Source organism: Ceratotherium simum, chromosome 8 (genome assembly GCF_057802395.1).
Source record: "Ceratotherium simum simum isolate JZ-2026a chromosome 8, ASM5780239v1, whole genome shotgun sequence".
In the NCBI taxonomy this organism is placed as follows: domain Eukaryota; kingdom Metazoa; phylum Chordata; class Mammalia; order Perissodactyla; family Rhinocerotidae; genus Ceratotherium; species Ceratotherium simum.
Window position 1 is genome coordinate 68,595,375 of NC_141907.1, and position 72,089 is coordinate 68,667,463.

The 72,089-nt window shown below is 38.6% G+C and overlaps 1 long non-coding RNA gene across 1 annotated transcript; it reads left to right on the forward strand.

The window, feature by feature from the left end:
- The first annotated feature begins 11,212 nt into the window (after positions 1 to 11,212).
- LOC147916494 (uncharacterized) lies at positions 11,213 to 32,427 on the forward strand. The gene is made up of 3 exons (XR_015553012.1): positions 11,213 to 11,322; positions 31,316 to 31,412; positions 32,321 to 32,427. It is a non-coding gene; the product is annotated as an uncharacterized LOC147916494 (long non-coding RNA).
- Positions 32,428 to 72,089: the final 39,662 nt, after the last annotated feature.

Sequence of the window (72,089 nt, forward strand, 5' to 3'; positions counted from 1 at the left end):
GGACCTTGAAATAATCTAACTGGCTTCCACACTTGCCTCCCACCAGTCCACTCTTCACACAGCAGCAAGAATGGATTGATTGTCTTGATCCCTCAATGGATGATTTCATTCTAAGTGCAATGAGAAGTCATGGCTTCACACCTGCAATGGCTTCCCATTGAAATTAGAGTAAAATACCCTCTTCTTACTGTGACCTCCAAGGCTCTTCATGACCTGGTGCATGCCTTCTCTCCAGACCCATCTGCAGCATCCTACCGTTGCTTACTCTACTTCAGCCTTTTCCATAACATTATACACCACAGGAGGGAAGATACCATATCTGTCTTGTTCATCTTTGTATTTTCAATGCCTAGTGAAGTGCCTGGCACTTAGTAGATACTCAAAAGATATTTGCTGATTTGCTAATGAATAAATAGATGGCTTAAGGAAGGTCTCCACTCCTTTGTGGGTCTCCTTTTGATACGGCCTTGGAGTCTTTTTGATGGGAGTGCATTCATTTTAGCTGCTATTTTTGCTAGGATACTTATACTATCTACAGGGTGTCATTATAGTAGTTCTTATACTTGAATAGCCAAGCTGGGAATTGAGCCAATTGGAATGGTAAAAGGGATATCGCTCATTAAAATGAGAATTGATTAATCTTCCCGTTTTTCCAAAAGCTGTCTCTTTTCATTTTCATTTTTCAGCCATCTTGCTCCTGGCCTATGAGTTGGTTCTTTTCTGTTTGCCAGACCCCTCCTCTTTCACACCCACACTCCTCCTTTTTTGCTTTGCTCCCTGCCCCTGGAGGCTGACCGTCAAAGACAGATTCACCCTGGCCTCCTAGTCAGCTGGCTTTTGTTCTGTTTGGCCAATGGGAGACACTGGCATGAGACTGGAAGTCTGGAAGAGAGAGAGGTCAGAGTGTTTCTTCCCCACTCCATCTGTGCTCTGTTCCTATTCTCTGGCAGTGGCTGCATCCCTCTAGACTATAGCTCCTGTGAGGCTGCTCCTCCTCCATGGTTCCAGCACCCACTGGGCTCTGGGAATGCTATTTCTTCTCCTTGTCCTTTCAGGGACGAACTCTAGGTGGTAACAGCTTCCTGCTGTTGCTTGTTTCTGGCTATCTCACTATCCGTTGGTGGTTCCCTTGACTCTGCCCAAACTTCATAAATAGTTCCTTCACAAAAACCTCTTGAGCCATCTGTGTTAGATTCTGTTTACTGCTGGAACCTGGACTTTAACACTCTGTTAACTATTAGGACAGAGGAATAAGGGTCTGAGGTTAGAGTATATCTGTCTGTTGGCTCAAGACCAGTCTGTAGTTCTAATTTTGTCCTGATTGATTAAATTCCATTTTCACCTTCAGGTTAAGGTAAGAGGAAGTGCTGTTTGCCTACCACGCAGGCCAATATGGAGTTGAATTCATTGAATAACCTTAGCTTCCATGTCACAGAAGAAGCCCAGAATCAGTTTCATAAGTTGCCTTCATATTCTGTGGCAGAAACTGTTAATGCTCACTCAATATCTGTGAGTTCCAGCTTGGTCAGGGCCTTGTGATTGGATTCTGGCCCATGGAAGGTAGGTGTCATCGACGTGTGCCAGTTTCAAGGAGGGCCTTTTAAGACATCGCCCACTGTCCTCCCACTTAGTCTTCTTTGGTTCCAGTGACCTTGGAGGCCAGTGTACAGCTGGTCCAGCTCCAACATGGAGGACAGCTGCTCAACATGCTTCAGACTTGGCATAACTGGCAAACACAACTTTATTGTGTTACTCACTGAGATTTGGGGTTATATTTGTTACCTTGGCCCTGCCTAGCCTATTTTGACTAATACATGTACCAAGTAGCTTTATTCATTCCTAACATTTTAAGCTTTTTTGCCCTAAATCAGCAATAGAAAACACCCAGCCTATTACTACCTGTCCTTGATACCAGGGTCACAGTAGACATTGTTAGCCAACTAGGACACACTTTCAAGGTGAGCTCAGAGTGTCTTCTGAATCATTCTCCACATAGGGCTCCAAGCACTATCACTGTCAACCGATAGGCAAAACCTAGTTCTAGTTCCTGTTCTATATGGTGAAATTTACTTTGTGCTCTATCCAACCACTTACTGGACTGTAATTTCTCAATCTTTTATTTATTTTCATTAATAAGTAGTATTTTCATGGTCCCTTTTTAATTTGAGTTGTTGGTAAAGTTTTATGTGCTACTTTTTTTTTTTTTTGGTGAGGAAGATTGGCACTGAGCTAACATCTGTTGCCAATCTTCCTCTTTTTGCTTGAGGAAGATTGTTGCTGAGCTAACATCTATGCCCATCTTCCTCTATTTTGTATGTGGGATCCCGCCACAGCATAGCTTGATGAGTGGTGTGTATGTCCATGCAGGGATCCGAACCTGCTAACCCTGGGCCACCGAAGCAGAGCAAACAAACTTAACCACTACTCCACCTGGCTGGCCCCTTATGTGCTACCTTTTTAAAAGTTCATATTAACAGATCCCTCACCCTAGAATCAAATAGCAAACCATAAAGAAATGTCCTTTAGAAAAGTTGATAATATCCCACTTAAAAATATATATATTTTGCATTACAGACAGGAGCCAAAATTAACTTAGATAGTCAAGTTTTCCCTAGAGTTCCAGAGTCCATCCATTCAATTCCCACAAAAATGACAGCACATCCTGGTCATTCAAAGTTCCAGCCTTTGAAGGAATTTCTTGTAAACATGGAATCTGTCTTGAAAGATCCCTTGAACCACATTGAGCATGTGTTCAAGAATGAAGACTAGGCTATCTTGGGTAATCTTCAGACATCAAAAAGCAAAATCAAAGAAACTACATTTGATTATCTTGTCACTCAAGACCTCCTGTTCAAGCACTCCCTTTGCAGCACTTTCTCCTGATCTCAAACCAGATTTGGAATCCTGCCCCATCTACAGATTCTGATCATCCTTGTCATCTGATTCAAACCAGTGATTCAATATCACTGATTGATTGCTTTGCTTTCTGCAGTAATTTTCTCCCAGGTTTATTCCCATTGGATATCTACACCCACACACATTTACTCTTCTCAGCCACAGGCAATTCTGTGCCTCTGGTTACTTATTGAGCTTTTCCAGTCCTCAAACAGAATGGATTTGTAAACCCATACATTCTGTTTGAAGAAAATAGATCACAGTGCCTGATCAAATCTAGAAAGTTAGTAAGAGTTTAAGTATAGAATCACATAATTCTGGGTCCCCAACAGCAAAAATGTGGGCTTCGCTGACCCTGAGTGTGAGGTCTCATTTCACAATAACTGATGATTCCATCCTGGAATGAGTCAGGAGGAGCCATAAATCAGAAGGTTAAAGTTGTTCAACCTTCCTAACTGGCTTCTCCATTCTTGATCTATGATGGAGATAACTATTAAAAGTAATTGCACCATGATAAGGAATTCTCATTCCTTATTTAGAAACTCCACAATGATTTGCATGTCTGGCAAATGAAGTCTGGCCTTGCAGCAATTATTTCGTTAACATTTGAGATGGACTCAACTACCAGGTCCAGAAATTAATAACATCTTTTTTGGAGCTCTGCAGAGGTTTGCTTACTTTTAGTTATAGTGTTACAAATGGTGCTTCATCTTTAGCTTCTGTTCTCTGTGACACTCGTATTCATTTCTCCTCTATTGGGTGGTTGGTTACCCCCACATCCTGTTTCAAAGGTTAGCATGTCCTTTCTCAATCTGCTGCCCTGGGTGGTGAGGAGTAGTAGAAAGAGCATGGATGCTGGAGACTGGTAAACCTGATCCAACGTCTGGATATGACCCTTACAGGCTGTGTGACTTCGAGCAAATAACACAGCTCCTTGAAGCATCAATTTCCTCATGTAGGAAGTGGAGGTACTTCCTGTACTTCATAAAATTGCTTTGGGAAATTAGATGTTATGTATGTGATGTGTAATATAAATAATGATTGCTCAATAAATGTTAATTTCCTCCTCCTCTTTCTTCCATTTGAACAGCATTCTCCTGGTCTCTAACTACTTTTAGAGCCTAGATAATCCCAGAGAATCCTTTTCATGTCCTTTCTGACATTCCTGGTAGATGAGCTGGGGATAACGGAAGAATGAGAATGAAAAAAAGAGCAACAACTGATGAACTCCGTTCAGTCCTACTCTCCACCTAATTCTGGATGCCTGTGACATTGTATGGGATATGACCAGTTCCTGGAATCACACTGTGGCACCGTTCAAACATTTATAATTCTACAGTGTGTAGTGTGTATGTATACAAATAAGAGCACACACAACTAGGTCGTGTGTGGAGGCTTAATTTGAAAGAAAGGAAGTTATGACCCTGCTGTCCAGTCACAAAGTAGCTGAGGACCAAGGCTCAGACGGGAGATGATGGAAGAACTTCTACAAAGCACCAGACAAATAAGGACAAATTACTTAATACAGATCAAACTGCACGTAAGTGCTTTAAGGTATTTAGAGTAGGAGAGATTAGCATCGATTCAGTGACATTTATTGAGCAGTTTTTATGTAACTGGCACTGTGCTTGGAGCAGAAGATTAAAATAAAATGAATAAGACATGGTCCATGCTCTCATGAAACTCTCCGTCTGATGAGAGAGGCAGGCATATAACCAAATAAACGCAGGGCCACTCAGGAGCACTTATACAGTGCACAGGAAAAAATGGTCTTTGAGTTATTGTTAAAAGCGCCATAGAACTTGGTTCGGCCAGGAATTGCAAACTCAAACTCCTAGAGCAGTCAGGAACATAATGTCCATGAAAAAACTCTTTTTAAAACAAAACAAAACAGCAATTCAGTCCCAGACATTCACTGTTCTTTGTACTTTATTTGTATTAATTCATTTAATTTTCACTATTCTTCTTACCATTATTATCTCTACTTTATTGTTGAGGAAACTGAGGCACAAAGAGATTGAGCTACTAGGCTAAGTTTCCATCACCCTCAAGTAGCAGGGTCAGGACTCACACCTGGGCAGTCTGGGTCTGGTGCCCGTGGTATTCACCACACTTTTCGCTTTTCTGTAAAAAAGACAACAACAACAATCATATCATGCAGGTGATATGATCAGTGGCAATTGAAACTCAGCCTCAGTGTTCATCTATTTTTGTCGTTGGTGTAACAAATATAAGAAAGACCTCTGGATTAGGCAGACAAAGGGAGGCAGGAGAATTATCTGAGAGAATATTTTGGTTATTTTACATCACCTTTTGGGTTCAAACAGTTCATTTCTGTTTCTCCTCCAATACATCATCAAATCCAACAGAACAATCTTTTTCAAAGTTGCCCGTGTGAGATAGCTATTGCTGTATAACAAAGCATCCCAACATTCAATGCTGGAAACAACCGCCATTTATTATTGCTTATGCGTCAGCTGTGTTCCATTGATTTGGGCTGGGCTCAGCTGGGCTCAGCTAGACTCATTCATGTGTCTGCAGTCAGCTGTAATCCACTTGTCTCAGTGCCAGATCCTCCTGACCTCATTAGCTTTGCGTTCTCACCACATTTGTAATTCGATGCTAAAAATGTAAATGATAGATTAGGACCACCTATGTCAATGACTATTATTTCCTCAGAAAGTGGATCATTCATTCATTTATTCATTCAAAAAATAATAGTGTAAGGCCACCTGTGTACCAGACATTGTGGCATGATAGTAGGAATAGAGAACTGAATAAGATAAAGTTCTGACCTAGAGAATCAAGAGTCTGGTGGGGGAGACAAATGAAATTCAGTATATGGAAGTCACTTTGAATAGTGCCTAGCACATTGTAAGTACACTGCAAGTGGACATTATTGTTATTCTGTTTATATCATATTTAACTATTCAAAGAATTGAAGCCATCTAATCTTAGTTTCTAGGGGTTCAAAAATATTTTACTTCTTATTATATAGTCTTCTCTTTCACTAGGCAGAGGCCCTAATTTCCTTATGTATCTCCCTTTGGAAGCATGGTGGAATGGCGAAAGGGTCAAGATGTCCTGAGAAAAACTCCAAGGCAGTGTTTGAGTGGAGTGGGCTTTACATGATCCTGTTGTTGGAGTGTGCTAGGAAATCGGGCACTCAGGGTAGACCTCTTGGACAGATCTTGCACAGAATCTGTAAACATCTTCTCCCCTGGCGATGGGCACATCATGTGACAGTCCACACTGCATCTTCTTGGACCACTTGCCTTTCATTATGCAGAGAAGTAGCTGATCCCTGGATTGTAGTGTTTACTGTCTCTAACTGGTATTAGCAATCGGTTAGAAAGATGCTAACAAAAGTAATCAATGGAGCAAAGAAAGATGAACCACTGAAAAGAATATAATGAGATGGTAGAAGTCACCTCAAATATATTGTGGTTGCATAATTACAGAATTTTCTGGCTAAATTTAAAGTTAAGTATTAGGTAGAGTATTTTCAAAGAATGTCTGGTACATAGTGAAAACTGAATAACTCTGAAATGAATGGATGAATGAATGATGTTTATGAAAATGCTTACTAACATTGATTACATGCTATCAGAGAAAACCATTTAAAAGCTATGCTTTGATTATTCTACTAAGAATGAAGAGATTTTTCAGCACTGTGTAATATGTCAGAGTTGTTTCCCTAAATACTTAATGAGTTTTATAATGTTGTGGGGGCCTGATGGAATTTGTAATTTGAAGACAAAAGATATGGAACAAAGAGAAGCAGGCTGAAATCATATTCCTGAATTAAGAGAGCAATCTGAGTATTAAATATTCAGGATCTAATAGAATTGAAACGCCAATCTATGGCAAAGCCTTGCAGAGTCATTTGTCACTGTGTTTGATTATGCTGTAGGGCCTTATTTGATTCTGAGGATTTTCAGCGGAAAGAGTACTGGATTTGGAGTCAGATAGACCTGGATTCACGGCCAGCACATATCAGGGATGCCATTCACATAGACTCAATGAGCTTGGCCCTTCACGGAGTCGTGCAAAGCAGTGGCCCTGCTTGGATTCAAAGCCTTGCTCTGCTACCAGTTGCTGTGTGATGTGAAGCAAGTTGATTAACCTTTCTGAGTTAAGTTTCCTCTGCCGTTAGTATGAATACTAAATTGGATAACACAGTAGTGTGTTCAGTATCTAGCATAGTGTCTTGCTCATATTTGGTGATTTTTCCATATTGCCTCTTGTTAATTAATTATAGGAAGGTATTGACTCTGGATCTGTATTAGAATAGACATTTTTGCATCTAGATATTTTGCCTCATCTACGAGGCTTCTTTACATAGTGTACTGGTTAACACACAGACTCTGGGTGCAGGCCTCCTGGGTTCAAATTCCGGTTCTGCCACTTAACTAGCTATATGACTTTGGGTGAGTGAAACAGCCTCTTCTTACTTCAGTAGCACCTACCTGATTGGGGTGTTATGAGTTAATCATGCTTCTTCTTATCATCATTGTTCTTTGCAAGGGCCCGCTCTTGAATGTATGTATGTACAAATGAATGTATGTTTGTGTATGAGAATGCATACGTATATGAATGCTTGTATTTATTACCTTTCACTTCCAATAACTCTTTCCCTTTCTCCTTTTCCTGTCAGGCAACCATTTTAATGTATTTAATGTGTATGTTTTGTTTGAAAGTGTATTATTGTTCTGTGTATATTTTTAATTTACATAAAGGTTATTGTGCAACATATATTTCATTTTGTTCCTTAATTTTCTTCACTTATCACTTGCCTTGAAGAGCCATCCGTGTTGCTCTATGTGTATAACTTGCTTCTAGTTGCTCCAAGTACTCCATGGGGACCTCCATCACATCTGACCTGCCTACACAGGATCTGTCTACACATGGACACCTGGATTATTTCCAACTTCCCGTCACCACAATGAAGTTGTTGTTCTATTGTTTTTTAGTATCTAATGTACTTAGTGAGAGTTCTCATGACAATCTGATTATCATTTCTTTATAGATACAATAGAAGCCTACTTTTCTAAAGTGTTCAGGGGTGATACTTGGTTAGTTAATTGAAAAATTGTTAAAACTGGGATTTGTAAAAGTCATACATAATTTAAAGACTTTAACTTCAAATGTTTAAGTGTACTTTTATTAGCTTTTTTTTAAGTAAAGGCTTTTCTTTTGTTGAATGTATCTATTTACTTTTGTTTTTCTTATTTATTAATGTTTTTCCTCTATTTTTTCCATTTTTAAAAAATTATTTATTTATTTACTTATTTCCTGCTTTATTGAGATATAATTGACATATAACATTGTGTAAGTTTAGGGTGTACAATGTGTTGATTTGATACATTTATATATTGTGATATGACTACCATCGTAGTTGTTAGCTAACACCACCATCATCTCACATGATTACTATTTCGTTTTGTGGTGAGAACATTTAAGACCTACTCTCCTAGCAACTTTCAAGTATACAATACAGTATTATTAACTATAATCACCATGCTGTACATTAGATCGCAGAACTCATGTGGCTTATAACTGGAAGATTACATCCTTTGACCAACACGTCCCTACTTCCCCAGCCCCCAGCCTCTGGCAACCACCATTCTACTCTCTGTTTCTGAGTTCAGCTTTTTTAGGTTCTACATATAAGTGAGATCATACAGTATTTGTTTTTCTCTGTCTGACTTATTTCACTACTTTTGGTTTTATTTTAGTATGGGCCTGCTTTTGGAATTTGTTTTCACGTTTCTTGTGTAAATGGCATGCTAAGTGCTTTATGTGTTTTCCTATTTCATTTTCTCTAAAGAGAAGTAAGAACTTAAATATATTGTGGAGAAGTCTAAGTCCAGAATTCTTTCAGATTTTTATATTTTCTCTTTTTTATAATTGTCCCACCAAAAATACTTATCTTTATCAAATATTTCCAAAGCATTCAACTCTGTTTTCAGAATAACGATCGCAGTTTTTCTTTTCACTCTCGCACTTTATTAGTTTAAATATGTAGCCCATAGCTGCACAGAATGAAACAAATGGAATTCTACAAATGTGGTTTTGTTTTGTTTTCACTTGCCAAGGCCCTAATTATTATCCCAGTGTTTGGGCCTCAGGCTGTCTTTACGTTAGTTACTTGGGGGCTTGGGCCTAGAAGCCATGCTTTCATATTTTCGATAAGCATAAAACCAGGAAAACTCTTATGTCTTCATAAGCGACAGTAGACTGGAAAGTATATCCCATATTGTGAAGAGTTGTGTGTATGCAGGGTGGTTTTAAGCTCTGTGTCTATATTGTCCTCACTATAACCACAGTGTTCATCCCAGTCTCTGGCACATAAGTGGAGCCCCAAATAAATATTTGTCCAATAAATAAATGAATGAATTGGGAGACAGTGGGGAGACAATGGGAGACAGTTTAAGTGTGATTTCTTTTTCTAAAAAATATTTTTAACTTTTTTAATTGAGATATAACATTGTGTAAGTTTAAGGTGTCCTATGTGTTGATTTCATACACTTACATATTGCAAAATAGTTACCACCAGAGCGTTAGTGTGATTTCTGACACTACACTATGCCATCTTAAACACTTTGGTATTGAACACTGTATATAAAAGATTTCTTTGGGCTATTGCATTTTAAGAAGAACCTGATTTCTTCTCATTGCACTCTTAGTAGAAACTTAAGGAGTATTTTTCTCTTGCTTTCCTAACAGAAGAGGGTGCTACTTATTTTCTCTGTAATGATAATGTTTACAGTTAAAACAGAGGCTGCTAAAATATTTTTTGGTACAGAAGTCTTTTGTACAGAATTTAAAGCTAGTTAGACTACTTTGATTTTGGAGAGTGTACAAGAAAAATGGAATTAGAATGGGTTTTTAAACCAAATTCCAAGAAACAAAGAAAACTTAATAGAGGTAGAGCTGGATGCACATAAAGTACTCACAGTCTTATTTATTCATTCATTCAACAAATATTTATTACAATTCTACTGTGTGCCAGTCACTATGATGAAAAATGTTAACAATGTTTCTGCCCTCATGCAGCTTACATTTTAATCATGTGGGAGCTAAAAAAATTTAAAAGAAGCTAATAAATGAAAACATAGCAATTACAACATGATAAGGGCTAGAAAGGAAGTAAAAAGGGTGTGAACATAAGGAATAACAGAGAAGACTGATCTGGGGTGGTTTCTCTAAAGAGGTGACATTTATGTTGAGACCTGAAGGAGAAAGGGGAGCCAGCCAGGGACAAGAGAAGGCCATACTCAGAGGGAGCCTCGATTGTATGTGTTCTGGGACTTCTGTTAATTGTTTCAAGGAAGTTCTGAGGCAGATGAAATCTTTATAAATAACCTAATTTTTTTAAATAAACAAAATGAAACCAGTGGAGGTATTCCCTAAATTCTAAGGCACTTTAGTTTTTATATAAATGTTATCCACACTTTTCCCCTCGGCTCAAAAATAACTGGTTTAACGGAAACGTTTTCATGTCCATTTTTCTCAAAGTCAAAATAAAATTTGACTTGGCAATTTAAGAATCTGGATAATTCATTCTCAGCAGATTATGGCCAGTTTCCTACTTTGTAGATTATTCTTTTCTGTTGATTCCTACTTTTTCGCTTTCCACACTCCTTTTGGTTGTTAACTGCTCATTAACATTTCTATTCAGCAATTCTGAGGAGGGGAAAAAAATCAATCCAGGAAAGGAGCTTCAATTTAAGGCTTGGTGGGAGAGAAGTAGAATCTATTGGCTAAAGTCAGATTATTTTTGGATTCTCTGTGGATTTCCTTTATCCATGTTATTTCTCTCCACAGTAGCATAGACTAACACAAGCTGATTATATTGTATAACACAGAAACACAGCTAAAGATTTTTATAGCACAGACATATTTAAACTAAAACTTCTAGGTGATGAAGTTACTGAAGTGATTACAATTTGAAGAGTGTTAAGGTGATGCTAGTAATAAAATCAGAGATTCTACTCAAAAGACGTGTTGTTGCCTGTACCCATAGGGTCCAACACCTTCAGAAAGGGATTCTTCACATCCTAGAAGTAGCTGATGCTGCATCTTAAAAAATAGACCAAGTTATGTTCTTGGCCCTTCCCTATTCCAGATAATACCCTTTAACCCACACAAGTTGAGCTCTTGTGAGTTAAGGTCTAGGGCAATAGAAACAGTACATTTGAATATTAACCATAACTGTGAATGAAGGCCAAACACACACCCTGAATCACGGCCATCACTCACTTCACCTTTGTAAATCCTGTAGAAGCCTCCATGTGCTTTCTTTTCAGGCCTGAAGCTGTTTCTTTTTGAATGACTATTGGCCTGCTGTGTTCCAGGGGGCCGAGGAGCTGGCCAGCCGTGGGATGCTCGAGGAAAGTGGGGACTGAAGACCGGGTTCCACAGGTAGGTCAGAAAAGGACACGGGGAGATCCTGTGTCCTTGGTGGAGATGGATTTGTGCTGAACTTGCAAAATGTACGAGTTCAGTGTCATCTGTTTTCAGTATTTCCTGAACAATTGATTTATTCCACATTATTAATGAACTTTGCAGCAGTTCCACTTGTCAGAGCCTACTCTGTAGGGGTCAATAATGAGAGGAAACCTGATGTTAGTGAATCCAGCTTAAGTGATTCTGTCATGCTAACGATTCAATATATCAGGACAAATGTCAGCTCCTTCCAATATGTTAATTCCTCTGATCCTATTTGCATAAACTACAGTCAATGAAATACAGGCTCCCCCTCTATGATAGTTAAAGGAGATTTGTAAAGGATTTTTAATTTACTTTTTTTTGTCTCCTCCAACATAAATTCTTAAGTTAAAAAAGAGACATGGACAGGAAGAATCACAGATTGGGAAGAGGATGTAAAATACTACAAAAGGTAAAATATAAAGGAATATAAAATCCATAGGTATAAATTTAGCTGTTTCTTAAGAATTCTGTGCATTTGCATTTACTGCTTTCAAGAGAATAACAACTTTCTAAAGACACTAGGGAACAAAGCATTGATGTATTCTTCTTATATTTTGGGTTGAGTCTTCAGTTTCTCTAGTCTCCTGAAGTAAGTCACCAATTCATTAGTTTTCCCGAAGGACATTATATCTAGGTTTCCTATCTCTGTTCCTAACCCACAGTATCTCCCTGGGGCCACTGACAAGCGACAGCAATGTTTATTTTAGAATCACCACTTCTTTTACTCTCAAAGTCAAGGTGAATATATATCACAATTTAAAATTAAGATTAAGAAATCAGAATTTCTTTTTCTGGGATGAAATACATAGTTATCTTTATCTAATGAAGTCATTTCCTTTTTTCTTTTCTTTCTTTCTTTTTTTTTTTTTTAACAAGCTTTAAGATTTCTATTCATTTGGAGTTCTGTTCTAAGTTTTTATCAATTGGTCATCACCTGGGATTTGTTAGCTTTCTGTATCTATTTGCACTATTGGCAACCGTAATTGTTTAGACCACAAACATTTCTCTTGTCTACTAATTTCCTTGGCTTTTGTTTTGCAACGTGGCTCAAAATTTTACTTCTTCATCCATGACCATTAATATAGACTATTTTATTCTTGTAACCTTGGTAGAAATAAAACAAATAAACAAACAAGATAGACCTAGAATTTTATTGTTGACACTTGCTTACATAGTTTTGTGCATCCCCACAGTCCCTGAGGTAGTTTTCAGTCTCACTTAAGATGAGATAACAATGAGGTGGCTAATGGCAGTGAGCACCATCAATCAACAAAGAGCAGTATCAGCAATATGGCTGCATTTTCCAGTTTTGCTTTAGTGCTTACCTGCCATCATCCTGGTGACCTGTCCATTTGTCTGTTTCTTTAGGTTGCAAGATGAGTTTAGTAAAATTATTCAATCCATTCCCCTTACCTAACTGGCTATGTTTCATCTTCTTTACCCCCATTTAATTTTAAATAATGCAGAGCCTAGTACTTTGAAAATTAATACAATGACTTGTCTAGACCATACTTTGCTCATCCTTCGCCCCAGTACATAAAATTGGAATTAATATTTTCACGTGTTCACCTCCTACAGTAAGTAGGTAAGAGTGTTTTATTACAGCATCTGTAGTACTTGGAGTGGAGGATTGTGGTTCAGGATTACAGTTCCAGTTAATAAGTGAGCCATTACCATGCCTTAACTTTCTAAAGATAGTCCCTGACGTATGAATAAGGAAGAGTTTTGATGAATAACTTTAGAGAGTTCATTTATCCTCCATATTTGCTTTCATGAGTCAGCTAGATTTTAAACTCCGTGAGAACAAAGACTGATTTTCCTTTGTTTCACCATGATAACGAATGAACACAATACTATGCAATGTAGTAAATGGTGTCTATATATCTTGTAGAATTTTCTAAAGGATAACGGATCTCCTTTACTGTACCTATGTTGCTTTGTATAATAAATTACTACAGGCAAAAAAAAAAAAAAAATTCCTCAAATTGGGATTGGTGTTTATTAATTTGACCAGGAAGCTCAGCTGATTTGAAAGTTAAATCTTACTCATCTCTGCTACGAAAAGGCCTTCTAATTTTAGCTGAGTCAGGCCACTAATGCTTTGTAGGATATAAGTAATCTGCATGCTTCCTTTCGCCTGCCCTCCCCTGGAGGGTCTTCAGGAGTCCCCCTCCAGGTTTTCCAGGCCTGCTGGCTTATTCCCTGACCCCTGTTACATCCTGGCAGTGCCAGATTCTCTGAGTGCTGCATCATCAACTCACTCCTCTGATAACAAGATTCAGGCTAATATTCTATCACGCTAATTGAAGAGGACACAGGACTTCTTCCGTCCTTTTGATACCAATTATCACGTATGAAGGACCTTATGGAGATAATGTCTTTGTGTATGTTTTCTTAACACCTCATGTGGTACAAATGGGAAGACAACTCAAAAGTTGGAAGGAGGGAGTTTTGTGTCCTCTCTTTAACAGTTATTACTAGTGCTTGATTTTGGAAAATTTCTTAATTGCTGTATCCCTGATTATTTAATTTCATCATCTTCTAAATGGGCAGGATCAAATGAGGAAGCATCTGTGAAGGTATGATGCAAACTATGAAGCATTCTTCCAAAGAAAGTCTCTATCTCACGTTATTCCTTTGCTTCTCTCCTTTCCATTCCTCCCTCTCTTCCTTCCTTTTCTTCTTTCCTCTTTCTCTTTTTCCTGTTCTTTTCCTTTCTTCCCCTCCCTACTCTCTCTCAGCCAATCTTCCTCCCTTTGGTAGCCATCAAATGTTTCTTACCCTTCACCTGCGCCCCACCCTTCAGTTCTTAAAGGATATGCAGTTGTTCACTAGAATGCCTATATAACAAAGTTGGGGGGAGGAGGCAGAATAAGGGAAAATATAGAGCAAATAGGATGATAACAAGAAAGGAAAAGTTAGTATGAGCCTAGGCAGAAGGAAGGAGAGAAATACGATTGGATAAAATATTCTCATTGTCTTTGAAGAAGAAAACATACATTCTTCAGGAAAGACAAAGCTTTTACTGGTAATTAGGTCTGAAGCAAATTTCTTACATGAATCTTCTTATGGCAGACACACAAATCTTGCTCTCAATAAGATCCTTGCTATTAAAGCAACAGTGGGTTTCCAGATGTTTATAGCACGCTTTAACATAAGCTGAGGGCATGAGGTGTCAGAATATGTGTCTGGTGTTCTTTGACTTACCTTCTTGATGAAAAGATTTTATTCAGGGACAAAGCCTAGAATACAAAATTGCATCCTGAGTTTCCCCTAATCACACCACACTAATGTTACTAACTCTTAGCTGACTTGTTCTTGTTCAGTCTCTATAATCTCCTCACTTACTACTTAAAGTACCAGGTCAATCTCACATGTATTCACACACAATCTGGTGAACTATGATGTCTACACAACATCTGCCAGGTTCTTCCTCTCTTGCTCTGACCTCTCTTCCCAAGACTTTGACCTTGAAGCCACTCGAGAGTTTGTGCTGCAGCCATTACACCAGTAATGCTGCATTACAGCATTACTGTAGTCTTCAAACAATGCTCCATATATATAATTTACTTATACCATTAAAATATATTATTTGTAGAGGAAATTTCAGGCTACAAAAGAGGAAAGCTTGTTCCCTGAAAATCTAACGGACAGTGTCATAGGAAATATGCTGGACTCAGTGATGATGTCTTTGGCTGCAAGTAACAGAAAATTCTGACTCAAATTGCCCAATTTAACAAGGAGTCTAGGGAGACTAGGGTTCCGGGTGTAAGAATGCTTCAGGCTGCTAGATTTTCTTCCATGTGAGTCTCTCGGCTCCACTGTCTGCCTTTGTTGGCCTCATCCTCAGGCAAGATTGCAGCATCTGTTCCAGGGATAACATCCAAAGAAGACAACACCCAGAAGAAGCAAGAGAGCATATCTTTCTCTCTTTGTCTCTTTCTCTCTCTCTCTCTGAGCGAGAACATTTTTCCCTGGCATTACCAAGAAAACCGCCATTCATGTCCCACTGGCCAGAATTGGCTCACATGTCCATTCTCGAACCAATCACTTGCAGGGGGAACCATACTAGCTTACTGGCTTAGATTAATCACATGGGTGGAAGGGATGCTGGGGAGTTAGCCATCAGGCCCACTCCAGGGCTTATGAGATCACGTGGTTGTGTCAGTTGTCTGTGGACAGTGGTTAGGTGCCCCTGGCCCCGGCCTTTTTGGTCTTGCTTAGCTAGACATCTAGAGGTACTCATCGCATCATAGGCCCAATAGTTGTGTATAGGTAGCTGCAAACTCCAGTTATAAGTCTTTTTGGCTTTGTTATTTCTTTCTATAAGATATTCAAACATAAAATTAATTAAGTCAAATATCATCTCTTTCCTTTTCACTCTGAAACCTTTATTCTAGCTCCAATCCCTCTTGTGAGCTTTGGCCATGCTTATTCAGTTACCTACTGGACATTTACACAGCAGTGTCTGTGGTGGATGTGGTAGTTTGGCACTGTCTCCATTCCAACTGCCTTCTATTGGGCCTTCCTGAAGTGCAGAGTCTGGAAAACTAAAACAATTCAAAACAAAGCAAAACACTACATTTCCCAGACTCTCTTGTAGCTAGGCTTCTGGTTTCAAAGTAGGTTCTGCCTACTAGCTGCATTCTTGTTTGATTGGGAAGGCAGACATGAAGCAAGGCTGTGGTCTGGCTGCTTGGCATTGTGCCGCTACCGAGCAAGGCCGTGGACACACACTGGGGTTTTCTGCAGCACTGGATCAGAGTCTGGTCACTCACTTTGCGGCTGTGGAGAGCAGTTGTAGTGACAGCACCACAGTTATGGTGGGGTGGGTTCTTGTCATGAAGAATTACTGGGGCCGGCCTGGGGGCGCAAGCGGTTAAGTGCCTGTTCTCTGCTCCAGTGGCCCGGGGTTCGCTGGTTGGGATCCCAGGCACACACCAATGCACTGCTTGCCAAGCCATGCTGTGGCAGCGTCCCATATAAAGGGGAGGAAGATAGGCATGGATGTTAGCCCAGTCTTCCAGTCTTCCTCAGCAAAAAAAAGAAAGAAAGGAGGATTGGCAGATGTTAGCACAGGGCTTATCTTCCTCACAAAAAAAAAAAAAAAAGAATTACAGTGGTAGTCTGCTGAATCCCATCTTCCCGCAGTGGCAAATGTAACAACATCCCTGGCAGAGCAGTTCGGTCATATTCCTCTTACAGTGACTTCTGGAGGCCCAGCCTGGAATCCTCTCCTCTAGTGCTCCCAATTATTTTTAAGCGTTTAATTTCCAGTTTTAAATCTTTTTTCTGCTTAATTTGACTCCAGCGTTTTTTGGCTGAAACTTAACTGATGTAATATTTTATTGTCACTTCGAACTCAATTTGTTTAAAATGAAACAATATTCACCTCTCCTAACTAGCTCTTACTTCTGACATCTTTAAGTATTGTCACCCATGGTTATCTTTTTTTCCCTCTTCTTTTTCTTTTGTAGCCCATCAAATCCTTCAAAATGTCTCTTTTTTTGTATATCTTTCCTTCTAGTCCTCATGCTAGCATCAAGACTAGACAGTACCACTTCTTAGGCCTGGAATATTGAAATAGTCTCTTGGCTATTCTTCTCAACTCCATTTCTCTCTACTTTTTAATCTATCTATCACGCCCCTAAATGCGCAATTTATCTTTATAAAATATTGTTCTTATCATATCACTACTATTCAGGGCAACAAATTTTGAATGATTCTTCTAAACTCTTAGTCTTGCATTCAATGTTCTCTAAAATCTTGTCTCAATCTTTCTGTCCAAATGTCTCTTTTTCTGGTGGGTAGGTAGGTAATTTGTAAAGACTGTACTATGTGAGAGGTGTTGTGTTACCTTGAAGCAACCCTTCAACGTGAGTACCATTATACCTATTTTCTAGGTGAGCAAACTGTAACTTAGGTGTGTTAAATAGCTTTTGCAGCATAACACAGCAAATTAACGGTAGACCTAGGATACAAACCCACGCTGAGTGGTTCCTTGGTCAGTGTAATACGAATATGTATGAGTTCCCTCCCATAGTCTCAGTCTTCTTCTATTGAGTGTCTCTGGAACATGCACATTACCACTCTTGGACATATGCTCTTACATTTCTTTCTCCCTCCTCTTCATGAATTCCCTTTCCCCCTATTCATCTTACTAAGTTTCAAATTTCAGTCCAGATTTTCTCTTCTCTATGAAGGCCAGTTGGAACTTTTCAGAAAATTTCTGAAATTCAAATCATTTATTATCTGGCAGTTGATCTTATGCAATCTCATATTGGAATGTTATTTTTTTTACTTAACTTGTTTAACTTTTCATGCATAAGTCTTGGCTTCTCCAATAGCCATTAGGGTCCTTGAGGCAAGGACGACATGTTATACCTCTTCAACTCCTCTATCCACTTAAGGTATAGTAGAAATTGCACTGAACTTGGAACTAGCAGAGCTGGTCCTCATCCCACCACTTAATAACCTTGAGACCTTAGACAAGGCAATTAACTTTGAGGGAGAATCTTTTTCCTTACTTGTAAAATAGAGCTAAAAATAGCTTCCCACTCTTTCTCACAAGGTATTGATTCTTAGCCTTTAAGATTCTGATGAAAGCTACAGGACTTTCTCCAATGAACAAATGTACTTGTGCACAAATACACAAATTATTTATATAATTGAAAGAATTCTTGCACTTCTTGAAGCCATACATGGACGTAGGTTAATAATCCCTTTCAGAGAGTTACCATGAGTACCAGATAAAATGCTGCATGAGAAAGCTCTACATAAACTTATAGAATGTTATATGAAGTAAAACAGTACTCAACAAAGGATTAAATGAATAAATGAATGAATGAACCTTAGGTAGGGATCTTAAGAATTCATCTAGTTCATCCCTCCTGTCTTCAGGAAGAGTGTTTCTAGAACTAATTTAGATGATTATAATTAGATGATTATAAGAACTCCAAAGAAAAGAATTCCTACAACTCAGACTTACTGTAATAAGTCATTGTCAAAAATTTCTTTCTTGGATATGAATTAGTAATTCATAAAAGAAGACATGCAAATGTCCAATGAACATGTGGGAATAAATTTCCCATGTTTGAGGAAGTAGTATGCTCGTGTGTTGCTAGTGGGATTAATTTGGCTTAAGCTTTCTGGAGGGCAATTTGGCAGTAGTTAAAAAAAATCTTATAATTGCATACCTATTAACTAATCAGTTCTGTTTTTAGAAATTCCCCTCGTGGTGCACTCCCACTCCCCAGTTATCAAAGAATGCAAATATATACCTACAAGGATGTTACTGAAGCATTATTTATAAATAAAAATTGGAGCAATGTAACTATGAAGCTGGCTAACTAGATTTTAGCATATTCCTGAAGTGATAATATACAGCCTTTTAAATATTATAGAATATTCAATAATATAGAGAAATGTTCATATTAAATAGCTATGAAAAAAGAAAACGTGTAAAAATTATTTGTAGAATACAGAAAAAAGAATATATTTTTATGCATAGGAAACAAAGCCCGAGAGGATATATGCCAACATGATAATAGCGTTTATCTTTGGGTGAATAGATAATAAAGCTTGTAATTTTATTCTTTTTATTTGTGTTTTTAACTTTTTAAGGAGTAAACATGCATTAATTTTATAATAAGAAACAAGTTGTTAAAATTATCTTTACATCTGATGTCAATTCCTCTTGCTTTTTCCTAAGTTTTAATGAAATGGAGTACCATTCATGACCATCTTCCATATAGAACATCGACATAATTTATGATTTTTTTAAAGTTCCCGATTATAGGTAGCCAGTTAAAACCAATGCAAGCTTCTTATTTTTTTTTGCTAATTGCATTTTCCTTGTCTTTCATTGATTCTCCTTTGGTATTGTACTATAGTACACAAAACTTACTTTTGAAGTCATTAACCTCTCTCCCTCATGTTTTGGATTTCTTTGACATGAATCTAGGAAGGAGATGAGAATCCTTTCCTAAGCCAAGGTTTCTACTGTGCACTGAGGTTGCAGTAATCAGTGGCATACTGTGGAATAGAAAGACAGTGGGAATTTAGATTCTGAATACCTGGTTTGGGATTCCAGCTCAGTCTTTTCCTAGTTATGTAAGCTTTTTAGGAATCTTTAACCTCCCTCAAACTTAGTATCTGTAAATGGTAATAATAATACATGCATACATACATAGATACCTAATTCAAAGGGCTGTGTTAATGGCTAAACGATATAACATATTTGAGAGAGTTTTACAAACCCCAAAATACTCTCATAAAACAAGTCTGAGTTGTATTTCTTCTCTTGTTAAGCAGATTGGCAAAGAAATGGGGAGAATGAGCTGCTTTAGAGAGTCAGAGAAGCCTCAGGCTTCCTGAAGACTGAGAATTATGGATGAACGATGGTTGTATACACCACAGTTTGGGTACATCATGGCTTCCCATTCATTTCCACTGCCTTTGCCCTTTCTTCTGTCTTCCTCTCCATTAAAAACTCAACTAAACATGCTAAGAGAAAGCTTTCACTTTTTAAACAGCCTATATTGGCACGGTTTTCTTTTTTACCGTCTCTGAAAATTGACGTGTGACCAAATCATTTCACCTCTGGTAGCAGAGATATATGGGACTATACATTCCTGTAATGCCAGAAAGGCATAATCCAATTTAGTAGAGGCAAGGAGAGAAAGGAATGGTAATAAATTTCTACATAAATGGCTCATGTCGGCATGAGATCATCTACAATCCTCTTATTTGTCAAATAAAGAAATGGAGATTCAGGGAGTTGGAGTCATTTTCTACCACAAAGTTTATAGCAGAATCAAGACTCAAGCTCAGGTCTTTAGAACAAAACTCAGTGCATCATATCACAGTTGTCCCCTGGCCTCCATTTCTGGGACTTATCAAAGCTTCAAGTCCAGGGTACATAACTTACCATCTTATACTTACTTTCTCTGACTACACCTGTATGTGGGATTAAATGGGAATGTAAAGCAGTCTTAAATTGGCAAATTTTTCCATATTCACACAGGAGAAAGTCGTCATTATCCAATCAAAGCATTCCTTGGGTCCTATCAGTTGATTTTAAGACTCAGAAATAAATTATATATGCTGGTCATTTTCCTCTGTGGTGGGCAGATATATCTGATTCTGTTTATTCAGTGGTCTTACCTTAGTTTAGGAAGATGAGTCTTGGATTGCCATCTTGAATTTTTCTTCTTGGTTATACTCCAAACCTCACTCCAGATTTTACAGTAATTAATGCAAAGGGGGCTCTCTTTCCTCTTTTTGGATTGCAGATGTGAGTGTGTTCAAGTTTCTAGGGACAGAAAAGAGAAGTGGTTGCTGCTTTGTTTTCTCTTGCTTCCTCCATATATGAAACCATTCTGATAGATCTGCAGGAAGAGATTTAGTTGCAGATGGCAGAGGTCAGTGTCTTGTGTATTCAATGTAGTCAATAATAAAGTCAGGACTTATGCTAACTGAATGTTAATAAGGAAGCACAAGGACCTTGGAAAGTCATTATGTCTGGTCATTTGCTTCATAATATTACTCCAACAGGCTCAGGAGGCCAATGCAAGGAGATTTTTAAACAAGTATCAAGAAAAGGCCAGAAAAATAAGGAAAAGACTGAAATGTTATATAGATTGTAAGGTTCATGAGATACATTATAACTTAGCAGAAGGAGAATTTTAAAATGTAGTTTCTGGGCCGGCCCCGTGGCTTGGTGGTTAAGTGCGCGCGCTCCGCTGCTGGCGGCCCGGGTTCGGATCCCGGGCGCGCACCGACGCGCTGCTTCTCCGGCCATGCTGAGGCCGCGTCCCACATACAGCAACTAGAAGGATGTGCAGCTATGACACACAACTATCTACTGGGGCTTTGGGGGGAAAAAATAAATAAATAAAATCTTAAAAAAAAAAATGTAGTTTCTATATAGCAGAAGGAATAGTATTCTTTCTTATTGAACGAAGTCTGGTCTTTATCCAAATTAAAATGTCATGTTTTCCTTGTCTAAATAGTATGATTCCTTCTAAATATAGTGGGCTTTTACAGGTACTAATTACAGGTCCTTTGAATGAAGCTAGTTGCATAAAACGGGTAATATTTTTAATGGAAGAATATTTATGCATCAGTGCATTTGGATAAGCAGGTGAGGAGAAGCTAAGAGTGGGCGACTGATAGAGGAAATGTGTATAAGTGTAAACCAGCTCCTGTCTCCCATTCTCTGCATTTTCCTCTTAAACGTCATTTCTTCACAGTATGAAGATTGACACTATATCTATGCATATAGTATGGGCTTGGGTTTCACCCTTTGCTTCCTTTCTAATCCTTCTTTCTTTACTCTTGGTGGATAGTTATGCTCATGAAGCCGAGAAGCAAGCCACAATGGCACAAGTTAGGCACACACACACACAAAAGAATAAACTTGTTGTTATGCAATAATAAGGCCCAGAGGGAAGCATATCAGTTGCACTGTCCACAAGGAGAAAACATCCCGGTTCCTCAGGGGAGGCAGGAGCACAATGAGATCTTTTCTGCATACTAATTTATAAGTCCCAGGAGATATTCACTTCATCAAAGGCCCTGCTAATTAACTAATGTTAAAAGAGAATCATACAGGGGCTGCCCCGTGGCGCAAGTGGTTAAGTGCACGTGCTCCGCTGTGGCAGCCCGGGGTTCGCTGGTTTGGATCTCTGGTGCGCACTGATGCACCGCTTGGCAAGCCATGCTGTGGCGGTGTCCCATATAAAATAGAAGAAGATGGGCATGGATGTTAGCCCAGGGCCAGTCTTCCTCAGCAAAAAAAGGGGAGAATTGGCAGATGTTAGCTCAGGGCCGATCTTCCTCACACACACACAAAAAAAGAGAATCATACAATTTTAAAGCTTAAAGTCACTTTGGAATTCCTATTATGTGGTTTTGTTACTTTATATATCCATCCATCCATCCATTTATTCAACATTATAGAACTCAGGTTCAATCCCTTTGGCACTGTGTTATTTTAGCAGGAGGTATATCAAACCTAGTTTTTGTTAGTTTGTGATGGTAGCAGCTATTGATGCTCAATTCTTAGGAGCTATGCATTCATTGGGGGTTATAAAATGGTGTTATTCTAATTCTATCAATCTGTCTAATTCTATCATTTTATTTTCACTTAATAGCTGGAAAAGTTTTTTAAGGAGATGATTCCCCTTGTATATCATTTGGTTATCTAGTGAGAGTGCTGTCTTTTTATTTACCCAGTATTCGAGATAAATTGGTTCTTATGAAATCATGAGTTTCAAACATACTATAAATATATTTGATGGTTTTCAATCCATTGCAATGCTTATCCTTATTGGAGTTTAAAAATTGTTTCATTTTTGGTCAGTGGGGGCCCCATAAATTAGTTTCTGAGTCTTTTTGACATGATCCTGGTAATTTTTTTTTATAATTTTATTTATTTATTTCTTCCCCCAAAGCCCCAGTAGATAGTTATATGTTATAGCTGCACATCCTTCTAGTTGCTGTATGTGGGACCCGGCCTCAGCATGGCCAGAGAAGCGGTGCGTCGGTGCGCACCTGGGATCCGAACCCAGGCCGCCAGTAGCGGAGCGCGCGCACTTAACCGCTAAGCCACGGGGCCGGCCCCAGATCCTGGGAATCTTAGATAGATTCCTTGCTATTCATTTGATATGTCAAGGTGTTTCAAGGTCATCTTGTACATTTCCTAATCCCGACCTGAATCAGCATATCTTTAAGAAACCTGACCTGGGGTCTTTTTTTTTTTTTTTTTTTGGTAAGGAAGATCGGCCCTGAGCTAACATCTGCCAATCCTCCTCTTTTTGCTGAGGAAGACTAGACCTGGGCTAACATCCGTGCCCATCTTCCTCCACTTTATATGGGACACCGCCACAGCATGGTTTGCCAAGCAGTGCATTGGTGCGTGCCCAGGATCCGAACCGGCGAACCCCGGGCCACTGGGCCGGCCCCTGACCTGGTTTCTTTTAATGGAGATAGTTTTTCAAGACCACAGCCAGGTGCTAGAGATCCTTATTTCTACTTGAGTGGTCATTTTTCTAGACCTTTTCAGTGAACAGAGAGCTAGGATGCACACACACACGCGCGCGCGCGTACAAATAATATATATTATGTATGCATATATATGTACATAATATATTGTATCATGTAAATGTGTTATAATATGAATAATATATAATATGCACTGTATGTTAGTAAATATAAATATATAAAATAATGCTGAAATAAATATTTTCAGTATATAAACATAAAATACTTACAAATTTATAGCAATATTTACAATTTATATTTAGGATTACAGTAGTTTTATTCGACTGGATCTGGTTAGACACCGAGGCCAAGATTATCCACACCCTCGTATTCCCAATTTCTATGTATGGGTGCAAAAGCCAGACAGTGAAGACGGCCAACAGGAAAAAAATTGATTCATTTGAAATACAGTGATGGAGAAGAGCTCTATGGATACCCTGGACTGCCAGAAAGACAAACAAGTGGGTCTTAAAGCAAATTAAGCCTAAACTATCGCTGGAGGCAAAAGTGATAAAACTCAGGCTGTCCTATTGTGGTACATCATGAGAAGGCAGGATTCTTTGGGAAAGACAATTATGCTGGGAAAAGTGGAAGGCAGCAGGAAAGGAGGAAGACAGAATATGAGATGGATTGACTCCATAAAGGAAGCCATAGGCATGAGTCTACAGGAGCTGAGTAGGGCTGTTGAGGACAGGGCATTGTGGACATCACTCATTCATAGGGTTGCCAGGAGTCGGAGCGGACTTGATGGCATGTAACAATAATATATCTCTATCTCTTTAATTCCTCACCAAGAATCTTAATTCTCAAGGGTTAATAGAATTAGAAAAGCCCCATAATTATTTGTTCTCTCTCTTTATCCATACAACGATGTCAGAATAACAATACTAATACTACTAGTGCCCACTATAAAAAACTAAAAATAATTAGTTAGTTATTATTATTAGTTAATAATTAAAAAGAATAATTATTTTTTACATATGCTAGTCCCATACTCCCCACATTTTTTAATGGTTCTACTGAATCTATGTTATCAGATCAACAGCCATTATGTACTATAATCTCTCCCTTTTAATCCTCACTAAATCTTAATTCTATAAGTAGCTATATACATAATGCTTGCCACCAGCCTCTAGTCACCTTGCTTGTTTGAAGCTTGTTCTCTAGTAGATTCCTCAAGAAACACTCATGAGGAACATAGTAACTGAATTATTATTATTATTGCTTGCTGTCTGTCTCCTTTATACTGGAAGTTCAGTTTTTCTGAATATAAAATCTTTGCCTCATAATTTTTTTCCTTGAGTATTTAAAATCAGTTACTCAGTTTTATTTTGGCATAACGTGTTATTGTTGAAAAGTCTGATGACAGGCCAATAATCCAATCTATTATATAAGTCATGTGCTCTTTTAGTCTAGATTCCAAAAGAATTTTTAATTTTTCTTTAAATTCTATCCTTTTACCAGAATACGTATTTCTTGGTTTTTGTCATTCTGGGTTTATATTTCCGGTTATATGGTGTGCATTTTCAAACATGTGGTTTCAAGTCTCTTTTATTTCAGGAACTTGTTCTTGAGTTACAGTCTTTAGAATTCGTTTTAGTGCTTATCAACATAGGTTTTCTTCTTCAGGTATTCCTATTATCTGTATGTTGGGTCTTCTTAGCGACTCTTCAATAACTGTCCCTTTTTCCTAATCCTTTTCATCTGTGTCTTCATTTGTTTTTGATTTTTAAATTTCTTTCTCCTTTTCATTTTCATTTCTCTTAACATACTATTTGTGTTGTTTATTTACTCTTGTTTTCTTTTAGTTTAGTCTTCATTTCTAAAATATTTTTTCTTAATTTCTAATTATTTCTTAAGGGTTATCATCTCAGTTTTGAGTTATTCTAATTTTGATTTATGTTTCTTATTTATATTACATGATTTTCTTAATGCTTTTGGCTTATTTTGAAATATTTTATTACAGTTTTGATCTGTTTTTGAGTAAGTGTTTTTGGAACGCTTTTATTGTCTATAACTATGCTGTCTAATATGGTATCTACTAACCTCATGTGGCTATTTAAATTTTAATTAATCTAATTAAATTTTAATTAATCTAATTTGGTTCCTCATGCTCACTAGTGAATAGCCATATGTGCCTAATGGCTACTGTATTGGCAGCACAGGTATAGAACATTTCCTTCATTGGAGAAAGTTCTATTGCACAGCCCTTGACTATAGAGATGTTATTTTTGTTATCTTTTCTCTTATAGTAACTATCTAAGATATAGACCTCAATGTTTTTCCGCTGCTCATTTTTGTGTGAATTTAGTTTTTCAGAAATATTAGAAGACTTGGTTCAGATAGCTTTTTTAATTTTACAGAACCCTCTTTTCTATTTTTGTTTTATTCTTTGCTTATTTTCATGTAGCTTTAAAAAGCAAGGTAGCTTGGGTTCTGAGATTTCTTGGTATTGTTTCCTGGATCCACTTTTATTTGGACCACTTCCTTTCCTTGTGTCTATTGTCCCTATCCTGCTTACTTTTGATTCCACTCTCAGCAGTTTCTCCTCATATGAGACCTTGTCCTGGAAAGGATCCCTGGCTGGTCAGTTTCATGTGTGCACAGTGGCTAGAGAGCTCCAGCTCTTTTAGGTCATTCCTTAGGCCCCTTGTACATATGTACTGTTGGATTGAGCAAAACCACCCCAGTGTCGGTCACCACTCTCAAAGTGGTCTTCTGTGAATTCCAGTAACACCTGCTGGCTGATAGAAGTTCTTGTGTTCTCAGTCTACAGACCTCTGTTGTTTGCCCCCGCTTCTTCCTGCGGGGACAATGGTAGCATGCACGTCTTGTGGCTGGTGGTGGTTTGTCCCCGTTTACTTGTATTTTGGATTCATATCACCTTGTTTTGTTGCAAATGTAGTCCATGAGTTTTTAATTTGGCTGTCTAGTTGCTTTGGCTGTTTTAATGGGAGAGTTGGGCATATTCTAAACCTCTGCTGCTATAGCCATTTCCTCCTCCGCTGATCTACTCCCCCTCAATTCCTTTGAAGAATAAATTATTTGAAAATCTTTATAAACTTCTCTGCTAGAAGGACTAGCTATTCACAACTGTCTTGCTTTAGTTTAAGCAAAGTATCTAGGCTTCCATTAGGATTTGGCTTGAAGTAAATGTTGTTGATGGACCATGCAGGTTTTTCTGCAGTTCTCCTTCCATTTTATTCTGGGTGGAGCCCACGGTGGCTGACTTTTTATTTCATTTGGAACTACATCTTAAGATCTTTCCCTCCCCAAGTCCTATATGTCTACTGTGGACACTTACTACATGTTGCCTAATTGGCTAGCTGCTGAGTTCCTGCATTTCCTTTTCATAGTTTAGAATTTCAAGATAAATTTGAGATTTATTTAAGCTGGAAGTTTGGTTTTAATATGAATTGAATTTATGTATATATCATATAATATACCTATTAACTTTGTAAAACTCAAAGTTGGAAGGACCTATACAAATCCTCTAACATAGAGTTTCTAGCCTAGGCACTATTGGCATTTTGTGCCAGATAATTCTTTATTGTAGGGGCTGTCCTGTGCATTGTAGGATGTTTAGTAGCATCCCTGGCCTCTACCCACTAGATGTTAGTAGCAACCCTCAGTTGCTACAACCAAAAATGTCTCCAGACATTGCCAAATGTCCGGAGGTAGGGAACATGGGAGTGGGGGTGGGGTGGGGATTGCCCCTGGTCTAAAAGTGCTGTCACTTTGTAGTTGAAGAACAGGCAGAGAGAGGAGCAATCATTTATATAAGGTCACAGGCTATGTCAAGCTATATTTTAGACTCTCCTGGAGGACATCATCATAAAACATAATGATGCCTAATTATGGTTTATCTTTGAAACTGAATGTTTAAAAAAATTTGGAAATCAGGATAAAGACATTCTTTGGACCAAATTATGATTTAGATCATCTCTACTGTGGATATTTATTGCAAGAAGAAAAAGTGTTCAATGTTGGCTCTAGGGATGAAGACTAAAATACTCCACAGGCATATCTTTGGACTTTGAGAAAATTTGGAAAATAGTTGTTTAGATAATAATATCCTCTGTGTTTGTTGATTTCTAGTAAGAGGATTATTCTGAAATTGCCTCCTCTTTTGGAATTTTCTTTAACAGAGTTGGCCAGGAAGAATAAAGAAATACTGGTAAGGATTCACTGTCACTAAAGACTGCAGGGAAAGTAGCCAAACTGGTGAAGGAACAGTGATACCAACATCTCTTTAACCGGTGGGAAGAGTCCTAAGTCCAGTTTGGTGAAGTATTTTTCTAGCACCATCTCCTGGAGATTTTTGACAATATATTATTCAAAATCCTGTACTATCTTTGAGAAATTTGGCATAAATGAGAAATCAGAGAGAGAGAGAAATGTAAAAACGGTGTACATTAATAAGTTCAGCATAGGTTTATTACTAAATATTTCTTCATGGTAGCTTCAATGACTCTTCTTGGTGTTTTATCAAATATTGCTGTTTTCCTTCTCCTGTCTTTCTCAAAACTCTAAATTTTAGATATGTTAGAAGAAAAATATAGGAAGGCTTTCATAAAAGTTTGCTGCAATTAAGATGGCCTTTAATTTAATTTAATTTATTAATTAATATATTATCTGATGAGGAAGACTAGCCCTGACCTAACATCTGTTGCCAATCTTCCTCTTTTTCTTGAGGAAGATTGTCCCTGAGCTAACATCTGTGCCAATTTTCCTCTATTTTGTATGTGGGATGCTGCCACAGCATGGCTTGATGAGTGCTGTATAGGTCTGCGCCTGGGATCCGAACCTGCAAACCCCGGGCTACCAAAGCGGAGCACGTGAACTTAACCAGTATGCCACCAGGCTGGCCCCTAATTTTATACGTATTTTTTAGATTATAAAATGGTATAGATGCATAAAATATGTTTTTTAGGTTCAACAAAACTTCTCTCTAATGCTATCCATGGATGTCAAACAATAGGAGTGTCTCATAGGTAAGATCCCTTAAAAAGATATCTTTTCATTACTTTAGAAATGAATCACTCTCCCTTCATGGGAATCCAATACAAATGCTCCTTGTATTGCATTTTACTTAGAGGTAAATTATATTTGAATAAGTTGGAGGAAAAAGAAGTGAAATAGAAGGGCAAATAACATTTTTTGAGCCCATAAATATGTATGTGCTATCTCCTTTAACTCTTAAAGCAACTCCAGGAATATGTGTTCTTAACCCCATGTGCTAGATCAGGAATATTCAAATATATTAATAATATCTTATAAATGAAGCTCTTATACTATTTGTTTTACAGTTGATAAAGCACTTCAAAGATATTGAATTGTACCAGGCTATTAGGGATGTCTAATTACTGATTTGGTAGCCCTTAATTAATATATATGCATAAATTCTTTACAGATTTAAAGCCTTTCAAAACGATATCATCCAATAAAGCTCTGTAAGAGAGAGAACCTTATAGTCTACTTTACTTGTAAGCAATGTATGGTATGTAATAGATGTTCAAAAAATATTTATTGAGTGAATTGATTAACTTGTAAAGAGAGTATAATAATATTCACCTCAAAGAGTTATTGTAAGAATTGAATGAGATGACACAGCCAAGCACCAGACCCCATGCAGACACTCCAGGAGGGCTCATTCTCTTCTCTTCACTGTAGACCTCTTTCCTGAACAAGCTCCTACTGTTCACATACCCATCCTTGACACCCTTCAGTGATGGACATTTCCTTTGAGATGAAATCTTCAGCAGCTATTCCTGTTATGCCTGGATCAGGTCACTCCACTGAGGCATGGAGCATCCATTGAAGTAATTGGTGACTGCTGAGGCAACTCCAATTCTAAAGCCTTCTGTATGAAATTAGGTTAGCAAGTATGATTCCAAGTGCAGGGCACAAAGCATGAGACATTTGCTGTAGTTGTTCAGGAGGTATTGAAAGGACCATTTTGGGGGGGAAAAAAAAGTGAGGAGGAAGTGAGCATTAGAAAACCATTTGCCCCTTGGTGTGGTTCTTCTTCATTAATATTCATAGAATCCGCATCAGTGCTTTGGGGTTGAGAGATCAAGTCTTTCCAAACATCCATGGCAAATGCCGTGTTCAGGTGCTCTTCTAGAACTCCCATTGAGTTATAGAAACTAATTTTATTTCATTGAATTTGTCATGCAGCTCTATACTGATGAATATATGACAGAGAGAAACAGAACAATATTCTGCACTTTCCTTTTTTATCTTTAATTTCTAGCCTCGTTCCCCTATGCATTTGAGAGACAGAAGAATCTGATTTTTAATATGTACAGGGATGTGCATTTTAACAAACTTTAAACTTCAGAGATTAACTATGCCTTCCTGCTCTGCAGAATGCTAACTGCTGCATGCATAATAATGAAGACTTGAGAACAGGGGAGAAAGAAATGCTCCTGTATGACAATTATGCCTGGGAAAGAGAATTTAGCTTTCATCAAGTTTACTGATAATCCTGAATCTTCATATGGAAATGTGACTCATTTTTCTGAGATGCCTGCCATGTACATTTCAGAATATTTTTTAAAAAAGCACATATTTTCTCCCCGAGACCCCCCACTTCCAACGGAAACGAGTTGAACATGAAACTACTGACAAACTTGAGGGAATGGGTTAATAAAATGAGAGTTAATTTTGTGTGGAGAAGAAAAGTGAAAAAACAACAGAATTTCTGTATCTTCATTTTCTGAAAGGAAAGTTATCAAGGCTTTTTGATAAATTGTAACGTTTTTACTTGGAAGGGATAGTCTGTTGGAGGAGGGGAATTGTAAAGTGCTGATCAATGTTAGTATATACAGCCAAAGATGGATTATTTTTAATACAACTTGAGTTTTGCCCAAGCCTCACATAATGTACCTATGCACACAAAATTTACTTTCTTCAGCTCACTAAAACTCCAATATCCTCCCGCCCTCCATACACACATTAAAAAAACAATGACAAAACATATGGAGATATACCCAGGGGCTGTCTCTCGTGCCCAGAAACAAGTTTGTCAAAGACCATCTCCAACTGACTTTCAATGCCTTTTTCCTTTCCCATGTTTGTTTCTCCTATTAGCTTTTGAGCTTCTCTAGGCCAAGGACATACTTATTTGTGTTTGTATCTCCACAATCACCTAGCATATTACCTGGCTCGTCCTAGGTGACCAGGAAATAATTGTTAAACTGAATTAATGGATTCTGCTTTGTCATTCGATATGCTGGCTATGTAATCTGGGAATACTATCAGCAGCCTGTCAATGCACTCATCTGAGTTATTAATGATGCAAAGATTCTTCCGTAGAATGTAGTCCTGCTTAGAGTAGAGGGTTGGGAATGAATGAGCTCTGATGTTCCTTACAGCTTCCAGATACTTTGTATCATTTTTGTTAACATGGGTTTTGGACTCAGACAGACCTGAGGATGAATTCTGATTTTGCTGCCTGATTGTAGTGTTGCCTTGGAAAAGTAACTTAACTTTCAGTGCCTAATTGCATGTGCTCGATAAATGTATGTTGAATGAATTAATGAATTAATGATCCCTAAACCTCATTTTTATTATCCCTAAAATGGAGAAAACAGTATATACCTAACAGTGCTATTAAATACCCTACCTGGCAAACTCAGGAAGATAGAAAATTATTTTGATGTCTTATAAACTTTTGTCATTTTTTCCTGCCCTTTCTATGTACTTGTAATCTTCTAAATTATCTCTTTATGTATATATTTTTATTTTCAGGGAAGGGTAATCCCTGATATTATTTCATATTAATATGATTCCCTGTGTTTCTACAGCATACTGTTGAATTTTACCTTCACAGCAAGCATCTGAGGTTACTAAGGTTATCATTCACATTTTACAGACCAGAAACCTGAGTCCGGGGAAGAAATTGATTTACCTGAAGTTATAGCGGTAACCACAGCTATGACAGGAACCTGGATCTTCTGACTTAAAATCTGGTAGGCTTTGCCCTCTGCCCTGTTGCCTTCTCATGATCAGGATTTCTAAAATGAATGAAACATTTATTTATCTCTGCCAGTTCTTCTTGAGAAACGCTAAGGAAAGGAGACTGGAGTCCCAACTTACTGTGTGGCCTCCATTCTGGTGCACTGAAGTTATTTTTTTGATTCTTTGCAGTTTGTTTGAGGGTAGAATGAAGAAGAGGAGAAATGTAGAAATAGGCCATTAAGGCTGACAGCTGTGTTTGTGTTTGCAGCCGTTGACTGGCTCACAGGGCTGCAGGGAGACTCAGTTCACTGGCAGGAGAGCTGGGCTCATGGTCACTAGAAACATTAGGTATTAAGAACATCACAGCCTCCCTTGTGGGTGTTTGGGGGCTTGCTGGAGTTTAGAAGATACGTGAAAGTCCTACTCAATGTAGGATTCTTCAACCTAAAGTGTATCCTCTCCCCACTCTTCTATATCAGATTTGGGTTCATGCCTGGCAGACTCAAGTCAGCAGTTTAGCTATAGTGGGGCTAGGGGAAGATGGGGTGGCAGAAACTACTGATCGTTTCAAGAAGTTGAATAGAAGATTGGTTAAAAGTGTGGTTTCTGGAGCTAATTGAGCACCTACTATGTGCAAGGTACTGGGGATATAGCAGTGGGAAAAAATCCCTGGTCTCATGGAGGTTACATTTTAAGGAGAAAAGAAAAATAAAAAATAAAGTAAATAAGTAAAAGATATAGTTTATTAGAAAGTTATAAGTGCTGTGGAGAAAATGAACCAGGGAAAGAGACAGTAGTGCTATTAATCCCTCTTCTTTGGCCCAGGGTAATTTTTCATGATTCAACTTTCTAATGTGTCAGCTTCTAATTCTTGGGCAGCTTTGATTCTCTTATACCAACTCTATCCCCCTTTTCCCAGGTGAGAGTTTGCATCTGGTGTGGACAGAATAAGTAGTTACCAACATGGCATGGATTTAGGAGTAAATAAAGAAAGGAAATGAAAAGAGAAGAAAATAACAGAATTATTTAGAGGTAAGCAGATGTTAAAAGTCTGTATTAAAATTAAGCTTGGTTTCTTTTTTGCTTGGTTTTTCCTGTGTTTTGTATATCAATAATATTGAACTGAGTTGCTAGGCAGGCACCAGGGGTATAAGGAGGAAAGGCCCAGGCCCAACTGTAGAAAACCTTACTGCCCAGTGGAGCAACATTTATATTTTCCACACACATCCTTCCTCTTTTCAAAAGAGATTTGGGCATCTGTCATTAGGATGGAGTAAACACAGTGCAAATACATGAAAGAAAGCCAGGCCTAAGCAAGGATGAGGCTGAACCACATCACGCTGACGGGTCAAACCCTCCAGAAGCTTCGGAGCTTTCCAGCAGTCAGGGCCTAAGGGAGGACACCTACCAATTTATAGAGGAGATGGGGTTTTCTTTCACCTAATTTCTTAAAGAAATTCTTCATGTTGGACAGTCAGTGAGGGAACAGGAAATAGTATAATGGACAGGTTCTTCATCAACAGCTATAGAACAAATGCAGATTGTTGTTGTTGGGTGTGCTTGGTGTGACCAGGAATCTTTCTCCGTCAGTGCCCTTCCCTCCTCTTAGGTTTCTGATGGAGAAGTCAGAGGACAGGGCCTTGGAAACCTGCTCAGAACCATATGGAGCTACAGAGTCTCTTTCACAAAGGCAGACGAAAGTCCAGGGCCTCTGAAGAAAGCAGGAGTGACGGTTTTCTTAGCCATTCCCTGAGCTTACCCTCTAGTCTTGGCCCTCCATGGCAATGACTTGCAGACATTTTTGACCATGGTCCCAAGTTAGAAATATATCTTACATTGCCCCCTGACACACACACACACACACACACACACACACACACACACCTGAAGCAAAAATGTCCCCAAATTTCTAAAATAACATTTCTCATATTACAAGTAAGGCACTCTGATTTTTTAAAAATTTGATTAAATTCTATTGTTTTTTCTTTTTTCTTTTTTGCTGAGGAAGATTCGCCCTGAGCTAACATCCATTGCCGATTTTCCTCTTTTTTTTCACTTGAGGAAGATTAGCCCTGAGCTAACATCTGTGCCAGTCTTCCTCTACTTTGTATGTGGGACATTGCCACAGCATGGCTGGTGAGTGGAGTAGGTCTGCACCTGGGATCTGAACCCGTGAACTCGGGCCACTGAAGCGGAGTGCACGAACTTAACTGGCCCCCCTCAATTCTGATTTTTGATTGCTACTTGTACCAACTGAACAATTAATTTCATGTCACACTAATTGGTCACAAACTGTAGTTTAAAGGGGGAAGTTATCAAACTTTACACACGTGTCATTCCTAGATGATCTGATGTGTATATGTGGCAAAATCTCCCTGAATGATTCTAATCAGCCCCTCACCATCCCCTAGCGAAACCAAAATGACAGATGCCAGGAATAAGGAACAAAAGGAAGAGAAAGGGAAGGATTTTCTCTTAAGGCTTAGGGCAGAGCTGGTCTCCTCTGTCCCAGGGGGTGCCACCCAATAGAAAGAAGTTCTGGGTTCCAGTTAAGACATGAGCTATTGGACTACCACAACTTTCAGGATACAAGCCAAATACATTTGTGCACTAAAGACAGTAAATCCAAGGAGAGCCCATCTTCACTGAAGCCTGGACTTTTAATCCTCGCGTGTTTAAGAGAAAGATTTCTGTGGCACCAAGGCCAAAGATCCAGGTACAGTGACGTGCACGTGTTCTCGAGTGCAGATAATACGCTCAGTCAAAACTAGATCCCCACCCCATCTTCATTAGATGTCTGGTGACCCTCTAGGCCCCAAGTTTCCCTGGGTGTTAACACCCCAGGGTGCATTGTATCAGAGTGACCAGGAATTTTGCAGGCAGTATCTTGCAAGTACAGAAATACATAGGATCAAACTATAGGGTGGCAGTCTTTCTGGGTGTGAACCTTCATTCCCACATTCAGGGCTCAGATGGGTGGTGTAGTACCTATCATATTTGATACCCAGAGAGAATCATTTTTTAATAACCCTCTTCTATACGATAAAAGTATTTTCAGTAATTGAGAAATGAAATAAAATAATAAGAGCCAGAAGAGAAACATAGATATTGACATTTTTACAATTGAACTTGGTATATATAATCATGCCAGCAAAAACATAAAATTGAAAATTTAAAGAATGAATTACGTATCATAGTACAAAAGGAGAAAAAAACTATAGGTTAAAAAATTAATTGCATTAACATGTTTTTTGAAAAAAGAAACATGTCATAATAATGAGTAATAACATTACAGTTTCTGTATGTTTTTAAGCCTTCTGCAAATTTGTCAATGACATTGTTAAAACAGATCTTTGCATACTCATGTTCAGTAGACAGTATGGTCAGATATGTCACTCCATCTTTGCTCATAGTTTATTGAAGAACATTTTTTATTAATTTGAAATTTTGAAAGTTTCTTTCACATGAAACAATGGATATTTAAAATAGTTAGGAAAAAGCTTAAACATAAGAATACATTTATCAGAAATTCCTAAGTAATCCCATTTTACAAAAAAGTTCCAGAAATTTCAATACTGTTCATGTTGTTGTTCATTCAGGATCAATTTTAGAAGCTTGCAAATGTCTCTGCAGTCAAAAAATTTCCATTAAAATATCTTCAGCAAAAAATTTATCATAAATTTATATTATATTCTGTAAAAACTTCTGAAATTTTTTGTCTTCTGCAAACATCAGAAGTTGGCTGAATGATAGTGGACATTCATGATTTAATCATTGCTTTAGAATGAGTTACATAATTGAACTAACTCAAGTTCTATTTCTTTGTTCTTACAACCACTGAGCTATTATTGTCTATTTAGAATCTTTAGAAATTTGAAGACAGGCATATATAATGCCACAGGGGTGGAGATGCAAATTATGGCCACGGCAGGCTTGACTGACTGTATAATTGGAGTTCTCTGAATTAACTTCCATGTAAAATTTAATGTTTATCAAAGGATAAGAAATACAAACATAATGATTTGAGGCTTGTCTATATTATTAAAATTCAACCCTATCTGCAGCAATTGTTTTAAACTTAAAGCAACAAAAGAGTTTTCTGAGAAGAGTATTATTGACTAGGGTGGACATTGGCACCATCCACCCCTGGTATGCCACTGGGAACAGGTCTGTAGGTGAAGCATTGACTAATCTGAGTTCTGGTGCAATAAGTTTAATCTCCAATAGGGCATTCTGCTACAAGGGTGACAAAAATCTTCACTCTCCATCCTCTAGAACATTCTTGGTCTGGAAGTGAACTGACCGGTCAGCAGTGGTTTTCCTTGAGGGTGGAATAGGTGTGGGGAGAAACTTGGGCTGTCCCTAGAAGCCAACCCTTTCAGATGGGAGGCAGCGTTTTTAGAAGTGAGAAATAAGGACCCTCCTCAGTCCCAGCATTGGATTCCCAGGTCTGTCACTGATTCGTGGCACAAATGTGGGCAAGTTACTGAGTCTCTCTGTGCAGTGTTCTCACCTATAAAGTGGGAATAACAATAGTATCTGCTGCATAGAGATTTTGTGATGATTAAATGAGATATGAGATAGTGCATATAAAGTGCCTAAAACAATGCCTGGCACATGGAAAACACTCTTTCGTATAATGGTCATTAAGGGTGTGATGGAAATGTGCAAATCAACAAAGGCAGTTCTTTCATGAGTTTAAGCAAATGCCATGAAAAGCTTATTTCAGAGACTGATCTAAGTCTAGTTTAAATAAATGCTGAATTTATCCCATTAGCAACATTTTTAAAAGGGCTACACCATCTATACATCAGTCTAACTCTAGATACACAGGAGACTGGATTGGGTCTGAATTCACATGATAGATGCCTTTACTTTGCACAATAACTCAAATTCCCGAAAAAATCCATGGAAGCAACCCAATTGTAAGGGATAACTTGAGTCTGAGGGAAGCTGGTCACCTTTAGCAGCCTATAATTATTCTTTGAGGCCCTTATCAGGTTTGCATTATGGAAAATATTTGACTTCCTTGAACTTGTTGCCTAGCAATTCATCCTGACAATTGGTATTCCAATATTTTCATCCTCTCACGCTTCTTTTCAAGAACTACCACTCCTCTCTGTCCACAATGAAGTTAACCAGTAGGGTTCACAGATTGTAACTTTGGTTCAAAGGAGTTCCTTTGTTTTATCTTCTTAATTCTAGCTCACCTTTGAACAACTTCCAGAATTTAGCTTCACTACCGCCTTTAAGACGGTCCCCTCACTGTATCTGCCCATTCTGTCTCCAGAGCCTTTAGTTCTCTTTTTCTCTAATATCTTTTCTCCTTAGTACAGGGAAATATTGTCTCTAACTGTCCCCAGCATAAGATGAGGAACCTGAGACTCAGGATGTGAAAAGATTTGTCTAAATTGACATGTTGAACTCACTGTGGGGCGGAGCTGATCCTGGAATTCTGATTTCTAGTACTAGTGATTTTATTTCAAGCAGCTGTTGCAATTAAGTTTCAGAATGCAGATGTAGCTGATTTCCCTTCCTTCACAGGTTTTTCTATAACTGGCATCTGCTTTTCACTTACTTCCCAATAGACAAGAGACCCTAAAAACTCTTGGACGTAATCAATGAGATTCATGCACACATACTGGAGGAGTTGAGTTGGAGAATAAAGCCAAGAGACAGCGCAATATTTAATTGACAGAGGTAATTGTGTTTTGAATGAGATTTGAAGATGTAACATTTCAGGAAGTCTTTTCCTTTTGACCTGGTTTATTCAGTCCACAGACTTGCACACCACATCAGTGTCTCTTGCGTCACTTCTGGCCAGTGGCCGCATAGTTTGTAATGGTGATTTTATTGCTTCTGATTGGCGTTTTGAAGAAGGGTTTTGTCCTCTCTCTCAACAACCTGTTTTTGTTGAACAGAGGTAAGGATTGTAAGCTAATGTGTTCTCACTTCACATTTTAAGTCCAAATTAAACATTTTTCTCCCAGGTTTCAGAAACAGGCAGTACAAAATGCAAATAAATATGTTTCAAATGAAGTTTGATAGGCATGGTATTTAGATACAGTTTGTAGGAGACGTAGTTATTTTTAACAAACTTATTGATGACATAGTTGAGTCTAAAAGATTTAAATTATTTAAATGCTTAAATTATTTAAATTTATAATAAAACATTTAAATACTAGAAAATGAATATCAAGGTTTCTGACCATTTAGACAAAGAGAATGTTTTAGGAGATGTGTCTGTAAAGAAAGCTTCCTCAGGAAATTTGCAAAAAATAAATCCTATTTTTGTGTGTGTGTGTGAGGAAGATCAGCCCCGAGCTAACATCCATGCCCATCTTCCTCCACTTTATATGGGACGCTGCCACAGCATGGCTTGACAAGCGGTGCGTCAGTGCACGCCCGGGATCCGAACCTGTGAACCCTGGGCCACCAAAGCGGAGCGCGCACTTAACAGCTACGCCACTGGGCTGGCCCCAAATAAATCCTATTTTTATGTAAACTTTCAAGAAACTGGGAAATTAAAACACGCTTAAGACTTTGTACATCTGTATTTCATAGACTGGAACAAATGCATACATAATAATTAAAGAAAAAGTTCAAAAGTACAACTGATTTTTGTCACTGCTAGGCCCCAAACTCAGAAATCCCAAAGACAAAAGTTTAGGTCTATGGTTTGGCTCATCTTATATTAGTTAGGCAAATTGTAGGAAACATCGAGACGATATAGATATAAATTCTCTTTGCCTTTTCCTTCTGCTATCCTAGTGATCATTTAATTCAAGTTAATTCTAGGAGCATATAGAGTACCTACTATGTACCAGATTCTGTGCCAGGTAATCTGGATTATTCAAAATTAAATAAAATGCACTTAAAACTGGTGGGCAACACCGGCCCAATACAACTAACTGTAACATTGTTTTAATACTAGTGCTGTGAGTGGAGTAAGCAAGTCTCTCCTGACAGAGTAGAGCTTCAGAGAGAAGCAGATCTTCTAGTGGTAAAGCAGGGGAAGGTCATTCCAGGCAGAGGGCCAGTGTGAGCCAGGTACATGTTAGAAGGCTTAGAGAGTATGCAGGATGTGAAGGAGATAAGGCTGGAAGGTAAGGGCAGGATAAGTTACTAAAAGTCTTACCTGCATGTTAAAGGCTGTAGACTCTCTTCCATGATCTGTGGGGGAGCAACAATGCTAATGGAAGAGTGTGAAGCATGTGCTGGAAGTAATGCTAATGGTGTTGATTCCTGATGGCCCTGAGTTTCCTGGGGAAGTAAATGGCAGGAGTCCGAGGGTTTGGCATTGAGGTTGGGATTTGGGGACAGTGTAGTTAAGTGCTGAATAGTTGCTGGAGGGTCTGCAAAAGGGAGCCAACCAGCAATAAGCAAGAGGACTGCAAATAGCAACCAGCCAAAGATGAAAAATTGCAAATTTGTCATACAGCCAATTAGCACCATTATACAAACTTTCTGTGGCAACATCAATAGTTGAGGTGAAGACAGTTGGGTTGATGTTCTTGATAATGGATCATTTCACAGACACATGATTTTTGATGTCCCTTTAGTTCCTCAAATGCCTGTAGTCGCTTATCTTTCATCAAGATCTATGATGAAGGCCAAAACCGTGCTGGTGTGTCCTGAGGGGTGGGGGTGGAAATATTTTACCAAGAATAGACATTGCGCCTTTTTGACAAGAGACAAATGTTTCATTCAAATGCTGCATCTCACATATTGGAAACCATAATGAATTCTCGTGCACCTCTCTGCCTAGTTCACAATGTCAGGCCCAGGCATTGAAACACCTCAGGCTCTCCTCACAAAATTAAATTTAATGTTACACCCTCCAGTAGAATGGTGCATAAATCAAGCATTTGATTTGCATGGACTATAGCAAGCAGCTCCCTTCTGGATAAATATAAACCCAACTCTGAATATTATGTCAGGGCCAAGAACAAAGCAATCTAGGACTTCCAATAAAAGTCTGGTACCAAGCGTAATTCATGCTGGTATTACACTGCTCTGTGTCAAGCTTGTTATTAAAACTCTTGTTTTAACCTCCTTTTTTCATTTCAAAAGAAAATGTTTTCCTTGACCTTCCTGTATTCAGAAAACCAGTGTACAGTCAAACCAGTACTGTTTATAAACTGGTGTCTACTAGTGACAGCCATGGGCATATTTATTTTCTTTCTCCATCTACCCTCACCCAACATAGAGGACAGGAAGGGGTACATAGGAGTAATCAAGTGGGAAAAAATGAAACAAAGGGCATGGAATAAAATACACCACGGGAGATTAGGTAACATGGATATTCACTAATGTTCTACCTCTGGCCACAGTCCCAAGAGAATGCTAAGAACAGTTTCAGAGCAGACAAGTTTAAAAAATGACTCAATAGCCAAAGTTAATGTACATCTGGATGCAGAACATGCCTCCAATTCAGGAAAAGTGAGCCTAAATATGTATCATTTGGTCTTGTTTCTGGCCTCCAGCATATGCTGAGTTACACATTTTCCTTACTTGTATTTTCCCCATCACAGGGTAACTGAACTATTTTTTTACTAAAAGTAAAATCACTGTGATCTGAGATTGAGTGAGGCCCTAAGATAAGCATTTTCACAAATGCAAAGTGAGTCCACCCTAAGTCCCCAAAGAACATAAATACATCAGGGACTTGCACATACTCTCCTCTACATCAAGGCCCGTCATGTTTATTCTGGAATGCTACAGAGGTATTACAAACAGAGCCTCCTCCTGAAGCCAAGTGCATTTCCAAGAAGGCACAGCTGTCTGGAGCACATAACCAGGTGAAGATGTGAGCCTGAGAGCTGCGCGGATGATTTGGTATCTGCGGTATAATTTCTCCCAGCTGTCCACAAACATCTGTTAGAATTTGGAATGCTTCAAGATCTGAATAGGTGAAAGCAGGTGTCTGAAAAAATAAATTTACAGTGGTTTAAGGGTAGTAAATTAGGATTCATCCACTCATTTGTGAATGGAATATGTCAAATATTTATTAAATGGATAAAATATGCCAGTCACTATAATAGGTACTATAGGGGGATGTAAAAATGAATCAGACCTAGATTCTACTTTCAAGGAATTTATACACATATTAAAAAAGGCATATGAGATATATAGAACTATTATATAAGGTAAAAGTGTCATAAGATATATAGATATAGTTCTACGTGGCATGAGAAGGACATATTATTTGCAATTGGAGGAAATTAGAGAAGGCTGAGCAGGCAGGATTTGGCCATGCAAAATGAATTGGTGCAAGAAAGAGAAATCCTGTGGGGGTGTGGGAGGAGGGCATGGCCAAACACTCAGAAAGGGGAGATCCCATGGCGAGACCGTGAGTAATGAATGGTGACTAATTCCGCGTTACTGAACCAGTGACAGAATGAAGACAAGTAGAGGGAAATAAGCTTGGAAAGGTAGATGGGATGGGGGATGGTTACCAAACACTGGACTAAGCAGTTTAGACTTTTAAAATTAAGCAATATGGAGCCATTAAAGATTTTTGAGCAAGGAAATGACATGATCTAATCTTTGCTGTAGGAAGATTAATGTGGTCATAGCATATAAAGTAGATTAAAGAGCAGAAAGACTGGTATTAAGGAGACCAGTTAGCCCTGGAGAGAAGTAACAAAGGCCTAAAGCAGGAGAGAAGCAGTGAGAATAGACAGAAGGGACAAGTATTATACAAGTAGAATCCACAAGACTTGACAACAGAGGGATGAGTAAGAGGAGAGGCTGTGGGGTTCAGGACACACTACCCCAAAAGATGGCACCTTAGCATATTGAATAAGCTGAAGGAGTTTGAGAAAATGGCAGAAGCAGGAAGGTCACTCTGACCTCACCCCGACCCCTTCTCTCCTGAAACAAGCCATAAAGCCCTCACGTGAGAGGTGCCCTCCCTACCATGGGAGGAAAGGAGTGCCTTTAACCTCTGAAGATAAAGGGACGTGGAGAAGAATGCTAACGAACAGACCTTGCTAAGTTTCCCCTCGTTTACTAAACTTAGTTCATACTCTTTAACCTGTCATACTCCTCCACTCTTCATCAGACCTAGTATTAAATACTCAGATCTGTTTCTTTGGGTCTTTAATTTCTTTATGAAGTTTCCCGTATCACGTAAAACTTACATTAAATAAATTTGTATCCTTTTCAAACTGTTAATCTATCTTTATCAAGTTTCCTTTTCAGACCCAGTCAGGGACCCTAGAGGGTCGAGGAAAACTTTCTAAAGTTTTGATTGTGTGAACAGAAAAAATGAAAGTAGTTAACAATAAAGAGTCAAAAAGCTTTACATTATTTCCTTTATCTTGAAAAGATCAATGCTTTTATAAAATAGAATGTAATGTAGTTGCTTGATATCTTTTACCTGAGCTCAAAATGTAATTTAAAGGCACCTGCTATTGTAGGCTCCCCATTTCACACAGTAATTTGGGTAAAGTTGAGTGACTTATTCAGAGATAGGAGAAAGAGGAGAAATAAAATGTTTCTAAATGGTTGCTGTGGTTATTAAATCAGCATAAAAGTTCTTGGCATTGATCATTCTGATTATTCCACTAATATTTTTAGAAATCATTACAGAGAGCCAGAGTTCAGCATGTCCCAAATAGAGCAAATGGAAAATTTCAGGTACATTGACCTCATTGATCATGATTTAAAGATTCGTATTGGAATAGAACAGCATCTAGTCCAACCCAAGTTTATTTTGAAAGTACAGTCAGTCCACTTCATGGATAAGGTGTTTTCTAATTGACTGAAACACCAAGCAGGCTGATCTCTAAGCCAGCCTGTCAATACTCATACAGAGAAAACCAGCGTACCCCCCATGCCATCTCTTAGGCCAAGTGATTAACTGTGCTTCGGTCATTTAGCATAATAAATGCGATTGAATGTTGCCACGGGACTCCTGCTGTGGAAATAAATGCCCTCCCACCTTGGCATGCTTAGAGCAGACACAAAGAATTTGCTTTCACAGTGTTAAGGAGCAACAAGCCCCCTTTTAGTTTTGAAATGGAGTCTTGATGTAGTTAATCCTACCTGTCAGGTATGTGGAAGGTACTGCCTATCACCACTGCCCTCTGAATTTGAAATGTCTATTTTACTGGGAAACAAAAAGTCATTATTTAGTGATCATTATGATCCCATTTTCTAAAATTTGACAGGTACCAGCTTTAAAGAGTGTTCCTTCTAGTTTGGGAGATACAGTATGAACTCCAGAAGTAGTGACTATGGAAGGGATGAAGATTCCATTTTGAAAATTTCTACCTGCTCTTAGAAATCAGAGAAAGAAGAAAAGTAGATAGTACACTTGCAGAATCTATTTATCATCCAACAAATGCTACACAGGCCTTGTTTTTTCTTAAAATTCCTCAACCTATTAAGAAAATGGGCTATGTTTAATTTGTCTGCCAAGTTTCTGATTTTGTAAATTTATTAAACCAAAAAATAGCTAGTATAATCTGATTATTAATTCTAGTTAATTCCTCTACCTAGATGATTTGATCTAGGTTATTGCTACTGTAAAAGAGACATGGTTCCATATAAAATGAAACAACTGTTTGATCAAATTAGACGACATCATTTGGGGCAGTGCGTATTGAAATTAGTGTGCTCACATTTCCACTTGCCATCTGCAGAAATTTGCCTCTGACCTGCAATAAATAGTTGTGGTTCTTGAGCTATTTAAGCCTGATTAAGGTATTTGTTATGCATTTGACAGTACACAGTAGTGCACAATGTCAATTCTCAACTGTCATCGTCATGATTAAAAAGGGTAGAAGAGAGTGACCCCTGAGTGGAACACATAGTAATAAATAATGAGGATGCCATGAACCTCTAATCCAATCACAGAGTTTAGCCAAAGTGAATAAAAACCCTAGCAAGCTCTTTAACCAAAAAAGTTGTTAAGCAAATAATGCTAGATTTTCTTATTAACAAAAATTACTTTCTGTTGTCCAGCTACATAATATCCTCAATTGTTAGGGGATCGTGTTATGAATACAAATGAGAAGAATGCAATTTACTCCGGAGAAGCACCCCGCATGACCTCCTTGTTACAGGTTGGCTTATTGGAAGTTTTTTAATTTGAAAAATAATTTGAGTTGAGACAGGCAGTCCAATCAAAATTCCAGCAAAGAGAAGACTTCAGCAGGAGAGGAAATGCCTAACCAGTAGTGCAACTGGGTTAAAAAATCTTACAGGCATTTTTTTTAAAGAGGCCTGACAAGTGTTCATTGGTTCTTTGCTTGTCAGTCTAAGAAGGAGCAAGGGACAGCAATTAAAACTAGCCTCTCATCTTGAGAGCCTCAGGAGTGTCAGTGTGATGTCACACATCCAGTCTGGCTGTATTGTCTGAATTATCTGAGAAACTCTGCCTCTGCTGAAGCCCACTTTTTGATAATGATGAATTGAAAAACAATAGCAACCACAACAACAAGGGCAATACTTGCGGTTAAAAACAAAATCAGTCACAACTTTTATTAAGACTCTACCATGCCCAGGCACTGTGTTAGACACTTTGTGTGGACGATTTCTTTTGTTCCTAACGTCAACAACTGAGGTTGATACTATTACTACCTCTGTATTACAAAAGAGGAAAAAGATTAAGTGACATGCGTGGGCTGATATGTGGTGGATTTGGGTCTCAAACTCAGGTGATCTGAATTTCATCCTTGTTCTCTCATTGCTTTGTTATAATCCCTCACTAAATGTAAATCACGTAGATTTTAAAAATTGCATCTTGTTTTAACTGTGAAAGAGATTTTTTTTACCTAAGAGATTCCTAAAGTTATTCTGTTTATAAAATGATTATCACCATTCATTTAAAAAATATTTATTAAGCATCTGCTAGGTGCCTGGCACTGTTGTTAATGTCAAGGAGATAAAGGATAAGATATGGCCTCGGACTTTAGAAAATCCTCTGTATGTCTACTGGGTTAATTTAAACTAAGGTGCAACTCTATTCATATATCTATCTTTTAGACATAAGTGTGGTCTTCATGGTCAATATGATGATAATATCCGACATTTATATGGAGCTTGATCATAATAAAATGTGTTCAAATATATTATTTTATCTATGTCTTACAATTCCCTGAGAGGTAGGCAGGGCCAGTTTATTGTCCCTAATCTATGGTTGAGGGAGCTGATATTCACAAGGTGAAGTTCCCTTCACTGGGGTCCCGGATTTAACTCTCATCAATGAACTTCAGCCCATCCCAGCGACATCTGCTGACGCCTCTCCCATTTTGTTTTTGGTGCTACATATCGAGAGAGATATGAGTTTTGTTTTACATAGGTAATAGCCCATATCTTAAAGACATTTCATTATATTTATTTCTTTCAGATAGGCTGAGGGAAGTTGGTCTGACTCTTAACCATGGTTAGCCCCAGTAGCAGGCCACTTCTACTCAAGATTCGGGCTTTTCCCTGAACTGCAGTGTGAGCAAATGAGATAAGTAGAAAATATTCCTACACCACTGGCTCCATGCTCTCCTCATATTCAATCATGAAGACTAATGAATCAGAGATGATTGCGGTGGTAAAAACCCCAATGCAGATTTTTGCTGTCCTTACTAATGAGAGAAAAATATAGCAGACCATTGGCCTACAGGCTCCAGCTGTGATTCCTTTGTAACTTAGAGTGCATTAAAAAAGCTTCAGTCAGCAAGATAAGTTAATTTTTTTATGACCTTTATAAACTCTTTCAGCCTGTATCTCAGGAGCTTCTCTTAAAGATTAAATTTTTAAAAATCCTTTTAGCTCAGGCCAACACAGCATTTGAGTCTTTTTTGCTTTAAAGGCTACATCCAAAATCTATAAAGAAATTCTGTTCGTGACAATTATTGTCAAAGTAATGATTAGGTAACATGTCATTTTTAGTTTTTACTCTTCTTGCCTCTATGATAGTAATCCGATAGAGCTCACTTCTTCTTAATGTAAAAGTTGTGTAAAGGATGCATCATTCCCAGTTGACTTTGCCCACATTTGCAAATTCTTAGAAAAGCAAATTGAATTATCACCGGTGGCACCTCTTTCACCTGATGACCATTGTGGGGTGTGGGGCACAGATATCAAGATCTCATTAAAAGAAAAAAAATCCTTACCCCAAGAACTGTGAAGTTGTATTAATGTAGCATTGAGTCCACAGGCTTTAGTAGGCCTTATGGCACCGTTACAGAAAGGTGATGGGTGTAATTTTGCAGCAGGAGGAGTGTTAGAGGAATGTGAGGGCTCTTCATTAATGGCATCACAAATTTAATTTATCATGTGAAACACATAGTTTCTTCTAATGTCTTTGGTTGTAGAGTATCAGTTTCTTTTAAACACTGTGGTTTTGACTGGCTTGATTGGTGACTATAAGAGTCATCATCCTAGGCATCTGTCACTACTTCTATTACATCCAACCTACTGACCCAGAAAATCTGTGGTTGACACAATTGATTTCTCCATAAGATTCATTCAGCATTTATTTTATTTTTGACATCCACCTAGAAGGTCCCACAAAAACTCAGTTCTTACATCTCTGTGTCAGAGAAACATAGCCCTTTATAAAAGGTGCATATCCTGAAGTGAGGGGCTGGAACAAACCATGCATCTTTCTTAGAATGATTCGCTGAAGTAATTGGACTTATTAAGATATATGTGAACTTTGGTGAGTTGGCCACTGAATGCCAACCTCATGAGAGTTTTGCTTTTGCAAATAACAACAACAACAACTACTACTACTACTACTACTAATAATAATAATAAAATAAAGAGAAAAGGCTCAAGTTACAGGACTTATTTTTGCCCTGTCAAACTTTACTCGGGATCAACTCTTAACATTTGCCCCATGTTACTTTCTCTCCCTCCCTCTTAGAATCCCTTCTCTCAGGTCTCAGAAAGCATCTTGGTGTCAAACTAAGATATACAAACCGCACGCTTTCAATAGATGCTTGACAGTTATCTATTGCTTTCCATCTGTATCTCTGTGCTACCTCATTATGTAGAAAGGTTACATGATTTTTTTTCAAAGCATATAGATAATTAAGTGCCATATTCAGAATTCAACCTCAATTGTTTATCTTATAAATAAATTGACATCTTCCTATGCGCTCTAAAACGTAGTGATCTAGCTTGATCATGCATCATCCTATGAATTTTCTGAGAAATGAGCAATGAGAAGGAACGTGGAGGTCTTTATAAAATTGCAGTAGTGGTCTTTGCTTAGTGAATTCACATATCTAAGCAGATTAAATTATTCCGCTTTTTATCTCATTAGCTGAGACTTTTCAGCTTGGGCTGAGCCTCTGGTCTAATCAGGTCTACTTAATATTTAAGACTTTTCATTGTTTTTCTAGTAATCAATATCAATTTTTTATTTTCATTTTTAGTAACTTAATGGTAATATGTAGGGACCACATTTTGTAGAGAAATTCTTTTTTTGGTTTGACGTAGAACAATATAAAATGTTTTATTAACCATATACATGACCGGACAGAAAGCTCTTAAAGTGAATATCCTTTGTAAATTTCTTCTGATTCTACTAAATGCCATTTCTACTCTGCAACAAGAAGTGAGTGAGTGTAATGATTTTGGAGAGGAAGAGCATCATTGGCTCTATCAAAGATGAAACACTTCCAGGGTCTTGGATCTGACTTTTACTATAGTGCCACCATGAAAGATCTGAAGATCATTATTTACTAGAAATAAAGGAACAAGGCAGAAATCGATTACTACGACACTAGATTTATGTTTCCATTGTTCTCTATATACATCTCTATTTGTCCTAACTTCATGGGGAAGATATTTAATACATAATGGAAGGAGGCTGTTGCTTTTGATTTATTTTTGGTTTATTATTTTTGGCATTCCATGGAGAAACTCTGGAAATCAATACTGTTTGTGTGTGTGTATGTCTGAGTATTCTGGGCACAGTGTAGGTTTAAAGGTTCTGAAGGGATAAGGAAGCCTCCTCTACTTACTGTGTTCTCTTTTAATAAACAAATTATATTATGCACTCATACAAGAGAGTTGCTTTTCTTTCTTTGTATGTTTTACATGACATTATGAGCACAGATACATGGCCTAATTTAGCCATAATTGCAATGAGACAATGCTTTGTAGTGTTTAAGTTTATAGACTCTCTCTCCTTCTCTAGAGCCCACGAAGTGACTCTCACTAATCTTTGCTAACTCTCTCTTAGCAATTTATTAGAGAATTAGGATCTTAGGTCCATGTGATAGATGAAGGCACAAAAACAGAGCTGTTATGAAATTTCAAATTGAAATTTATGTTGAATGAATAAGAGGATAGTTGGTGATATATATAACATAAGATGGACCTTATCTTTAAACATTTTATAATTAAGCACTTGGACTTCTGAAAAAAGACATGAAGAGGGTCAATCAACACTAGTTTATCAAGACCGTGTGAACAGAAAACTATATTTAAAGGAAAGGATGTATTTTTCTGTTTCAAAAATTCATGGCAGTTGGATGGAAACCCAGAAAGACAGGATGCACTCAAAGAGAATGAAATAACAGGATTGTTCCATATTATATAATGGTAGAAGGGAGTGGGCAGACAGAGCTGGAATGCTTTTAGGGACGCATGAAAAGTAAATATTTGAACCAGATTGTTGTTTTTGAAAACACTGGAGTGACATGGTTAAAAGAACATAGATCAAGGCCCAACCTGTATTAGGTAAATCCTGGGAAGTCATTAGGTCAACTATTGGCACTGCAATTTTACAGATGAGGAAACAAATTTGAAGAAGTCACATGAAAGTATTAACAGAGGCATAAAACACAGATTTGGGGTAGGAATTGGTAAGTGGCAGCAATAAATAAGTTCTCTTTTGGATTTGATGAATGTTAGACACAAAGGAACAGGTTCCTTAATGATACGCAAACCCAAAACCCTCATGTCTTTAGCAGATGTGAGAATTGGAAGGAGAATTTCAGGCACAGAGTGGCTGCTTACCAAATGGCCCTGACTTGACCCTGAGTTTTACCTTCTCATGGAGTTTTCTCATGTGGAACCTATTTGCCACCTCTGGGCCAAGGGCCTCTATAAAATCTACTACCCAAGCATGAACAAACCCTTATACTCTGTTCCCTCTAACCATGATGAGAAAGTCTTGGTTTTCAAAATTAGAGTCACTAAATACTAAAGACAAAAGGAAGATAAAGAGAATTTAGGAAGTTGATATTAAAAAAGAATGGGTTTTGGGGCCTGCCCTGTGGCTTAGCGGTTAAGTGGGCACGCTCCGCTACTGGTGGCCCGGGTTCACATCCCGGGTGCACACTGACGCACCGCTTGTCCGGCCATGCTGAGGCGGCTTCCCACATACAGCAACTAGAAGGATGTGCAACTATGACATATAACTATCTACTGGGGCTTTGGGGAGAAAAAGGAGGAGGATTGGCAATAGATGTTAGCTCAGGGCTGGTCTTCCTCAGCGAAAAAAAAGAGGAGGATTAGCATGGATGTTAGCTTAGGGCTGATCTTCCTCGCAAAAAAAAAAAAAAAAAAGAATGGATTTTGACCCCATGATAGCTAACTTGTTCCCAAGTCTTAGATTTGCCTCAATACATACATTGTCTTCTAAGACAACTACTTCTAGTTATAGAGGGCATGTGGACCTTCACTTCAACTTTTCCTGCCATCTTACCTTTCCAGCTGCTAACTTATTTTCACTTGGTGGGCCGGTTGTAATTTCCACCACCTCAGAACTGGTTCTTGGTAATACTGTCCTTTTTTCTGGTCCAAAGACCAGAGAAAATTTTAAATTGACTCTTCTCCTGGAGTTCTGGTTTCTTGTCTGAGAGACTTGCTTCGCTCATGGCTGATTGTTAGAACAATGGTTGTTGACTCTCTTTCCTCAAATTATGGTAATTTCATAATGATACGCTAGACAAGAAACTTATCAGTAACAATAACAAGAGAATACTTTTTTCACACAGTGCCAGTGCTCTAGACATGGAGGTCCAAAGAAAATTAGGAATATGTGTTTGGAGTTCAGGAAAAGGAATTACATATTCAGGACTTGTCAGCATATAGATGTAAGTCAAAGTGATTGGCATGGTTAAGATTTTCCTGAGAGAGTACTAGTAATGAAATTCACTCAGTGGACAAAGTCCTGAGAAATAACAGCCAGAGTAAGGATAACGGGATTCATAGAGGAAGACTGAGAAGGGAGAGTTGGAGCAAGTAGCAGTGTTATAGAAATAGTGTGCACTAAACGCCACATCGAGGTCAGGCAGGATCAGATTAAAAATGTTCACCGGGTTGGCCACAGGAGAGAATTGATAAACTTTGCACGAACCGTTTCTAAGGCCAGGAAATAACTGTAGGATTGCTTGGGTACACTTAAAAAGTGACAACTGTTTGCGCTTGTCACTTTCTTTATCAAAGTGACCCCTATTTGAAAATCATTCAACATTTTTAGCTAAGATATTTCTTATCCAACTTTTTTCAACACCCCCAAAGTTAGTGCACTTTTGGGAAAGGGGCAGTTGTGTCGTATTCCCTTCACTGAGTGAAGGAAAAAATTGGTAAGAAACATTGACATGCTTTGGTAATTGCAATAAACACTGTCACTGAATTTTGAAAACATTTCCTTGTCCACTAGAACCGAAAAGGTTTGAGGAGCAAAAGTTTGGAACATGCGTGTGGTACTCCACGGACTAGTTGTCAGTTTAGCCCCGCTTTTCCAACGGTCCAGTTTGCACACACTTGTCTGTGTAGTTGGTCATTCCCCACTTCACTAGCTTCCACTGGTTCAGGATAAGCTGTTTGTTTTATCACTCACCAGTCCCTGAAGTTTGTTTAATTTGTATGGCTAGAGACCCTTTTTATATGTTATATTTTTATCATGAGTGCTATTGAAAAATGATAGCTACCAAATACTAAGTATTACTATGTGCTGTACTCTGTGATAAGCACACCTCATGGGTTAATTTATTTGATTCTCTCACACACACAAACAAACTATGGGAAGTGTTATCCCCATTTTATGGATCAGAAAACTGAGACTCTAGTTCATACAGGCACTGGTGGCAGAATACGCACTGGAATCTGGGTATCTGGTATCAAAATTCTTGCTTTTAAGCGCTGTTTATACTACTGTCTAGTTATTTGTACGATCAACTGTTAATATATTATTCCCCACACTTTTAAATTGTGGTGCTTGACTTGTGATTATTCTGCCTTCAAATCTGGTGCAATCATAAATTTAGGTATAATAAGTAATTGAAATTTTGTTCTTAAGCTGTGTGTGCATCTCCATTAATCCTAGTAAGTAATTGAGATGCTTATTAAGAACATCTTAGGTACTCTTTTACTTTTTGAAATGTCAAGCTAAGAGTAATTGAACATAATCTGATATATCAAAACATTCTGGAAGTCAAATTCCAAATTCAAAACAATCACATTTTTTAAGGAACGAAATGACGATTACTTGTATTTTCCTCAGCAAATAGGACATTCCATATTCCTTCTTTTGTTTATATTACCATGTATAAGAGGCTATCCAATAAAAAGATATTTAAAAAAACAAATATACTTTAATATACATTGGAATATATTTATTGTGTACCTTACTTCATTTTAAGCACAAAAACAGCTCAGCTGTGAATATATTACATGATGCCAACATTTTCTAATCTCTGATTTAGATTTTCAATGAGAGAAGTTAAAAAGTTTTAAGGAAGAGTGACACTTAAACAAATCTATGTAATGGAAATGGGGAATTTTTAAATTTATTGAATTTTTAAAATGTGCCCCTCATGTGGATTTGGGAGATAAGGGTGTACTTGTTGGAAAATAGGACCTCATAGGCCAAATGCCCAATTCACAGTCAAAGGCTCAGTAGGTAAAGAAAAGCTATTAGAGCAGAATGTTGACCAGAGTCCTGCTAAGTAAACACATCACACACATGCAGATCTTCCACCACGCTCTGCATGGCGTTGAGTTCCATCTATTGGGAGTGCATCGGTTCTCCTTGGAACCACACAATCGTAGTTTTAAAACGTGCATTACAAGAGCCTTATATATCTTAGTCACACACAATAAAAGGAAAGTTGCCCTGACTTTGTACAGAATCAATAGACAATGTCTTCTGAATAAAAATCAGGGCCTTCTAGGAAATAAAATTTTCTACCCTGTATTCACTTTCTTCTTATCTTTCTTCATCAACTACACACCTCCAACTGTAATTGTAGGTATTTCTCAGTCTATACTACAATTGCTCTCTTGAAAATCTCTTTTCAGGTCAGAGGCAGATCAGCAACAGGACTTTGATAAGAGCAAAATGACTGGGTTCTGAACCCCCAAACCTCTGAAACTCACCAATAGCAGAGAAGTAACACAGCCCAAGTCCCCTTGTAGAGCACACTGACAGTTATCAGAGGGTTGAAATAAAAGCGCTGCTTGGGACAAAAGTATATCAGCTGTGGGAATGGTCTCTCTTCTGGGAGGTGACGTATGCTTCTGCTTGTCAAGCTCCCAGTAGGTATGAACAAACCTGTCAGGTTGTCTGTCCTTTTCCAGTCTTTGCCACACGTGGGGTGTTTTCAGGCTACACAAGCTCTGAAAACACTAGAATTGGGTTCCAACATTTATCAATAACAATTTATATCTGATATATAGCTTTCTGGAAAAGAGTAGGAATCCACTGAAGCCTAACAATGCAGCCCCTACAAAGGTTTGTTCCAGGCCTGGGGTCAATGTCATCAGTGAAATTTATGGGAACACCATGAAACCCTCTGAGACGCAGCGGCATTCTCTGCAACCTTTCTTGGATCCCATCAGCTATGGTCTAATCAAGTCTTTCCTGCCATAGGAAAAGGCTTTCATTCAGCCACTGCCTCTCTTGTATCCTGTATAAATAAAAGCAGCTGTTTCTTTATCCCAAGTGTGGCCCCCTGAGAGAGAGGTCTCTAGTGGCTTCGTCGACCTACCTATCTGGGTTCTGGTAAATCTCTGTGGTTTCCCTCACTGGGTCTGTTTGCTCAAGAGAACCCTAAGGGCCAGATGCTAGTTCCTGAGTTCTCTCTGAGGTAAGAAACTTGTCCATAAAACATTTTGCATTCCCTCCATGTTTAAAACCTGTAAAATGGACATATCTTACTGAATATTATGGCAGCAAAGCATGTTTATGGAAACAATCCAAGACTCTGTAAGAGAGGAGTAGACTGGTTTGTTGGATATGGGTTTGCTCTAACTTTTTGGCCTCCTCCATAGTGATGGGGGTGGGGTATAGAATTGTGAGTCTTGGGGCCTTTGACTCTCCTTCAGGTCGATTCTAATTCCTCTTGATGGTGTCCTCAAGATTGCCTTCAATATATATTTAACTTGCTAAAGGCTGTCTTGTTGAGAGGCAGGTCTGTGGCTCACTCTTGAGGAGTCATTGGTGGGGTTCCAGCTTCCCTGAAAGAACTCTCAGTCGTTCAGGGAAAATAGATTTCACTTCCATGATGTACACATACAATATACACTCACACATATCTGTATTTATACACACACTTGTGCTTGTATATCCACACATAATATCCACATGCATATGCCTGTATGTATTTCCATGAGTTTTAGGAAAGATGTTCTAGGAATGTTACATTTTAGGAATAATATATCATTACTTGTCATGCTTTTTCTCTGGATGAATGATGCTTTATTTTCTTAATGTGCTCATCACAGCCTTAGGTCAGTAATGGGTTGCAGACAGAAGCCAGTCTTCCTTCTAAGACTTACTTCACATCTTAGATTCAAAGAGGTCTCAGACTGTGCAAAGCAGTCTTCTGAGGTAAACTCTAGTTAGGGAGAAAATCTAGATGGGAAGGAATGGGAAGCTCTCACTTTATCAAGGAACCGTCTGTCTTACACTATTCTTAAAAATCCTTATTGCTGGTTACTCTACCATGGGTCTTACACTTTTCACCATTAATAATTTTTGTATCTAATTCAAGATCATAAAGCCTTTATTAAATGACATAAGAGTGAAGACATAGGTGAAGCCAACCTAAGAACCTGTGTTAATTTCCTAGGGCTGCCATAACAAATTATCACAAACTGAGTGGTTTGAAACAAAAAAATTCACTCTCTCACAGTTCTGGAGGCTAGGAGTCTGAAATCAAGGTGTCTGCAGGACCATGGTCTCTCTGAAGGCTCTGAGGGAGAATATTTTCTGCGCCTTTCTCTTAGCTTCTTGTGTTGCTAGCAAGCCTTGGTGTTCCTTGTCTTGTAGACGTATCACTCCAGTCAGCCTCTAGCATCACACGGTGTTCTCTCTGTGTGTCTGTCTGTCTTCTCCTCGTCTTACAAGGACACCAGTCATATTGAATTAAGGGCTCACCCTTCTCCAGTATAACCTCATCTGAACTAATTACATCTTCAACGACTTTATTTCCAGGTGAAACCACGATCTGAGGTTCCAAGATGGGCATGAATTCTGGGGAGATGCGATCCAAACCTGTACAGTACCTAAGAGAGTATTATGGCCCTTCATTTAAACATTCCTTAATGCATCAAGTTAACGTATTAACTTGTTGCTGCTTAGAGGAAAATAGACAAGTTAAGTATTGCGGGGGGTGGGGGGAAGGGGACAAAGATGAGGACATAGAAAATGCCTAGAATAGTGACTTTCAATGCAGTAGCCACTAGCCACCTATGGCAATTCAAATTGAATGAGTTAAAATTAAATAAAATTAAAAATTCAGCATCTCAATCTCACAGCTACATTTCAAAAGCTCAATAGTCACATGTGGCTAGTGACCACTCTATTGGACATTTCCATCATTGCACAAAGTTCTTTTGGACAGTGCTGGTCTAGAACACATCATAAGCAGGAGCTACGGGGGAGGTTCTCAGGAAAGGGGAAGATGAGAGAAAGGCCTGGGAGTGGAGTAATGTTGCAGCAGGAGATGGGACCATGAAAGAGGGGGTGCAGGTGAAGACAAAGCACCTATATTATTATAGTGTTGCCTGGGGAGACCCAACCGCTGGATGTGGCACTCATCTCTTGACCCTGATATTTTGCCTTGCAGAGAGCAGTTACTCACTAAATATTTGTTAAGCCATGGAAGGAGAAGATGAAGATTTCAGTCAGGATGGAATGTTGTTGAGACTGACAATGCTGATGACAGAAAAGTGTGATTTCCATGAAGATTTCTGGGAGACAGAGCTTTAAGTATTAGCAAATGTCCACACACTGACCTTCACTTAAAGCATGAGGGCACCCACTTCTCACGCTTTACTCCTTTACTAGAACCATCTGCACTCCGCCCCAAGTCACTGGGTTCTCCAGGGACACAAACAGCTGCCTTCGCTCTTTTTCAAGGAAGCGTAGAGTGGCATTATGTTACTAGTGCCCTCTGCACTTGTGCTGGTTCAACAATCTCTCTGTCAACTGCCATTATGGTGCCCTAATATGAAGCCACCAGCCACTACTGAGCCTGCCCAGAGCCCTGTGGTGAATCCCTTCCTGACAACCTTTCCTCTCCTCGCAAGATGGGAAGAACAAATCACAATTGGGTTTGAAAGGGATGGGTAACTTACCTGGTCCCTGGGGCTTTGACAGCCTCCTGTTGCAGTGCCCACTGACTGGACGGCTGACACAGCTCATTTCCAAAGCCTGGATTTACTGTGATCCCTTGTCACAGCTCTGTGATGAGGGAGGAGGGAAGGGAATTTTCATCAGCACAATGAATACTTGTAGTAGCTCCCTGTAGTGACCCTCCCACACACACAGACACACACACACACGCTCTCACAGGTGTTGATACATCCCTATCTATTGTCATCAATATATAAAGCAGTTTTTCTATAAATCCTAAGGCAAATTTGTAAGATCTCTCCCTAATTTCCCCTATTTATTTCTCTTAGGTAAATTTTGACTGTGTTTTAGACACAAAGAGGAAGAAACACTTCTATTCAACATGGTGACATAGGTGTGTGATAGGGGAAGCCAGTGGTCATATTCTAAATAAATAAATCACCAGGATGTCACCTTCTGAAGGTGTGTTGGGCTGTACATCTTTTATGGTTTGGATGCAAGGGATTGCTATTGAATGATATGAGGGAAACACTGTGACTGATGAGTAGCATTACCTTTTTATCAAATAACCTGCCTGAATTTCAAAAGGTATCAAAAGACTTCTAATTTTCTCTTTTGGATAATAAAACAATTCTACAAATTAAATTCAAGACATTCAAAATTACATTGACTGAAAACAGATTAATGTTTACCTGGGGTCAGAGGTGGGTGGGAGTCGAGATCGAATGCAAAGGGGCAGCAGAAATGCTGAGGGAACTGTTCTGTGTCTTGATTGTGGTGGCAGTTGTACAATTGTATATAATTACCAAAATTCATCCACCTGAACACTTAATGTGAATGATTTTATTATGTGTTAATATCTTAATTAAAAAATTAACATAAAAATTCAAAACATTGAAATTGCAATTCAGAATTTGCAAAACCTAGAATGAGTTAAAGAATGAAGAATTTTGAAAATTGGGTCCCTAAAAAAATGTTACCATAGGGGACATTTTTAAAAAATCTGTAACTACATGAGAGTTTTCCTTATGAAATATTCTTTAGGCGAAATTGACCCCACACATGGATGGTAGAATTATTAGTCCTCTCTGGGCACACGGAAGACTACCCTTCCCAGCCACTTTGCAGGTAGCTGGGGCTTGTAACTGGTTCAGTCCAATGGACTTTTAGTGGATCGACATGTGCACAGGAAAAAACTGCGTGACCCTTGGGTCTCTTGTTGTCTGCCTCAGCAATACTGGAAGCCACATGGCAGTGTCACAAGAAGATGGAGTCTCATCCAAGGACACTGTGTGGCTACTTGAGATAGAATCCCTTTACCCAACTGTACTGGGCATGTAGCACAAGCAAAAAACAAACGTTTGTTGTGTTAATCTGTTGAGATTTGGGGGTTTAATTGTTACTGAAGTGTAACATAGCCTGTGTTGACTAATATAGTATGTTGCTTCCGAATTTAATGACTGTGAGTCCATTTAAAGTTTGCCTCACTGGAGAGTCTGGATTTTGACAAACACACTACTCGTAGGCATCGTTGATAAAAGAGGAACTCAGGTGATGACCTTCTGCTTGGTAATTCACACTTGAGAAGAAAGAGACTGGGCAATAATAACCTGAATAGTCACTCCTGTTATGTTGTTACCATCCGGGTATCGTGGGATATTGTGAGATTATCTACTGATACCTTCATCAGAGACAGATTTTTCCTGAAGATGCTTAACTCCGGATTAGAATATGTAACTACGAGCCTACTGCTCACCTAATAACACAGAGCATGTAAGACAGAGTGGAGAATTTATCAACTGACCTAGGTTACAAGTTGAAGCCTGCTCATTTGTCATTTTCTTGTAGTCTGTGCATCTATGAATCTTACCTCTGCCGCTACTTTGCTACCTTTCACCATTTTACATTATATCTTTAACAGATAGGGTCCAGTTTCTCACTAAAGAAATGTTGATATCATCGCTTCATCTTTTACTCCAGCATTTCTAACTGTGTCACCTGGTGAAATCTCTTTAGTACTGTTCATAACCCCCATTGCTCAGTTGAATAGTAAATATTCAAATGTTTTAAAAGAATTTATTCTGGAAGAGGCACTTTTTGGAATGTAACTAAAGAAACACTACTTAATGATTAAGAAAGCCCATGGCAATTAAGACTTTATTTTGCTGGAAAAGTTGAAGCCATTGGCTAAAAGAGGAGAAGGATTAAAAGCAGGAAGTGTCTACCCCTCTCCTATTACAGAGGATACAGGACATTCCAATACACGTATATTTATTTCTGTATTCCTTCTTCTTGTGCAGGATTTTGAAATAATTGGGATGCATTAGAGTTGATCGGCCTCTTGTTTTAACTTATTCTTCTGACGTTACTCTCTATTCACGTGGCCACATTCGTGCTAAGTCTCACTCACACACACCCACAAAAATCATTGAGTTAGAGTTTCTCTCTCGGTGCTTAAATATCACGTTACTAATATTACATACTACCCAGTAATCTATTTAACTAATTATAACTATTTATAGATTAGTCTAAATTTCTACAGATCTTAAGTATAGGAACTCACGGGTGAGAGTGTATTGTGCAGTGGCTGGGAGAATAAACGAGGGTGATCACTGGAGGTTCTTCCTCAAAGTCAAGGCAAGAGTTTATTTTTTGTTAATGAATCTACAATTTGTACAACAAAGAAAAAAAATGTGAAAGCCATTATGACCTGTGTTGTGAAAAGTAGGTAAAAATCTTCCATAGTGTTGAACAGAGGAGGTGGGGTGGGAGGGCTGGAGAGGTGGGGGAGGGCATCAGGCATTTGGATGGAGGTGGGAGAGGGGGTGCTGGAGGGCTTCCCTCCAGCAGGATACGAAGACTAACTGCAGCAAACAATGACAACAGCAAACCCAAAACTAACCAAACAAAAAAACCTGAAACTAATTTTCAACATTTTATTGTAACTTGGGAGAGAGATCCCGCAAACTTTCAGGGTAAGAGAAAACTGATTTGGGGTAAATCTAAATAATAATCAAAGCTCGAAAAAAGCAACTGATGTCTTTTAAAGTATACTATCTTTACCATTTTAGTTAGTTACCTTTAGCAAAAGTTATAAAGGGGTTTCTAGGTTTACTTGGTTAAATCAACCAAACAAGGCAGCCATCAGACTGAGGTGGATTTAATGTCTTAGCAGCCTACGTAAGCAAACCAAAACCTAAGCCTACAGATGGCTCAAGGTTGAGAAATCGAAACCTAAGGACAACAAATCACAAACAGCCCACTAGGCTTTCCTAAATAAGGCAAGCGCTTAAGCTACAGCAAATCAAATAATTTCCTTGCATTGCTTCCGCCTCTGCTCTGTACAAGTCCTGCCCCAGCTCCTGTTGGTGGAGCGCTTCTAACCACTTCCTGTTCGGCCTTGCCTGATTCCAATAGATTTTAGCTCGAGTAAACTCTTAAATTTTTTAATATGTCTCAGTTTATCTTTTAATGACTTATAACCTCAGTTCCCTAGTCTGATTTGTCTAAGAAGGTTTTAATTTGGTCAACTGAATTCTTCCAACAAGGGCTTTTCCTAACCCTTGCGCTGGGGGAGAAACACTCTCATTATTCCCAACCATAGAGTGAAATACATGTTTTGAGTTTCAGGATATTTTGTTAAGTCTCATCTGCAGAGTTTTAATTGCATCTCTTACATGTTGTGCTTCTTCATTCCTCATTTTAATCAGCCTGGAAAATAGAGACTTGTTCTTTGTCTAATTAAAAAAAGGGATAAAGAGTGTTGTTTAGGGTCAGAAAACCATGTGGGATCCTCCTCAAGCCTGTTTCGGTCAACTAATTCTTAGGCAGCTTCTTGCTCTCTTCTTGCTTCCTTGCTGTGGTTGCAGGTTTTTAATCCATCTTCTTCCTCCCTTGTAAACCGATACCACCCATGTTTCAGGTTGACAAAAAAAATGGGAGAATTCTCTTCTCTCTCCATACCATACTCCACAGCAAGTATAATGGACTTTTTCATTTTAGGGTTTTACCTTTTATCACTATGAGGAAATAAATAGATGTACAAAAATAACAAACATGGACAAAACACAGCATTATCAAATCTTATAAAGTCTTCATGGTGCTTATTTCTGCTCTGTGGTCCTACACTTGATTTCTCTGATGCAGCTACAGAAGCGTCTGGTGCTGGAAGTCCCTTGATGGTCTTCAAAGGCTGCCCGTCTAGGTTGAATGTGAGATCAAGCTGCTCGGTTGTGCCCCCGGAGAGACGCAAGTTGGCACCGGTCCAGAGCCTGGTGAGAGTCTCCCTCCTTTTCAGAATCTGCATCCCAGCTTTCCTATCTACTGAGTTCATGTGCTCTGCCCTGTGACCACGGCCCTTGTGGGGCTGCCTTCTAATGATCTCAGCCATCCCCATAGCCTTCACCAATGCCTCCTTGCCCCTCTAGGAGACTCCCCTAGCTGAGAGCCAAAGAAGGCCCTTGTCCTTTTGCATGTCTATCTTACCTTTAGGAATACCCCTCCTGGGTTTCAAACCATCCTGCATTGATCCAGAAGTTTCTTTTGCTAAGTTTCCATACTGTCCTTCTCTTTTGCCTGGCTCTGACTGACCACTGCCACAGCATACTGTATTGATCATAGTATAAACCAGGCCCTGGGCCAGGCACTTTCCATCAGTTATAAATGTTCTTCTGATTTTGTTTGCTCTACATTCAGCAACTCGTTGATAAGCTGATGGTACCCCTAGTATAAGCAGATTTCCCCATCTATATATTTCTCATCTATTATTCTAAGCAAACATCTGAGGGTCATCTTTAGAGTGGCTGTGTGATTCTAAAACCCATTTTATAGGCTTCATGTCTCCCTCATAGTTTCCCATTCTCATAATGCTAGCAGATTTGCCTCTTTCCTCATTCAAAGAACTCACACATTTTTGGGGACTTTTCGACGAATTTGGGTTCCCAGTTCGAGGGAAACCACCAGCTCACAGGGTCCTCAGAGAAATGTCCTGAGCCCATAGAGTGGTTTAGCTCAATGGTTCTCAAACTTTAATATGGATGGGAATCATTTGGAGAATTCTTGTTAAAAATGCAGATTCTTGGGCTCCACCCTGGTGTTGTAATTAAATAGATCTGAGATGAGGCCCAGGAATTTGTTTTTAACTATCATCCCTGGTGATTCTGATGAAGGTGACATGGGACTACATTCTTAGGAAACTGATTCGGCCTTCTTGGTCTGGTTCTTACCTCTGTCCACTGCCTTAGGTTCTCTGCTGATCACTGCCTTTGATGTCCCCATTCTGTTCTACCAGATGTATCAGGTTTATACAAGGCAGGGCAGACATACAAAAACTACTCTAGGCATAATTTCCAGCAAGGAATAGAAGGCTTGCCCTCTTCTCCTCAACAAATATTTTCTAACTCATACTCAAAAAGCTGAGTAAAGTATCTGGGGATGAAATAATTTTTTAAAATGATTTGCAAGGTACTTATTCAAGTCAACAAATATTTATTTTATGTATATTAAAATATTGAATGTGTACACATTAAAATTGTTTAATTATATACTTTATGTAATCACATACATGAAAAAATACAGAGAATAATATAAAATAGACATATATGAACTCACACTTCTGTATTAACATTTAACCACATTTTAAAAAATCTTTAATGTCCATGTTTTAAAACATTTATCACATATGTTCTATCTGTAAACAATAAATAGTATTGTTCTGAGTACCTTTAAATTTTACATAAATGGTGTATACTGTATACATCCTTTTGTAGATTTTTAAACATCAACATTAGTTTCATATGCATGTTACTCTATGTAAACCTAATTAAGTTACTTTAACTTCTGTGCAGTATTGCATTTTATAGACCACAATTTATCATTTTCTTATTGATGACTATTTAGGTAGTAACTGGTTTTTTTTCAGCTATTAAAAATGTTGTCGAATTACACAAGTGTACTAGAGTTTCTTCAGGTTATGTAATCTAGATGTGACATTGCTATATTATAAGGCCTGTGCATTTGTAATTTAAAAATCGTATGTTTAAAATAAAAGCCAAAGGTAATAACCAGACAACTGAATCTTTTTATTACATTTTGTTAAAAATTCACATTGAAACAACCTACTTTTTGCTAATCTGTATTTCACCTACTCTTCATTGTGTCCAGAAAACTTTCAGACTTGTAATCAATGGGTACGCATAATTTTTTATTCTCTTTTTTTCACTTAACATAATTGCATTTAAATATTTCATTCGTTCAACACATTCATTCAATAAATGCTTAATTAGTGCCTCACATGGGCCAGGCTAGCTCCTGAGGACAGAGACAGAAATCCTGGCCTTCTTGGATCTTACATGAACTTCACATAATCACATAGACTGTAATTTTATCATTTAAATAGCAATTAATATTACATAATATTAATATATTCTGATTTTCTTATTGAATTCCTCAGGGAATTGTGATAGTATTTTATGCTGTTTTATTTTAGAAATGTACACATCATACATGACATCCATGTTAGAATTAAGGACTGGATTTGACTAATGTGATATTATTATGGGGATTGTATGCTCAGATTAACTTAAAAGAGGCCAAATCTTGGTTATTATCGTTAACAGTAGTCCAGGCTTCTCCTTTTCTCTCCATTCACTCTGCAACTCAGCCCAGAACCCTGGTTGTTAGAGTGGGAACAGATCTGGACTTTGGAATGGGTTTGACTACTGGCTCCCTGGTTTATGAGATGCATGAACTTGGGCAAATTAATGAACCTCCTTGTGTCTCAGTTTTCTCTTCTGCAAAATGGGGATAATAATACATTCAGTTAATTCTTCAAAAAATCCTTAAAACAGCAAATGTTTGCTCTAGTAGCAGTAAAGATCTGGTTTTTAAGTCGGGTTTCACTTCCTGAAGAAAGTGAATATACCTGAGGGGTGTATTGGAGATTGAAAATAAGGCAAAAAGAGCTGTGTGGGAGAACAATATGACTTTGTTTTCTTTGCAAGGAGGCTGGGGTCCATCTACCTGCATCAAGCTCAGAGTCTGGTTCCCTGGAAGCTGTTCACCATAGGTCCCCACTATCTGATGTCTGCCTGGAGCTGTGACTTCTGTGACTCTAGGAAGAGAAAGAGAACCTGACAGACAGGTACGTATGCATGCACACACACACACACACACTCACACACACAAATACACACACTCTACACACAGACGTACGCAGAAGAGAGGGTAAGATGGTTAAAGAAAGGAACTAAGCCAAGAAGTTATTGTTAGTGAGAACAAATTCATCCATTTGAGTATTTTACCTGATAGTTCAGCGGGTTGTTTGTAAAATGCAAAAATTAATCAATTAGGTCTTTAGGCTGCTCTCACTACGTGTAAATACACTGGTTATTTCTTCACACACCCAGGCCGAATAATCTAAAATGGAAGGAAGTATAAAGTAACAACCAATCTTAACAAAACCAGTTTCGACCTCACTTCTCCTTTAGAAAATGCTCACTCTCACCCATTGTCTTCCTCCTCCTCCTCTTTCTTCTTCCTCTTTTCTTCTTCTCTTTATCCTTCCATACCAGAAAAACTTCTAGCCATGGAGAAAATAAACTGATATAAATGTGCCTGCATCTATTTTCTTCAAATTGCTGTGTAAGTTTGGTTCAGACATGAATCAGAAACGTGGTGCTACCAAAGAGTTAAGGAGTGCATTCCGTATGCAGTGGGCTCCTATGAAGTCACTGATTAATATAATTAAAAGCCTGAGTTAATTGCATTACTTTCCATTAGCTTTCATTGTGTACCTGCCTTCCAAGGACCCGACTACCCATCCCCATGGGGCTTTGGTCCCACGTTTATCCAAGTGAAATGGCTGCTTTCAAAACCGAACCTTTCATCAATCCCCTATTAATTAGCTAAATGCCGCATCGGATTATGCATTCATGCCTGCCAGCTAGGCAGGAGCATCAGGAGAGCAGAGCTCACGGTCCTCTTGGCTCATCCTCCAGCCTGGTCATTGGTATTCCAGGACAAGTCAGCTTACTGTAATTTGAAATTGGTCTGCCGTCCCATTAGGAATCTGCCCGATCAATACCAAGTGAATTAGAGTTTCAGTGATCTGATTAACTCCCCATTATTTTCTACCCTGGCTGATTTAGAATGCATGATGAGACAATATTCCAGTTTCTTTGCTTTATCCCAGTTTAAGTGAAATATAGACATCCAAGGAAGCAGTGCCTGTGCATTTGATTTGGCTCGGCTGTAATAAAGTCAAACACCATGAGTATCTCCCTCATCAAGACAGTCTTAAGTGACCGAGGGCTGCCTCCTGCACACTGTACGAGGAGCCGTGAGTGACAAGGGGGAGAAATAGGTGGGAGCACTCACTGCTCATCTCTCTTCCTTTTTGGCTCTGTCTTCTGAATGGGCTCCTATAAGGCATTTAGCAGGGTGCTTTAGTTATTTGTCATATGATCAACATTGAGCTTTGTGACTGAAGCTCTGGGTCATGTGGCTGGAAGGCAGACTGTAATTCTCTCCCAAAGGCACAAGAGGTTCATGACAATAGAGTAACTAAATGTTGTATCTTGATGACTGAAAACAAGCACTGTAGCCAGGCAGTCGGGCCAGGGTCAAGTGCTGTCTTTGGGGAAAATACTTGGTGCCCTCAGGGGGTGAGTCCAGCCTCCTGTAGAGCAGGAGGGTTTTTATGCCCTGGCCCAGGGCTTCAGAGAAATCTGAATGGACCTCAGTAAGTCAGCCTGTGTCTCCAAGAGGCTCAAAGTTCAGACTAGTAGAAAACACAGCATCTGAAATAATGCAAGCAATGGAGCTATATCCTTTAAAAATGGGGCTGTGTTACTTCCTCACATGTTTGAATTTGGTTGGCCAAGCATTGTCTGGTAGAGGTTCTTAAATAATTTATTCTTCTTATTTTTTTAAAGTATAGGATTTATAATGGGTTTATCAATTGTTTAATGTTGCCCAAATGCTTTAAAAAATAAAACAAGTCTATTTTTCAAATAGATCTCAGCTATTATAATGTAAGACAGTATTTTTCTATTGGTGATCCAAAAAAGATTCAACGTGGTTATATATGATCGTATATAATAACTCATTAATATGGCCTAGGCTATGTATCATCCCATCTTCCTCTTGGGAATTACTTAGCAATTTAGAATAGTATGCATGTATAGATAAAGACATTCGACTAGAGATGATGTAAGATGATCTGTTAGCTACTTATGTAAGCACCTGGATTGGAAATATAGATGCATAGGAGTGGAGTAACTTGGCACTGACAGATGCTAGTTGGAGAGGTGTGGTCAGCCTAAAGTCTTATGAACTTCATTGCCATTCTCCACTATTGATCACTAGTCAACTGAACATTTCTGAATATCTTTTGTGTTTTGTCTCCTAATTATAGTACACACAAGCTAATTAGAGCAAAATTATAACAGGAATTTACAAAGAGAAATAGGGTTTGAAATATCCCAGATCAAAACCAAGAAGAAATTGTTCATCCTGGGTTTGAACCCTGCTATTTACTGATAGGTTAATTTATTTGCCTCCTTAAGCTAAGGTTTTTTTACATCAATAAAATGGAAATGAGTACTGTAAACATTATGAGATAGTTTTGTGGATTAAAATATAGCAATGTATGTAAAGTATTTAGTGTGTAATAAATGCTCAATGCTTGTTAGCTTTCCCCGTTTCTTTTCCCCCTCATGTTCAAAGAACCCGTGAGAACGTTTTTCATGTCAATCTCTACTTTAAAATGTTCCATTTTAAAATCTTAAATTGGAAAGAAAAAGAAGTCTCAGGACAAATGAGTTGTGTCAGATATTTTTTATGCATATGATTTAAATGGAAAATTACTGGGACATTGCCAATCCTCTGAAGTATCTCAAATTTCTCACCTGGGAAAAATTGAAGTTGCATAAAGAAATGATTCAAACTTGATCTAAAAGCAGAATCACCAAAAGCTCTAATTGATTAATAACACAAAATGAACTCAGAGCCTGCTGGTGGAGGCAAGGGCCTGCATCAGGGCTGAGAGGCTATGTCCTCAGCAGGATTGTTTTTGGGTATGCCATGGTTTCTGATCTTCTCATCAGTCCCCATCTTCTCACCTATATTCTGACCATAGGTCTAGTCTCTTTTGGTTTTGATACTGTGTTTCTAGTCATCGGTTGAAGTCAAACATTCTTCCATTGCACTTCTGGTTAATTAAAACTCTCAAGTTTTTATCACATCTACTTCTATTTTTCTTTTGTGATTGCTTGTTTCATCGCATGTAAAGTATAATATTTTCCCCAAATAAATTATGTTGATTTCAGCCTATCATTCCAATTTATTAACATTTTTTGGATATTAGTTATATCATGCACATAATTATTTTCCTAGTTTAGTGTTCTTCAGTCACATGGCACACAATGACACTGATTCCAATCCTGATTTCAATCTCGAAAGCCACACCCTTGGGCATTGGGTTGAATAAACTTAAACACCTATATGTACTAGCATCCAGTCCACATTTCTCTATACTATCACTACTGCTACTACTACTACTGTGCTGGTTATCTTTCCTCCACACCTCACCCTTCCCCACCCTACTTTGTGTCCTGGGAGGCTGGCCTATGGGAACTGCCTCAATGGGCTCCCTAGCTTTCTGGCTTCTAGTTGGGTTCCTCCAAAGGAGTGCTGGCTAGAGACAGGAGGGAGGAAGAGGAGTGAAGTCAGGGTAGTCTACCTCCTAGCTCCTTCCCTGCTGAATTCTCATGGGTTGGCTGCCTCTCTTGACTCAGGTCCATGGCTTTCATAGGGAGACATTATGCATCTCATGATTATTGTACATTTCGTGAATGAGACAAAATGGACAGTTACCTTAAATATACAACTATATATTAATATCAATTTATGTCTATTTCAAATTAGTGTTATAGATTTGCTGACTTGTACACAGGCAATGCATAAAAACATACATAAAATTTTATCATCTTTGGATCGCTATATTTGATGACACCATGCTGTTGCGTTTTAGTGGTAGTTTCAATGTTGCTTGAAGCTTGACACATAAGCCAAATGTCACAATTAAGTTATTAACTGGATGGTGAAAATACTCATACTTAGCACTTACATGTTGCTTTTCATCATTAATGTGTATGACAAATAGGAGATAATCAATAGCATAGCAGTGTATTCAGTAATGATCTTTTACTGTTGCTTGGTTCATTTCAGTTCAGAGGCCTTTTACTAGTAAGCCCATAAAACTGGTGACAAGTTTCAAGTTAATAGACAAGATTTATTTGAGTATGTCCCTCTGCATCCCTTGTCTCTTTGCCTGCTTGGCTTTCCACTGGATGGTGAACCCCTAAAGGCAGAGATTGTCTTTTATTTCTGTGTCCCCAGTGCCTAGTATAGGACCTGACACCTGGTAGACATTCAAAAAAATACTTGTAGAATGGATAAATGAATGAACAACGTACATTGAAGTGATCAATAATGTTGTTTCTAAAACCTACTGTAACAAATGTCTGAGGGGATGTACTTTTAATATCAGATATTTTCAATCTCTCTTTCAGTTGAAAAGATGGGCCCTAGTTTGAAACTTTTTGAAACTGATGCTATTACTTATTCAAAGATAGGAAACAGCCTGTACCAGTAAAATGGATACATCCCACCACATTAAGGGAGACTGAAACCTGTTCCCCTGCATTCACCACTTGCAGCAATCTTTGCTCCATGTAGCTCTACTAAATGCACTGAAGTCAGGCTGCTAGAACAGATCCTGGAGATTTTCACCAGCAGTGTGCAGAGCTTCCACCCCTTTTTCCCTGGTGTCTTGAACATTAAGAAGAGTGTTGGGTCTGTCCTGACTTTTGAAGAGAGATCCTGTAGCTTTCCAAGGAGGCTACCAATTCATGGCAGTGGTAGTGAGCAGCCTCGACAAGCAAGGTTTGACATGTTGGGCATCTGCTTCATTGCTTGTCTACACCTACACCAGAGAGTACGAGAAATGTTTTGCAATGAAGGAAAAGAAGCCTGTGGCAGAGGATAAAACCCAAAAATGAGTAATCGCAAATAATATGTAAAAAAAACAAGACATATCAACTTCATGTGTCAACAAGCATGAAAAGGACAACTTAAAACAGAGTCCAAGTTAGTGTTGAAGAAGAATTAGATTTAAAAAAACCATCTTTGAGATAGTTCAGTCGGACCCCCTCATTTTACAGTTGAGGAAATCCCAATCCCCCAAAAATAAATGACTTGCTCAAGGTCATACAGCCAGGGCTTTTTCCACTGTTTTCCTCAAAACCGTGTTCATTTCCATAGTACTTAGTACTCAGCTCTCTATCTAAACTTTATCAATCATTTTAGAATCTAAAATTGAATTATTGACATAGTTCCCCCATTTAGTGAAAGTTGATTTTATCTGACAGACACATAAAGTGTTCCTACATCTGACTAGCTCTAGTCATTGATCCAGCCTTACCTAGGGAAGGAGGCGAGAACATTCCCGTGATAAAAGGCAAATCCTTTTAATTCTTTTAATTCTCAGATTCTTTTAATTTAGAATTAACTCTACTAATTTAGAAGGAACTCAGACTGTGACTTAAAAAAAATAACTTTAAAAATACTTCTTCCTGGACTGGCCCAGGGGCTTAGTGGTTAAGTTTGCTTTGGGAGCCTGGGGTTCACAGGTTCGGATCCTGGGTGAGGACCTATGCACCGCTCATCAAGCCGTGCTGTGGCAGGCGTCCCACATGTAAAATAGAGGAAGATGGGCACAGATGTTAGCTCAGAGCCAATCTTCCTCAGCAGAAAGGGGAGGATTGGCAACAAATATTAGCTCAGGGCCAATCTTCCTCAGCAAAAAGGGGAGGATTAGCAACAGATGTTAGCTCAGGGCTAATCTTCCTCACCAGAAAAAAAAAAAATTCTTCCCTTACATCATAAGTAATGTCAATTTGGTTTAAAATAAGTAGCTTTAAAAAAAAAAGAAAAAATCTAGTATTAAGAATTCTATCAACTTGTCTTCAACTACTAGTAATTTATTTTCCTATTACTGTTTTTTCATTTTTATGATACATTTTAATGCAATAGAGACCTATTTTAATTTTTGTTCAATAATGAATGTAACAAGACTGTGAAACTGAGGTGCTATAGAAGGAGGTGGGGCTGGAAGACTTAGAGGCAGAGCAATCTTTGGAAGAACCAGTAAGAGTAAAGAGTGGATGTTCCTGTCTAAACTGAAACAACTATGTGAAGCAGAGAAACAATACAGCTGAGGCTGCTGAACACTTCCCTCCCACTGGCACTGGAGAGGGTTTCAGAGAAGTATTTTTCTGGAGCAGAAAGAAAAATGGACTAGAGACAGAATAGCTAAAATGCAGCATGCAGCTTTTTAGAAGGTTGGAGGGGACCTCGTCCATGAAAACGAAGTCAGAACCAGTGGGCAGGAGATGACCATTTGATCAGGCATTACTCAGCAGGAATGCCTGCCCACTTCATAGTGATACCAAGTTAACCAGAGCCTTAAAAGAGCTGGAAGGCTCGTCCCACCATCTAGCTAACCCCTGCAGACAAGTTAAATGTTCCAATGTTTGGAGTTTGGATTGTGAGGAGGTGGTGGCAAGTGATTAGGATAGAGAGTTTGTTTAACTTAGTCTGGTACATGGAAGATGCTCAATTAACAATGAATGACAAGTGTTGGAGAGGATGTGGAGAAAAGGGAACCCTTAAACACTGCTGGTGGGAATGTAACCTGGTGCAACCACTACGGAAAACAGTATGGAGATTCCTCAAAAAATTAAAAATAGAAATATCATATGATCCAGCTATTCCACTAGTGGAATAGTGTCCCAAAGAACACAAAAACACTAATTCAAAAAGATATATGCAATGTTCAATGCAGCATTATTCACAATAGCCAAGACTTGGAAGCAACGTAAGTGTCCATTGACGGATGAATGGATATAGAGGATGTGGTATATATATATAATGGAATACTACTCAGCCGTAAAAAGATGAAATCTTGCCATTTGTGACAACAAGGAGGGACCTTGAGGGTATTATGCTAAGTGAAATAAGTCAGACAGAGAAAGGCAAATACCATATGATTTCACTCATATGTGGAAGGTAACAAACAAACAAACACATAGACACAGAGAATAGATTGGTAGTTACCAGAGAGGAAGGGAGGAGGGGGAGGGCAAAAGGGGTAAAAAGGCACACTTGTACGGTGACAGAGGGCAACTAGACGTATGTTGGTGAACACAATGCAGTCTATACAGAATTGAAAATATAATGATGTATACCTGAAATTTATATAATGTTATAACCCAATGTTACCTGAATAAAAATTAATTAAGTTAGAAAAAGCCTTGGGCCGGCCCCGTGGCTTAGCGGTTAAGCGCGTGCGCTCTCCTACTGGTGGCCCAGTTCAGATCCCGGGCACGCACCACTCACTGCTTCTCTGGCCATGCTGAGGCCACGTCCCACATACAGCAACTAGAAGGATGTGCAACTGTGACATACAACTATCTACTGGGGCTTTGGGGAAAAAAAGGAGGAGGATTGGCAATAGATGTTAGCTCAGAGCCGGTCTTCCTCAGCAAAAAGAGGAGGATTAGCATGGATGTTAGCTCAGGGCTGATCTTCCTCACACACACACACACACAAAACCTCAAAACAATGAATGAATGAATGGCCTTATGAGTAAGAATAAGGAGTTTGAATTTTATCCCAGGCCAATGGATTTCTAGCACAGGATGACAAGATCAAATTTGCACTTCAGAAGGATTTGTGCTATAGAGAATGGACTCAAGTTGGAGATAGGGAGGCCCGTTGAGAGGCTTTTGCTGGTGGCCTGAGTAAAGGTAGTTGCTACTCAATTAATCTTTGGAATATTAGATATTTAGCATTTTCTCTTAATTAAAATAGTTCATATAACTATGCAGTAATAATTTGTGCTATGTCTATCAGATAATCTCAGGAGTGCTTCTATCATGCTACCTGGCAATATTATGAAATTAGAGATTTCAGGAAAATAAAGTAAGACCCCATTTATCTAATACAATTGGAACCATCAAGAAAAGTTAACATGGAGCATGTTTAAAAAATGGCACATAAATGGGGCTGGCCTGGTGGCGTAGTGGTTAAGTTCACACGCTCCACGTCAGCGGCCCGAGTTTCACAGATTCGGATCCCGGGCGCAGACCTACACACTGCTTATCAAACCATGCTGTGGCAGGCATCCCACATATAAAGTAGAGGAAGATGGACACAGATATTAACTCAGGGCCAATCTTCCTCAACAAAAAGAAATGTTAGCTCAGGGCTAATCTTCCTCACACACACACACAAAACAAATGGCACAGACGTATCTTAAATGTTTTACCTAACCTAAAAATATAAGTACATATTCATTTACCAGTCTTTCAACCCAGAGCCAGAAGCCTGTCTCTGAGCATGGATCTTCTCATTGGAATTATTCGTAGTCTTTTTTGCATACTTCACAAGCATAATACATTTTTACGACATCCAAATTCATTTTTGTTCAAGTGGAGTGAGAAATTACAGACTCTTGTGAAACAACTTGAAAATTTTTACAATTTTTCCAACCTTTTACTGTTGTTTTGCCCACATTAAATTTGACAGCAATATTTTATTAGCTACTTTTATTCACGGTTCTCTAAAGCAATCGCCTGTTTTTTTGTAGTGTATCGGACACCTCACATCATCTTGGTTCACCTTTTATTCCAGCTATTGTCGCAGCCACAAGCATTGTGCAGGTGTGAGCTGACAGTGTTCAGTATCAGCTGCACTGTTTACCAGAGCTTCCGAATGCCACAGCATTGAATGCCTTTGGTATGTCTTAGGGAGATTCCCTGAACACATGGGTGCAGCAACCTCATGCATGTGCGAGGAAGTTATGCCCCATGGGAAACCTTTGATCAGTGGGGGATGGGACATTGTAGATACATTTTACATTGCTTCTCAGAGGGTTCCAGGGGAATTCAGCCCCAGTTGCTAATAGCAATAACCTGCTCAATATCACACCCTTATACTGGCTTTCTGCTGTCTCCGGTTTTCCATTTTTGGGATCACATTAACTGCTCGCACATAAACCCTTGTCTTAGACTCGACTTTCTGGGAGGCAGGTCAAATTAAGACACATAGAAGCAACATCTCTCTTTTTAAAACTGGCATTATTTCACTGAATGTTTAATTTTATTACATATTTATAACAAGTGCAACTAGCATGGACAGGTTTGGGAACAAACCTCATTGCCCTTGGTAAACATGCATAGCAGTTATTGGGGCTGAAGTAAGAGAGGAGCCTACCAGCCTCCAGCATCAGTGTGCCCTGCTCTCCATGCAAAGTCTGCTCTCCAACGGGAGGAGAGGGTAGCGGTTAATCCGATGATTTTGTTACATGGAGGTCGGGTAAGAAGTCTCCTACAGAATGTCATTGTATAATTCATTAGAGTTTATAAGATGCCTTAGCTAGCTCAGGGCAAGAGTGTGAAGAAGATGAAGTTTGTCTTTGGAGGTTTTGATCTACTCTTTTTCTTTCTCAGAAGTTTTCTCTGCATGCTTTTTTTTTTAATCAACATTGTTTCTCAGGAAATACCAATACACATTTACTCTAAGGAATAAAGTACTAATAACGCTTGTTGTGTGACTGTCTTTACCCTGCCCTCCAACACCCTCAGGAATAGTTGCTTTTTTTTTTTGCTGAGGAAGATTGTCCTTGAGCTAACATCTGTGCACATCTGTGGGACACCACCACAGCATGACTTGATGAGTAGTGCATCTGTCTGCACCCGGGCTCCGAACCTGGGAACCCTGGGCCGCCGAAGCGGGGCACATGAACTTAACCACAACGCCACCCGGCCGGCCCAGTAGTTTCATTTTTTAATACAAATATTATATCACTAACTATCAGCATTTAAAGTATAAATGAACTTGAGAGAAGAGGCATGTTTTGAAGTTGAGGGGGCAGTAGAAGTAGAGAGAAAAACTTCCTGATATCTTAGAAATCACACTACGTAGGTGTCCATTTATACCTATTGACCTTATAAAGGTGGTTTTGTTCAAGTGGATTCACCTGTCAATTATCATTTGCCCTCTTAACAATTTC